The 72,089-nt window shown below is 29.6% G+C and overlaps 2 protein-coding genes across 8 annotated transcripts; one reads left to right on the plus strand and one right to left on the minus strand.

Annotated features, from left to right (window-relative positions):
• Positions 1-2,361: 2,361 nt before the first annotated feature.
• LOC124913420 (cyclin-dependent kinase B1-1-like) lies at positions 2,362-5,546 on the plus strand. The gene is made up of 6 exons (XM_047454002.1): positions 2,362-2,856; positions 2,944-3,055; positions 3,126-3,219; positions 3,357-3,426; positions 4,963-5,101; positions 5,191-5,546. The coding sequence occupies exons 1-6, from the start codon at positions 2,450-2,452 to the stop codon at positions 5,281-5,283; spliced, it is 915 nt and encodes a 304-aa protein (XP_047309958.1). The 5' UTR covers positions 2,362-2,449; the 3' UTR covers positions 5,284-5,546.
• Positions 5,547-8,695: 3,149 nt separating this feature from the next.
• On the minus strand, positions 8,696-14,703 carry LOC124920050 (putative leucine-rich repeat-containing protein DDB_G0290503). Of its 7 annotated transcripts, none has more exons than XM_047460442.1 (15): positions 14,623-14,703; positions 13,887-14,138; positions 13,724-13,786; positions 13,462-13,524; positions 13,239-13,301; positions 13,051-13,113; positions 12,830-12,892; positions 12,665-12,727; positions 11,992-12,054; positions 11,701-11,763; positions 11,352-11,414; positions 11,191-11,250; positions 10,545-10,661; positions 9,924-10,019; positions 8,696-9,569 (listed from the first exon to the last, which is right to left on the minus strand). In XM_047460442.1, the coding sequence occupies exons 2-15, from the start codon at positions 14,112-14,114 to the stop codon at positions 9,036-9,038; spliced, it is 1,602 nt and encodes a 533-aa protein (XP_047316398.1). In that variant the 5' UTR covers positions 14,115-14,138; positions 14,623-14,703; the 3' UTR covers positions 8,696-9,035. The 7 variants fall into 7 exon arrangements, with proteins under 7 accessions (XP_047316398.1, XP_047316397.1, XP_047316402.1 ...); XM_047460441.1 differs by having other exon boundaries at positions 11,191-11,253; XM_047460446.1 differs by lacking the exon at positions 13,239-13,301 and having other exon boundaries at positions 11,191-11,253.
• Between the last annotated feature and the right edge of the window lie 57,386 nt (positions 14,704-72,089).

Here is a 72,089-nt window from a genome sequence, read left to right on the forward strand (position 1 = left end):
TTAGAATATCTTATGAGAGTACTACCGAATAAACATTCAGTTTTTCCTCTTTTCTTTTCTACTAATACCATTTGAATTTAAACTAAGATCAATTATATAATAGAGTTCAAATGAAATAAATCAAAATTTGCCTTAATTTTTTTAATGAAAATTTGCCATAATTTTTAATATTTCAACATAAACACAAATCAATACTCTAAACAAAATTATTTTAACAGATACCTATTCGTACAAAGTAAAGTAAAGCAAATAAATTTCGCCCTAATTCATATTATAAACGATAAAAAGAAAGTATTGAAAATTACCAAAATATTTATAAACCAATGAATTTTAAAGTGGGAGAATGATAACTAACCTTTGAAGTCGCAAATAGAGGATTGAGGTTGAACAAATTTTTTTAAATGATAACTAACCTTTTGAAGTCGCAAATAGAGGATTGAGGTTGAACAAACTTTTTTAAATCGGGAGAAAACTGACAGAGAAAGAAGATGAAGAGAAAGAATAAGAGAAAGAAATATGAAAAGAGGGAAATGAAAAAGAGAAGAAAAATATAATTGATAAAAAGAAAATGATTAAATGAATATTTAATTAATAAAAAAAAGGAGAAGAAAAAATTAAAAAAATAATTAATAATAAAAAAAGAGTTAACAGAGTTTATTAATAAAACGCCAATTTTTAATAATATATGCGTCTAAATAAATTTTTATTAATTCATAATCTAATTGACTAATTATATAAGTAGGATGAACTGTTTTCCCATAAAACCACTACATACTTTATATTTAGATAAAGAAAATTGAACAGCTAAGAATAATATTTAAATTTATATAAAGTAAAATAATATTTTATGAAGTTTAAATGTATGAGTTTTTATCACATTTCTATAGTAAATAATTTAATATATATATATATATATATATATATATTCTGAATAAATAATCTATTTCAAATAATATTTGCAAACTCAAATATCTATTTTTCACATTTTCTTTTCTCTGAAACAAAAATATTATATTGAAAATACATTATTTATTAACATTTTAAATGACTTTTCTAACATCGAGTAGAGTCTCGTTTTTTATTTTACTACTCAGTTTTAGATATTGTTGTGTTTTGTTCGGTACAACAATTTTGTGATTCGAATACTCTCAATTATCAATGAGTTGTTTGTTGCTTATACATTCTAATTGTGTTGATGATCATTTCTCGAGTCTGTGTTCGTTCTCTTCCTACCAGTAAAAAAGACAAAATTATCAAGTTGTTTTTCATATTTTCAACAATGAGTTATTTGATTTATTTGAACTTTTATATTTTGAGACTTTTTTACATATATCTTCCAATTTTTATACAAGTCTATCATTATTTTGACCATATATATGGACGATTAATTATGATTTCACTTTCCGCGTTTCTTATCAACTACTGGTTAAAAATAATTTCAACTGTCGCTAAAAATTATTTGATAGAGATTATTCTGACATCGTTTTATTGGTTTGTTTAATTTACTCTACTTTAACACTCATTAATTATAAATTTAAATAAGTTCATTATTTGAGAGACTCTTTCAAATAGTTTGATATCAAAGTGAAACTTCAATTCAACCAAGAATAAGACTTGCTTATAAAAATAAAATAGTCTAAAGGCTCATTATCCGACAAATATACAATGACTTTTGTTGAGAACTTCCCAACTCCTATTTATTTAGATGATTTATAGACTGACTGAGCACTTAATGAGTTTTCGACTCCTAGTTCGAAATGAACAGTACTTAACCTTAGAATAGAGGTTCGTAATGAATATTGATACTTTCCTGTCGACGACATCAGATGAACCCTATTAACCGATATGAGTTGCATTTAAACCATCCCTGTTGGTCCTTAAATTTTTGCCCACGACATACCATCCGTCTTTGAAGATTGGAATGGATTTGAATCAACCTTATATAATTGTTGGAATTTTTTAATTAAAATTTTTAATTTTATTTATTTATACAATTTGTAATTGTTTTAAAAATTTTATATTATTTACTAATTATTTTTTTTATATGTAAATAAATGAAAAATAATTCTACAACAAATAAATGTAATATTTGCACAATCTCAACAAGAATAGAATGAAAATTTAAAGGCATTTTATATTAAATGTTGTTGAATATTATAATTAATTTGATAAAATAAATTTAGTAATTTATTTATTTTTGTTAAATTTTTATAATTTATACCGTATTACAATAATAATTTATTTATATTAGTCGTGTTAACTTCTTAAATTAATATAATATTCGATACTAATATTTCAAATTTGAAGAGGAGGGAAAATTGGTAAAGAAGTTAGGGCAGAGAAAGTCTGCATATATATTGATCATTGAAGTGGAGAAGAAATCAGTTTGATTTCAATTGAAGATCATCAAAGAGAAATTACAGAATCACTGATCAAACTCTGTAAAGAAATGGAGAAATACGAAAAAATGGAGAAAGTAGGAGAAGGTACATACGGTAAGGTATACAAAGCAAGAGACAAAGTTACAGGTCAATTAGTAGCTTTGAAGAAGACGCGATTGGAGATAGACGAAGAAGGAATTCCATCGACTTCTCTAAGGGAAGTATCTTTACTCCAATTGCTTTCCAATTGTCTGTACATCGTTCGTCTTCTCTGCGTTGAATACGTTACTAGTAAACAAGGAAAATCAATTCTATATCTTGTATTTGAATATCTAGATACAGATCTCAAGAAATTCATTGATACTTATCGTAAATCACCAAATTCTAGACCACTTCCTTCTTCTATAATTAAGAGTTTCCTTTATCAACTTTGTAAAGGCATCACTCATTGTCACAGTCACGGCGTTATTCACAGGTTATTTGAATTTGATTGATACTTAACCCCTTGGAGATTGCAGTTTTGGATTCTTGACTTTTTTTTGTTTTGTTTTGATTACTTTAGAGATTTGAAGCCTCAGAATCTTTTGATTGATCGTGAGAAAGGTATACTTAAAGTTGCGGATTTAGGTCTTGGTAGGGCTTTTACTATACCTATGAAAAGCTACACGCATGAGGTTGGTTATCTTCTTCCCTTTTCGATATCATGTTGGTTATTGTTTTAATTGGATTTTTGTTGTATTGTAGATTGTTACGCTTTGGTATAGAGCTCCAGAGGTTCTATTAGGTACAACTCATTATGCTCTTGGTGTAGATGTGTGGTCTATTGGGTGCATTTTTGGTATGGACTTTCATCTCTTTGAATAAGTTTCATTAATTGTTTCCATTTGATTCAAACATGTTAAATATAGTTGTTTCAAATGATAAAAGAGTATTTAAGTAAGCGTGTAACTTCTCTTTGCTGTATAAACGTTGCAGCCGAGATGGCTAGGAGACAACCTTTGTTTCCGGGAGATTCAGAGTATCAGCAGTTGATTCATATCTTTAGGTATGTTACTTTCCTTTTGTAAGACAATCAAATTTCATCAAAGACTATCTTGAAATAGTTGAAGAGTTAGGTTATGTGTTTCTTATTTGTTTAATGCTGGATGAGTATTGGATAGAAACATATACCCATTTCTTCATTATTTCATGCTATTTAGATGATATCAAGGTTTGTGCATGGCTCATCTACACAAGCTTAGAGTTTTAATTTGAATTTGAGAAAGAGTTATTATTTGATGATAGAGTCACATCTATGTTTTTTTTGTTGCTAGATCAAACATGTATTAGGAAGGCTAAAATAAAGAGTTACAAGTAGAAAAACAGAAAAATGGGATGTTACAAATATCTATATGCCCCAAAATAAAGAGTGCACCTATTTACAGATTTCATTCAATAATCATAAGTTGTAAGTTAGATTAGATATTACACTAAACGACAAATACTATCCTATTAAAGTTAAAGATAATACTATTAATTCGTCGTGTCTGCCACGTGTTGTCGTGAGATTGACACTTCAAAACCCTAGTCTCCATTCCGTATCAACGCTCCCTCCTTCAAAAACACTCGGAGCTCGAGTGTTGATAAAAATACCATCTTTCTCAATCAAAGACAATTATAAAATTACCCCTTGAAAGGTCACCTTTATAAAAAAATCGTTCACAAACCAACCTTTTGATGAGTTTAGTACAAGAAACCTATTCATTCTCTAATTCTTCGCTATACCAAAATGATGCTTGACCATCCAGATGTCTAACAATGTTGCAAATTCTGAAACCAAAAGGTTTCTCGTTTTCTTCAAAGAAGTTTTTACATGTTTGCAACCAATTGATAACATGTGCACCTGAAAAACTAGGTAACTCCAGTTCCTTCCAATACATACATATATATTTGTAAGTAAAAAGTAACAACAAAACTAGAATGGGCACATGATACCAATGATACAGTTCAAACTCTAGGGTTTAAACAATCCAAGAAAAAGATGTAAAAAGCCAAGAGAAATCAAGACCAAAAGTATAGAATCTTTTCATTCAATAATATCATAAGTTGTTACTTAAATATATTTGTTTACTAGTCTAATCCTAGACTGAAAAGTTAAATACTATCCTATTAAGTAGGAAAGACAAATATTATCCTAATAAGCTAAAAAGACAAATATCAAAATACCTTTAATTCGTCAGCCACGTGTCGTGTGATTGACATTTCGGAATCCTAGTCTCCATTTAGTTCCTTGCGCCTCTAGTTACCGTGGCGTGGAAGAATACTTTTTATATTCCTAGATTGACGAGATTGTTTTTAGGAAATAGTGAATTTTAGCTGATGTGGTAATAACTGAATCTTTAGACAAGTCTTTTAACTTTGGATACTTTAAAATCAAAGAAAGAAGAGAAAAGAGATTTGTCATTATTATAATTGCTTTTCTATTGAATGGTTTTATTGATAAACTTATGAAAATTGGAAGTTTGATTGCCTTCTTGATGATCAATCAATATAGACTTTGTTCTTATATCATCTTAATGATTATTGAATCCTTGGATTAAAGGCTACTTGGGACTCCCACTGAGAAAACTTGTCCAGGAGTTACCTCTTTGCGTGATTGGCATGTGTATCCTCAATGGGAACCTCAGAGCTTGGCAGACGCTGTTCCCCATCTCGATGCTCAAGGAGTTGATCTTCTATCGGTAAATATCTTATTGCTTTTCTATTGAACACTTTTGTTTTCGCTTTTAAACCATATAGATGATATTGGAGACATGTCTTCTTTATGCAGAAAATGCTCAAGTATGATCAAGCTGATAGAATCTCAGCAAAGGCAGCTCTAAGCCATCCTTATTTCGACACTCTGGACAAGTCACAATTCTGATGAACCGGATTTGTCTAAGAAATGGCGTTTCATTTCAGTTGCAGCATCAATATATTCTTTGGACATGTCGATTTGATTAAATCATTTGTTGTTTGTTATCAACTTGGTGATTCCAGTTGGTATTTTTTGTTCTTTAGACACAATTTCTTTTTAGAACACTTTTCAGATTCATTTTTTTGTTGAAGAAAACAACATTTGTAGACTATTTGTGATATGATTCATTTTTCTTTCAGGGTGTTTAATTGATTTGGCTTGACATTGAATAAATATCTGCACCCTTTTTACAACTGAATTTGGATTTATCAAATTTGTCCATTATTTCTATTTCTTATTATAATACATAATTTAATTTGAAAGAATTAGTCAATTGATGTTGTTGTGTTGATTTTGATTATGATGTTGTTTGCTTATTTCACTCTTTATCAATACCAAATTTCTATGAAGTCGAGAGACAGTTTCATCTTGAAGCTAAATTTCAGTGAGTTACATTTATAACACTTCTACTCCCGGGAGTTGATGAAGACCATCCTTGGAAGGAAGGAGCTTTAGAAGCCAAATAATTTCTATAATTTTTTTTTTGTTCTTTTTGGGAGGCTATTCACACAGACATTCTTACTTTCGACACCTTAAAAGAAAAATATTTTTCCTTACTAATAGAAGCAGTCTCTATTTTGTCACAAAAATAGTCAATCATATTCTACTTCATTGTCCTATTAACTCCTCCATTTAGACCCTTCTTCAAAATGTTATCAATCATCCATAGGGCATGTTTCCTAACACTAACATGATGAACTTTTGGGAATAATTGATCTCGAGATACTGGAGAGATGTTATTATTAATAAATGAAAGTGTATCCCATTTATTATGGGGTATATATTATGGAAATAACATGAAAGTGCATCCACTTATTATGTGGGGTATATTATGGAAATAACGAAATATAATAAATTTTCAAGGAAATAGTATTGGTCGGTGGGATTAAAAGTTTTATTCTTCAAACTTTCGCGTAAATCAAGAAAAAGGGATGTGCACCAGATGAGACTATCTCGAATTTATCGGAATCTAACTTTATAGTAATTTTAGTTTTTTCTTTCTTCACCATTTTTTTTCTTGATATGTTTGGATGAGTAGAATTGAAATTGGTATAAGAATTTTAATTCCAATTTCACCCGAAATAACATTAAAATATAATTCAATATTTTATGTTAATAAAAACAATTTAAATATATATTATCTATATTATTAAACTATTAATTTGACAAAAACTTATTAGGATAGAGGTCAATTCTCATTTAAAATAAAATTGGTTTTACATTTAACTAATTAAATTAAAAAATATATATCAATTCAGCACTTTAATTTTCTAAATTTTAAAAAATAAAATCTCGGTGGTTTGAATGTTAACTTTTTAATTAGTTCGAAACGTTAAATTATTTAAATTTAAAAAAATGGGTTCGATATTTTAATTTTTTAAATGAATTTTTTTTATCAGGTCAACATGTTAGCCGCTTTATAAATAATAAAATATTATGTTTACAAAACATAAAAAAAAAAAAAATTTAGAATTACAATTCCAGTTAAAAACATTAAAATGGAGAATTATAAAAATACATTTGTTTGAATTTGATATTTCTAATTCCACTTTCGATCCTTAATTTAAAATTGTCTATTAAATTTAAGAATGGTGGTAAGACATGACCTTAAAATATTATTGCATACATATAAATAATACTTTATTTTATATAATCTATTAAAACATAAAAAATTTGGCCTAGATGGAGAAATTTGACGAAATAACCATAATGATTTATTTATTTGTGTTTTTGACCCGCGCTTAAAATAAAAAACGCTGGTGACACCTTTTTCTTTTTTGGACAATTTTGCCTCTGTTGCGAGACGTCCTCAATCGCGAGACGCAACCGGCATTTGCGAGACGCAACCGGCACTTGCGAGACGATTTTTTAAATTATTTTTTTCTTTATTTTTTTTTCATCTCGCGATTGCCGGTTGCGTTTCGCAAATGCCGGTTGTGTCTCGCGATTGTGGACTTTTCACACAGCATCAGGTTGCGTCTCGCAGTGAGAGCATTTTCGTCCAAAAAAAAGTGTCACCAACGCATTTATTTCATACGCTGGCAAAAAATCAAATAAGTTGATCTTTAAGGTCAGTTCATCAAATTTCCTGTTAGATGAATATTTTTTTTTTGTTTGTTTGTTGTTAGATTTTTATATTTATTTGTTGGTTATGCCTCTAAAGATAGTTTTTGATTATTCTATTGTTCATATTAAAGTTTCAAATTCTTTTACTAAGTAAAGAATTTGTGTTAAAACGATGGATCATTATTCTCTATTATTTCAAAGATTAAGACAGGGTTTGAATCAATCAAATTCGTATTTAAAATATATTAATTAATGTAGGATCTACAAAGAAATTTGTTAAATATATTAATTTAGATTTCTGTCTTTGTTTAATAAAAAAATATTTAAAATTGTTATTATATTGATGATTTTTACTTAATTTTGTTCAGTTACTTCTTTTAATTTGTAAAATATGAATTATTGGATTGGTAGGTTCGGATGACTATCAAACTGATCAAATGTACAATATATCAAATTCTTTAATATATAATCGGATATATTACATCAAAAAAATGGATCTAATCCATATCACCCTAATTATTTAAATAAATTTTAATAAACAATTTTTATTATATCCAAATTTAATATCAAAACATGGGTAAGTATAAAGATTGCAATTTGAAATGTCTCGGAGTAACCAACGGTTTTTCCTCGAAACAGAACAAAGATGAGGTAGGATAGTATTTATGTTTCCCGCTCCGATATCACCCTGATCTTGTCTCGAACACTATAAACATAATTTATAATATATAAAAATTTAAATATATTATAATATATATTATATTAAAAAATATGTATATAATTTTATTGCATATTTTTTTTTTATTATAAATATTTTATAAACGTTGTCTCGTGGGGATTTCCGAAAACAAACGGGACAGACATGATATTAAAAAAAATCTCGAAATAAAAATAGGTCTCAAAATAAAAATATGTCGAGAATAGTAAATGGCCCGAACCCCGAACCAACCCATGGCTAAGTAAGTATAGAATGATATCCTAATTATCTAATGCATAACAAAATTTTTAATATATACTTTAAAAAATATCTAAACTCTTTATACTTGCCAATTTGAATAAATTAAAAAGTTAACGAGTCATCTAATTCTTGTAACCACACTGCAATAAACAAATTTAGTGAAAAAACTCCATTTAAATTGATAAAAAATTGCGTTATTCTCACTCAAAATGCTCAAATTTAAAGTCGGACAAGAAGAACAAAAATTGTGTTAACTGTATAAGTAATTATAACAAGAAAATGGGGAAGTCAAAATCCATAGGTTAAACTGTAAATAATCCATTTAAGACAATGACATCTTTTGAATGGTTTTACAATGACAATCCAAATATAAACCCCACAAATTTGGACTTTATCAAATCATCCAATTGAGACAATGGTTTTACAATAACAATCTACACAGCCCTGATGTTGTGTATAACCGAAAAAAGTTTAAAAGTAAAAAAAGAAAAGAAAAAGTATATTCATGTCTCCTACCAAAACATGGAGACTTCCCGAAAGAGTTGGTAAGTATCGCATACACATGTAAATAAATCAATACTTACTAGAAATCCACCTGTTATGCAATGAGCAATAACGAATGGTCTGCACCAAACTATAAGCGAGAATTCGCTGCTTCCTTGTTCACTAAATCAGCACCACTAACATATCTAGCAAAGAACGATATCAGTCTGAATGGAGCCCCGGTTAAAGGAGCATCTGTAAAAAGAACTGACTCATTGTTTTGAAGATCATCATGGCTGGTCACTGATGTTTGGTTCTCAATTTCTCCTAGGCTGGTAATTTCTTGAGAGTTTGAATTTACAGCATTTTCCTTAATAGTAGTATTATGATAGTAACTGCCATCGCTCTTACTATCATCCTCGTCTGTAATATCAATAACTTCGAAATTCTTCTTGCCTGATTGACTTGTCGAATCACTATCAACAATTTCCCAAGTGCTTTGATTCTCCCCATCGTTCCCTTTACCTGTTTCTTCCCTTAAATTTATTCTTTCACCAGGGAATGAGACTGGATTGGCAACTTCGATAGTGTCTGATGATTCGTAGACCAAATCAGATCCTGCTGGTGAATAGAGTTCCTTTGTTTTATCTCTTGTATTGTTTAGCTCAATGTATAATTCGTTCATCTGTAATAAAAAAACATGAATGATCGGTTTGATAGTAGAGTAAAAGGAAAGAGGTAACAACAAAATCAAGCAAATTGATCAAAATAAAATTAATCCCTGTTATGTTTTTTAAAAAAAATCACCATCATTTGGCAAATAATCTGGATTACGATCACCAAATAAAATGAAAAAATTACACTAGATATGGATCATGATAAAAAATTAATGCGAAAAGAAAAAGAAAGACCACTCTCAATTTCACTTTGGCGATTTTTTTTCCAATATGGGATCGTAATGGTGACAAAATAACAGTTTCTAAATAGGCTCATTGAAAAGTATCAAGGATAACTTCTCAACCAAAAATCAATTTATCACCTTCTCAATAAGCTCTGCATTTTCTGTGATTAACTTATCAATCAAAGCACTATAAGCTTCCATTTCAGCATTCACAGGTTCTTCTCCAGCAGCCACCTTTGTCCAAAAATAAAAGAAAACTCTAAGAATCAAAATGTGAAACATTTTAAGTGTTATAAAGAGCTCATTAGTAATGCTAAATGTACATGACAAGTTATAGTCTATGGATACACCCACAAAACGAGATGAAACCTCTTTAATAGTAAAAGATTGATAATCTACTCACCAACTCTCAAAGAAGATTATGATATGTTGGTCTTTATTATGTAATTTGGAAAAAATTGTATTTGTGATGTTTTTCAAAGCCACAATGATTTATAAAATAATTTGATCATGATCCAAAAATAATCTATCCGAAATGAAACAAACAATTAAACTATAATTTGGATCAATATCTAGAAAAATATTTGTATAACAAATGAAGCAACAAAAATCACTTTTATCATCATTTAAAAAAACACTTTCAAATTTAACTTTGATGATTTTGAATGAGATGGTAATTGTGAGTGTTTTCAAATAGGCTAAATCAATCCAATATTGCAGGAATCTGGATGAAGATGCAGAAATTAGTGTAGTGCTTACTGTGGCAGAAGCACTCTTTTCAAAGGTTTCAATTTTTAGCTGCAGACAGGCAATTGTTTCCGTCAGCTTCTGGTTTTCTTCAGCGAGATTATTTCTGCATCCTTCCAATTCAATCACCTGCCAGGCTTTGATTTTAATTTCTGTATCAGAAAAAACACTAAACCTTGCTCTAAATGATGTCCCAGATGCACTAACAGACCTAGATAAACCTGGCTAGGCAAGAGCAATGATTTTGTCAAAGCTATGAGATCTAGTAATTTCTACTAAGAATCTGAATATACCGAAATACGAACGAAGAAAAAAGTTAGATCTTCAGATATAAGTAGTTAATGTAGATAGTAACAGTTATTTTGAGTTATTAATCTAGTGTTTTTTTTAATGTAGGAAGCTAGCATGACCCTCCACTTCAACTTAAGACTGTAAGTAGGAATCTAGTACTATAAAATTAGCAACTATCATGTTATAGATATATTGACATGAAATAAGAATTGTCTTATTCTCTAAGGTTTCTCTTCTTCCTAAAGGCTTCTTCTCTTCTCCTCAGTCCCCCCTTTCCTAAAAGAACTCTATTTGGATGAGATAGAGGATAAATGTTTCGGAATTTAAATGCTTTTAGTACCATATATAGGCAGCTGTAGCCATGTACCTGTGCATGTATTCTTGAATTTTCAGTACGAAGTCCAGTTAATTTTTCTTCGGATGTGACCTGCTAAGAATATGTAGAAATTTTGGACAGTGAAAACCTTAATAAGTGCCGAAATTTTGATGTCAGATGTTTTGATGGAACTCAACTCCAAAAGGAATTACCTCTTTTTGGTTCCAGAAATCTCTTTCACTTTCTAATTGTTCGACCTTCTCTTTCAAGCTCACCTGTGGAATGAAGTGCATGTTAACATTCTATCTTGGTAACCAAATGAACCTGGCCTCATGGTTGAGTTAGATCACATGTTCAATTCAAGACTTGGTATAAACGTTGTTTGATTTACTAGAAGGCGCAGCATTCGAGACAAGTATATTTAATATAAACTTTGGCATTAAAAAAGATTATGTCTTGATAACAGAAAGATTGCTATTTAAATCAATGATAGAAGACAATCAAAATTAAGTAAAAAGAAATAACAGGAGCATCAATGATGAAACTCAGTAAGTCAATTACCCTTTCCAAATTTAAAGACGATATTTCTTCGCTCAGATGATTAATCTTTTCCTCGAGGTCAGCCTACAAGTGAAAAAAAAAAGTAAATTACACAGAAAGAAGAAGAATATACCTACATTCACCATAAACATGATCATGGGAAGCATTTAGAGAAAGAAACCTGGGAACATTGTTTGTAACTCGGATGGAAAAGAAAAGATAAATTATTTGGAAAGAAGCAGCTATTTCTATCAAAATTAAGTAAAGAGTCACAACAGCAGTATCGATGATGAAACTGATAAAGTCAATTACCCTATTCAAGTTTAAAGACGATATTTCTCTGATCAAGTGACTACTCGTTTCTTCGAAGGCAACCTACAAGTGGAAAAAAAGGTAAATCACACAAAGAATAATATACAAATCTTCAACACCATAAACATGATTAAGTGGAATTCAAACTATATATATATACTTGTTTTAATTCCATGAGAATTCTTATTCTAAATTCAAGTTCCAATTTTAAGTCCTTAAACAAACTCCATACATTGGAATTGCCCCCTCATATATCATAGGATTGCAATTCTGCTTAGGAAGCTGACACTCTAACCATTTGAGCTACACTACAACGGCGAAATTGAAACTTATTTAATCATACACAATGGAATTATAATTCCTTATTTATAGTCATCAAACAAACAAAGGATTTGGAATTGGACCCACAATTCCAATTCCGCTTAAACCAAACATAGTCTAAAAGAGCTTATGGTAAATATGAGTTAGAATGAAAGTATATTCGAAATTCAAAGAGCATAAGAGATTTCGTTTGAAACCCATGAATGATTCTCACTCTCCAGTTGCACTATTTAATATTATGAAAACATTAGATTTCTGAAAGGCCAGTACAGTTCCATACATGAAAACTAGATGGTTCTATTGGACAAGGTAAGCATATCAATGTTCATAGTATGTAGTCTAAGTATTTTACCTCATTTTGGACGTGTTTATCATTTTCATCCTCTAATCTTCGAATTGACCCTTTCAAATTATCCTACAGAATTTCCAAAAATGATAGTCACTACATGACAACAATAATGTTCTGCTGGACAAGGTAAGCATGCCAAAGTTTATAGAACATAGTTTGGTATTGTACCTCGTTTTGGATGTGTTTATCAATTTCCTCCTCTAACCTTCCGATTGACCCTTTCAAATTATCCTGCACAATTGCCAAAAATGATAGTAAAACGGACAAAAAAACACCTCTAATTGAAAGATGATAGTAAACCGCACAGTAAATGATAGTCACATACATGAAACTATATTATTCAGTTGGACAATGTAATCATGTCAAAGTTTATAGTAATGGTATTTTACCTCATTTTGGATGTGTTTATCATTTTCCTCCTCTAACTTTCTGATGGACCCTTTCAAATTATCCTGCACATTTTCCAAAAATGTTAATATAACAGACAGAAAATGGTAGTCCCATACATGAAAACTATATTGTTTTGTTGGACAAGGTAGGCATGTCAAAGTTTATAGTAAGTAGCCTGGTATTTTACCTCGTTTTGGATGCGTTTATCATTTTCCTCCTCTAATCTTCTAATTGACCCTTTTAAGTTAACCTGCACATGCCAAAAATGGTAGTAAAACGTACAGAAAATTACCTAATTGAAAAATAGTAGTAAACAGACAGAAAATTTTAGTCACATAAATAAAAGTTATATTGTTCTGTTAGACAAGGTAAGCATTTCAAAGTTTAAAGTACTTAGACTGATATTTTACCTCGTTTTGGATGTGTTTATCATTTTCCTCCTCCAATCTTCTAATTGACCCTTCCAAGTTATCCTACACATTTACCACGAATGATAGTAAAACATACCTATTGAAAGATGATAGAATGTACATAATTTAAGAACAGCCACAACTTCATCTCTGCTTCTATAACTAACTCCTATTCACCTCCAGACATAAAGAAGAACTCTAAATTTCAGAAGAAAGGCAAGCACAAAATACCATTAGTTCTGTACTCCTACCAAATTTGTACCTTTTCCAACAACAATCTCCGGATTTCGTTCAACTGGTTCTCGACCTTCTCTTCAAGTATGACCTTTGACATTTACATCAAATAAAAGAGGAATTTACTCACTTGATTGGCCATCTTACAATAGACAATACAGTTGTAATATTTAATATGAGGAAAAACTTACATTCCCTGCATCATGAACTTGATATTTCCCTAAATCATCATCAGTATTAGACACAGGTTCCTGCTTATCTGAGGTATCAGAAGCTTGAAGTTGATGATTCTGCTCAGTCAAAATACTTTGATCTCCATTGCAAGATTCTACAGCACCAATACTTTGATCTCCAGTTGTTTTTGCCTGCTTATTCTTGTTTTTCTTGTGTTTCTTCTTCTTCTTCCTTTCGTCCTCCATTCTCCGAGTTCACAAAAGCTGTTTCTGTTGGGAAAATAAAAGGTACATGCTATTACCAACCACAAACTGAACAAAATTCAATGACCCCATAAATACAGATCTGAATATAAGATACAAAAAATAAATAAAAATGATGTTACCAGTTCTCAAATTGCACAAAAGGATTAACAAAAACCTCATATCTCCAAAGGAGAAACCTTTTGTTCAGAGATAGACTTGATTTATCAAATTCTACGATAACAGAAACTAACAAGAATGAACTGAAACATTTCAAAAAAACAAGATTTCTGTCTAGTCCTTTGAGATCCGATTTAGTGATGTAGCAATCTAATCTAAGAAGTAAATTAACAGATCTAAGAAAGGCGTCTGAAGAGAGATATAAACCATTCTAGGAGGCGTTTATACGAAAAAAAACCCAATCGATAGAACATTCATCATACAAACAATGTAACAAGCAGCGAATTGAATGAATGGATGAATGTGGAAGGTAGAAGAAGCAGAAGCTCACCGATAGCTGCGTGGTGGGGAACGAATCTCTGTAAGTTTCTTCAATTCGCGGGAGCTAATTGTAAAGCTTCAATTCAACTTCAAGTTGAAGTTTTCCGTCAGTCATGGTTATATAAGAAAGAAGATCAAATATACCCTAAACTTATTGATAGAGATCTATAAACACTTATACTTTTAATAAGATCAATTAAAATAAAACATGTGTGAGTGAAACTATATATGTCTAATTTTTATTAATAAAACTAGGTTTGTGTTATTAGAATTTTCTTTTAGTTTGTGCGAGTATATACTTTTAAAGTTTGCGCACCAGAGTAGAACTGATATTTTATATCATTAGAATGACAATAAAACGAATTGAGCGGAAACTACGTTTACTATCCCGCTTCATTTTATTTCGATGATTTTTTTACTATCATTTTCAACCGTTCGGTTTTTGGAACCGATATATCATATTTTCTTAAAAAATGGTAAATGATATAAACGATTTTTAAAATATTATATATATTATAATAGAGAAATATTAGAGAAACGATATTGTAACGAAAGAAGAGCAACAAATATATGTGGCACGTTATCGCTTTTTTTTCTCGCTTCTTTGTCTTCTTCTTCATAAAGGATTCTTCTTCTTCTTCGGCGATTTTCATTTCTTTAAAAACGATTCTTCTCTTCGTCTCTCTTACAACTTGCCGGAGAAACTCTAGATCGTCATTCTCTTCGTCTTTACGTCAGAGAAACCCTAGATCGTCGTTCACTTCGTTTGTTTTTCTTACACGAAACCCTAGTTTAGCATTCTTTTCTTCTGTCTTCTCACCGCATTTATCGTCGTTCGAAAATGGTAAGCCTTCAACACTATTTATCTTATTCCATTCGAAACCCTAATTTTTTGTCGCAAAAATAACAACGCTCTTTTACTTTTTAGGAGGATATCGTTCATGGAACTACATCCAACCTGTCTTTCGAAAACTTTGAAAGGTAAGTTATTTATATTTTTTTTATTATTTTGCTTCTACGGTTGAAAATCAATATTCACATTTCTAGCTTTTTAGTTTTGTCACGATAAGTTATATATATTTAAACTAAGATTTTAGACCAATATGTTTTAAAATTTATGTTGAATTTGTTAGATGTGTTGAAAAATGTTATAAAGATGTGTTGAAATTTATAATAAATTTATTTTTATTTTAAAAAAAGTTGAAATTTCAGACCTGTTAAAATTATTAATGAGATAATGTATATTTTATATGACTATTATATATATATAAAATAGATGTATAGATGAAGAGAATATATATAATATATTAAAGGGAAAATAAGAAAAGAAATTAATTAGGAAAAAGTACTCAATTAAGTGGTGATTTATAAAATAATTATTTAGTGTTTATTATACATAATATTACATATTTATATATATATATATATATATATATATATATATAAATATGTAATATTATGTATATAAATTTATTAATAAAAAAATATATTTTATATGATTAGTGAGAAAAAATGATGTGATAAGAGATAATATATATATATATATATATATATATATATATATATATATATATATATATATATATATATATATATAAAAGAGTATCAGCGACGACAAAAGTCGTTACTGAAAGTGGAAAAAACCGTTACTGATAATTTCAGTAACGACTCTATTTACCGTTATTATTTGTTACTGAAACTGTCGTCACTAATATAAAAGAGTGTCAGTAACGACATTTGGTAGCCGTTAGTCCGTTACAGATATTAGTATCGGTAACAGCGCCATAGTCATTACTGCTATTAATACATGTAACAGTTCTCCGTATTTAAGGCCTCTAAAGGTAATGTCGTTACTAATACTATCACTAGTAACGACTCTAGATTTGGACAGCCGTTACTGATACTAACAACTCTAGATTTGGATAGCCGTTATTGATAGTAATTATTTTCTTTTTTTGTAATATTATTTATCCCTATAAATGATAATGAATAAATACTTTGCAAAAAAATAATTATAAATAAGTACACTAATCCCAACAATATTCATAAATAATATACAAAATACACTAATCTCAAGTTGGAGGGGAAGGGCGAGAGTGGGGTAACATGGATAATATCGTGGTCATTTGTCTGTGCATCTCCATTGACTCGTCGCACATCCGCTCCCTCATCTCTTGCATCTCAGTCCGCATCTGCTCACGCTCTTCCCCGTGACTATTATCCCTCAACTTCACGCTCCTCTCGCATCCTCTACATATTCTCCTTCAGATCCCGGTTCTCATCGTGTAACTGCTGCGTGTTAGTGCGTTGAATACTCAATGCACTCTCCCAAGCATCTACTCTAAATGATATAGGTCATATGCAGGATCTCATACCCACGACTCTACCATGTCGTTGAGAGCCGAACGCGTCTCCGTCAACTACATCTCATTCCGACTTGGATCTTCTCCTATGATAGTGCGCAACATAACTTACAAACACAAATTAAGTTTGATTAGTACATATGTAAATATGTTTCAAGATAAACCATTAAACACGACTCACCACTTTCTTAGAAACAATAGCGGGGAGCTCTGTAGTTGGATTCTGTAGAGTTGATTTCTTTGTATACGTGTGGAGAAATAAGTCAGCGAAATTAGGGACCTATCCAGTAGTCCTCTCATGTACAAATTCAATAATAGACATTATAATAAGAACGAAAAAACATTAAAAACTTCATATTAAATGATAAAACACACCATCTGCCTCTCAACTTGTGTAAATGAGACGTTGCCTACATGGTTCTTGTACACAACATGCGACCTATTACTCGAATTAGACATACTCGTTTTCTGCAATTAAAAAAGTTGGTTAGTTTAATAGATTATTAAAGTAAGAGTTCATTAAAAAAAATAACTTACTCTAAACTCCGAAGTGAAGAAGCGACGATCCAAAAGATAATGCCAATCATTCGGGGTGATCTCGGGAGGAGGATTGGCCCGAATCGCTGCCTCATCACCTTATCGAGCCCTAATGTACTACGTGTTCAACTGACATCTCCACATATCCCAAAGTTGTTTTGCGTGATGTAGCCATTGGCGGCGATATGTGTCGATGTGCTACCCCACAGACCGGAAAGAATCCTGAAAAGTCAACAACTTCATAATAAATTACAACTTAGCTTTTTATAGATGGTGGTTAATACCCCAAAATGAAGAACTTACTGTAATAGCCCGCCAAATGTGATCCAACTGTGTGGAGCTCATGTCAGTTTAATGTAGGGTCATGTGCGGTAATGTAGTGGGGTCCCTGATGATACTCCCTATATGCCTCTACCATGCTGTCGTATTATCACACATGAGCTTACCATCTATCGGGTTGAACTCCAAAGGCATCTTCTGCCCCACCTACAACTTACCAACTGTCATGTTCTTGTTCTTACCCCGCCTCCTCCTCCTCGAAGATCCTAAAAGTGAACACAAAATTAGATAGAATTATAAGAAAATACATAATCAAACATTGGTACCTACATTAGGCTAAGACGGGGTTGTGTCTCATCATCATCAACGTTAGTGTTCTTTACACCATCAATGGTCATAATCATCACTCTCTAATATCCCATTCAAATCGATGTCCCCGATAAAGTCGAGTAATGTTAGAGGGTCCTTAGACTACTCCTCCTTGTTCCTATGTACGAGGTTGTTAGGATCAGTTACAACAATAGAAGGGGGGGTTGAATATTGTTGTGTTAATATTGACTTTCAATTCGATTTTAATCATGTTAGGGACTTAAAAAATGTTTATATTCTACATAAATTGTCGCAACCTCTTGAATGTTTTCAAGTGCGGAATGCTCGCTAGATTTGAAGCTATGGATGCAAAACGTTAATATGCAGAAAGTAAAGAACACGAGAGTTTTATGTAAGTTCGGAGATAAAACTCCTACGTCACCCCTTCTTCTGTTTTCCAGAAGGATTCACTAGAAAACTTTAGTTTATATAAAGCCTATACAAACCCTGTTAGAACTCAGGACTTAACAATTGTCTATTCTGAACTCTTAGCACTCACTCTGTTAAACATCCAACTTTCTGTTTAACTTACAACAAGAATATACTCTCAGTTTATACAATGTATACTTTTATAGTTAGAGAGAGTAAGAACTTGGAATTAAAACTATAACTTCGTTAGTTCTTAAATCGAATAACTATGTAACATAACTAGTTTTCCATTTTACTCTAAAGATCTTTTATAGTGAAGTGTAGAAACGGTTGACTCTGATTTTTGGATTGTGATATGACCGGGAAAGATTAGCCGTACATCAAATCCAGATATTCAGGGATTCGCCATACCAGAGCTACAATGATCTACCGTTCATAAGTCCATAGATTCGACGTTGTACTTTGATATCCTTTGATGTATGTAATGGTCGAATCTGATACATAGATACGTGTTAACTTTCTAATGGCTGAGCACTTTATGGAAGTTGTATTAAGCTGACTATGAAGTCTGCTTATAACGAACTCTACTGTTTGCTATGCTGATGAGATGTACAAATATGCATAACACTTCTTCAGACGGCTGCTGAAGCAAGCCATCTATCTACTCACGCTTCTTTAGACTAGTACTGAAGCAAGGTGTTTGTTCACGTTTCTTCAGACTACTACTGAAGCAAGGCGTCTACTCGTGCTTCTTGAGACCAGGACGTCTAATTGCACTAAGACGTCTACTCGTGCTTCCTGAGACCATGACTTCTTCTTGCATTAAGACATCTACTCGCGCTTCTTCAGACTGCTAATGAAGCAAGGCGTCTGCTCGTGCTTCTTTAGATTACTATTGAAGTAAGGCGTCTTCTCGCGGTCAAACGTCTACTCACGCTTCTTGAGACCAAGACGTGTGCTTGCACTAAGACGTCTACTTGCACTTCTTGAGACTGGGACGTCTGCTTGCACTGAGATGTCTACTCGCGTTTGTTGAGGCGAGGATGTCTTCTTGCACTAAGACGTCTACTCGCGCTTCTTGAGACTAGGACGTCTACTTCTACTAAGACGTCTACTCACGCTTCTTCATACTACTACTGAAGTAAGGCTGCTCACGCATATTTGAGCTGTACATGCGCAAGACATTTACACAACTTAGTTTTATTCACTTTATGAATTCATCATAAAACTATGTTGTATTGATTTAATTTAATTTTACTTAAGTTTATTTTAATCAATTAAAACATTTAATCTTAATTAATTATTTTTTTAATTAATTATTTCTTTTTCCTCTTTAACTTAATCTAACAGAGCTCCTCTAACTGGCGGCCAAAGCCCTTACCTACTATTCTCCCCTTAGGTGCCATGATCGCTGCAAATATATAAGGTAATGTTTATTAGAAAAATGTAAAATTTGACCCTAGGTTATAATAAACACGATGAAACCTTAATTAGAGTAACAATGATTTATTGATGTCATAATTTTCTATCCAAACCTTGATGCCATATATATCCGTAGAATAAAAAACTTGTTGTGCTTTGCTTGCCATTATGAGTGGTTCATGCATCTGAGTAACCATACTTATCAACCTTAATGCCCCAATCTTTGTGATGAACATCGAACCATCTACATTTAAAGAGAACCACTCGTCTTCCACTAAAGAATGCTACTTCTATATTTTCATTGAGGACTCCACAATAGTTAATTGTCTCGGCCCCATTATATCCAAGAACCAATACACCGCTATTTTGTGTGGTCAAGCTCTCGTCGTGTTTCTCAGTGTTGAACTTGTACCCATATATTTTGCACGAGTTATACTTCATAACATATATTGTAGGTCCACCTCCTAAAATTTTAAGATTCATTGTTCTATCGGAGTCATCGGTTAATTGCTCCACGTATTTAGTAGAAAATATTGTTAAACACATTGTCTAACTACTAAAAATAAACTATTGAGACAATTTACTTACTTTATCTTTGAAATAACTAACGTATTGTTTATCTCATTCTTTCATTGGAAATATTAGGTTCGCATGATTGTATGAAATCGTTGGAGATGTGTTAAATTAAATTATTGCTAAAAGTACTAAAATCGTATCTAGTAATGAACAACACATTCTGAACTTACTTATAATATTCTTCAGCCTCACGACAATTTTTAAGATGTATGAATGAGAATAGTCACAATCCCCCGGTTCGTATGTGTAGGTCGTTCCATTTGATCGCTCTTCCATAAAAAAGAATATGAATAATGTTTTACTAGTTTGTATCGAGGCATCTCGTGACTTTTGATCCTCCAAATAGCGGGCACACAAACTCATACTCTCATTCACAATGTATCGCTAATTGAAACTTCTAAAAATTTCATGTTCCTAAGGTATTTCTTTAGTGTGCTCATATATTGTTAAACTGGGTACATCCATCGATACTAGACAAGCCCTCCAAGGTAAGCCTCAAAGGCTAAATGAACTGACAAGTGTACCATTATATAAAAAAAGAAGGTGGAAAGATCTTCTCCAACTTACAAAGTGTCAAGACAATGTCGTCCTATAGTTTCTCCAATTTCTTGCGTTGTAAACGTTTTTGGTAAAACAACCAAACGAACCTTGACAAATTCACTACATCATTGTACACATCACCGAGAAGTAGGCCACATGTAGCTAGTGGAATGAGATACTGTAATAAAATGTGACAATTGTGACTCTTCAATCATGAGATTTTTTTCTCCTCTATGTTTACACACACGCCAATAATTGAACAAAAACCATCCGACATTTTAACATCTTTCAGAAACTGGCATAATCGTTTCTTGTGTTCTGATGACAATGCATAAGAGGCTGCTAGATACCGAAAAACACCATCAACCTCAACGAGATGTAAGGAATGCTTTATGTTTAATAACACCAAATCTTTCCAAGCTCTAAGCCCATCTTTGGTCTTTTCTTTGAAATTCATTAAAATTTCCAACACGCTATCACATATATTCTTCTCAATATGCATGATATCAAATTATGCCTCAACAACAATGATTTCCAATAAGGCAATTAGAAAATATACTAAGTTTGTTCCAGTTACCACACCGGGATTCATGACAAATTTTCGTTCTCTTAAGACAGTACTTTGTCAAGCAAATGCCTTTTAGATATCAAGCTTGCATCAGAATTCCGGTTCCCGATAGAAGTACACAAGGCCCTCTATGACCAGTACACCCGTCAAACACATCGCTCTCTTTGCCCAACGATGATTGGGAGGGGGGAAGAGTCAATGACTCATGTAACACTCCTTTTGGAAATTTATTAACCTCAATGATGCATTGTTCTTATTACAAGTCGGACATGCAATTTTTCCTTTTGTGCTCCATCTAAATAAATTTGGATATGTCGGGAAATCATTAATAGTCCACATAAGAGTTGCCCGCAAATTAAATATTGTGATCTTCTTGCATTGTATGTCATTACACCGGTATGCCACAACTCAATCATCTCTTCAATAAGTGGCTCAAGAAACACGTCAATAGAATCTCCAATACATTTTAGTCCTAGAAATAACATGGACAAAAGGAAGTTACTTGTGTCTATACATTTTGTGGGAGGGACATCGTAAAGGATGATAATTACTAACCAGATGTTGTACGATATTTTCCCATTAGCAAAGGGTTGGAAACCGTCACTTGTCAAAGAAAGTCGCACATTTCGAGGGTCTATTGTGAAATGTAGGAATAAGTTATCAAAGATCCTCCATGTCATTGAATTAGCAGGATGCCTCAACACATCATCATTGAGACTGTTATCTTTATGTCAAGTCATCCGTGGAGCGGTTTTGGAACACATGTAAAGTCTTTGCAACCTCAATTTTAATGAAAATATCGCAGCACCTTATTGAGAATAAACTTGCCATTCACTTTTTTTTAAAGTGCACCACTAGATTGATTGATATTCTATATGGAAATCCTATAGACTTTGTAATTTTGCAAATTCTTATGTTCTTTACAAATAAGCATACAATCATTCTTACAAGCATCATTTTTTCGTACGATAGACCCATTTCTATAATGAATTTCTTACACTCGTAATACAAATTTGGCAGTTGATTATTAATTGGTAGTATCTATTCTTTTAATAATCTCAACAACAAATTAAATGACGTGTTTGTCCATTAGCCTACATTCCTTATGTGAAGAAGTTTTAGTAGAGATGAGGCTTTAGAAATTCGATAACCTTCATACAAAGGTAGTTTCGAATCATCCAACAATTGGTAAAATGCTTTAGCATTATCAACGAGATGTTCATTTTTACTAGTATGTTCATTGTTATTGTTCACATTACGGTACAAATCAACAATAATATATTCTATTAGGTGATCATCACAAACGTCAATAGGTTCGTCGATGGTATTATTTTCGTTATTTTGTTGTACATTGATTGGTTTGTGTACAAGCTCATGATCTGATTCATCTTCCCCACTTTCACTAACAACATTTACACTCTCACTTTAAATTCTCCTTTCCCTATGAAAATACTAAAAATCATAATTTTGTCTTATGCTGAAGACAATTAGATGAGTTCTAACAATTGTCTTTGGGACTACGCAAAATATTACTATGTCAAAGAGAGCATATCATGTCTAAATCATGCATATACCTAGGTCAATAATCTAACATGGAATCCAAAAATTTACAATCAATTTAAAAGCATGATTTAGTAATTTCAAAAGTTCATTCTAGGAAACCAATTTATAAGCATGATTAATCTTCAACAAATGAAAGAATAAAATCAACTCTAATAGACAACTTGTACGCGGGTTCTAATTTATCACTCTAACTTAAACAAAAGAATTTAATATGATAGTATTTTGAAATGATACAACTTATAACCTCACACAAGGAATAATCATTTTTTCTTTTCAAATGAGAACATCGCAATTTAAATATTCATTTTAACACAATCTGTATAGAAGCATCATGTTTTGGACGATGTTAAACTCCACACTCAACATATAGCAACATGAAAAAACAATAAATTACACAATCTCTTAAAAATATTCTCTCGATAATTCATACTAAAGCTACATTTTCCTATACCACAATTGAACTAAAACATCCAGTTTTAGCAGTAGCAAATGAACGCACACGACACACGGAGAAACAAATCACATGTCCAAAAGAGCTTATGGGATCGAGGAAGACGAATGACTGACATGAGAACTAGTAAGAACAATGAGGAGCGCGACAATGAAAGACGACGAGCGACATCGAATGATAGCTGCGCAAAGAGAAGAAGAAGAAAAGAGAAGAAAGAACCAAGAAGAAAGACTTAGTTAATTACATATAGAAGTATCAGTAACGGCTCAGTCAAGAGCCGTTACAGATGCTCATTTAATGAGTATCAATAACGATTATATACTTAGTCGTTACTGATATGGCAACAACATCAGTAACGACCATCATACAAGCGTTATTGATATATTTATTAGTAAAGGATCTATGACAATGTCAGTACTGATATTGTTGTCGTTTCTGTAACGATTCTCTATGACAATGACCTTATATGCCCGTTACAGATAACAAATATGTAAAGACTATAGATGGTAAGGAAGATATGACCGTTGTCATATTTTTCATATAAATAGAAGCCAAGGAAGAAATTTTGTCAAGCATAAAATTGTCAAAAACGTTTTTCTGAAATATTCAAGAGAGAGAAAGAAACCTCACGCGCGATTCTAAGTAGTTGTTTCATTTACCAAAAGTATTGTTGTAGTATTGTGTTATTTGTATTACATCAAAGAGTGAATTAGTGTAACCGGCGAGTAGCGAGTTGGCTCGACCGGCATTGTAAGTATTGTAACTTTGAAAGTTAGTGGAGATCCTTCTCATAACCTGAGAAGAAGGGGTGACGTAGGAGGGTTTGCTCCGAACATCCATAAAAAATCTTGTCTCGTGTCTTTTACTCATTTCCTGTTTATTCACTCTAAAACCGAAATACTTTAACCGAAATATAATCTTACTCCCATAATCAAAACTGGTCTATACATACTCCTTATATCGACTCCTCATAAACCTCATCCAAGTCGTGTGTGTTGCTTCAGACTGAAACAAACATTTCCATCCTTAACCCGGTTCAAGAGTCTGTGACAGTTTGCGCAGTGTTAAAAACGGTTTTAGTCTTTAACCGGACTATCACCAAATTTTGTGTTGTTGTAAGCGGCTACCCTTCCAAAACCGGAACAACCCCGGTCCTCCAAGGACGTCCCCGATCCTAACAAGTGGTATCAGAGCGAGGTTCTTAACACTCAAGCAACCGAATATCATCATCTCTTTCATCAACGAGCCCTCCATGTTCTGCATTGAAGAATATATTGATTGGAAGATACGCATGGAGGTGCATTTTACCTCACAAGACGACGACATGTGGTATGTTATTACTGATGGTCCGATAAAGAATGATAAGCCAAGATACAAATGGACGACAGAAGATAAGAAGATGAATAACCTGGATAATGTTGCCAAAAACATTTTGTTCAAGCCGTTGGATAGAAACATGTTTAGTAAGACCAAGTTGTGCTCTTCTGCTAATGAAATTTGGGAGAAGTTGATCCAACTGTGTGAGGGCAGCGACCAAATAAAGGAGAATCGGAAAGAGGAGAAGGCTCTGATAGCTACTGAAATCAATAGCAAATGGGCCGATAGCGATTCGGACGACTCATCATCCAGCGACGGTGATGATAAAGTTGATACATGCTTCGCGGCTGAGAAAGAATCTGAGGTATTTGATTTTTCTTCTGAAGAATTTACTAAAAAAGACTTAGTTATTGCACTCAACGACATGGTCGCTGAGTTCAAAAAATTGTCTTTTCTCATACCGACCTGGACAAAATATGAAACCGTAGAGTCAAGTGGTACCGCTGGTGAGCCAAGCGGAACCAAGACTTACGAACCGATTGGACCATCCTTAGAGAATGAGAATCTCAAGGAGATAGTTCAATCGTTAACCGAAGAAAATGAGAGAATCAAATATGTCACGGCTTCTTGGAAGAGATCTAGTGACGCGGTAAGCCAGATGTCTAATTACCAAAGACATCCCAAATGTAAATTTGGTATTGGTTATAACAAATCCGCCACTCACAATCATTCCAACGGGATGAAACTCACAAAAGACAATCTTCCTTTTATAAGATTTGTCAAGAGCTCTTCAACCGACAATGAGGCACAACGTGACTCAAAACCGGAAAAAGAAATAAAATATGTAAGTCCAACTGACTCGGAAAAATGGCTTCATCCTGAGAGAAGCAAAGTCAACCGGCAAGTAGGTAAACAAACCGATCTACGAGCACATAGAATTAATCAAAAGTCACCACAAAATAAGGCACTCTTAGGACAATAGAAAGATGTCAAGCCAAGCACCGGAAAAGTAATTAGAACCATAACCGGGAAAGTTATCCGACTTATTAAAGTCTAGATTCCCAAGGGACTAATAAGCCACGAACCTAAAGAAAAATGGGGACCAAATTTTCTATTGTCTATGAATGCAGATAAATCAAGACAAAAGTTTGGAAGAGACAGCATTGCATCCGGACAGCCGACTGTTGACGAACACATCACATTAAGAGAACAAGAATGAAGTGGCTAACATCCTCACAAAGCCACTTCTCGAGACTAAGTTTTCTTCCCTTAGAAATATTTTAGGATTGTTAGATTAAAAAAAAAAAAATTGTTAGAAAAATAAAGTTCTCCTTAAACCAAACCGTTTTTTCCAAAAAACGGCCAAACAAATATAAGCTTTTTATAACCGGTCAAACAAATATAAGCTCTTTAAAACTGGTCAAACAAATATAAGCTCTTTAAAACCGACCAAACAAATATAATCTCTTTAAAACCGGCCAAACAAATATAAACTCTTTAAAATCGGCCAAACAAATATAACTTTTTAAAAACCGGCCATCAATTACAAGTTTTGAATATTTATTCTAAATAATCAAAAAAAGAGAAATTGTTAGAAAAATTAAGTAGATTAATTTTAAACCGGCCACACATTACAATTTTTGAATATTTATTCTAAATAATCAAAAACGGAGAAATTGATAAGAAAAATTAAGTAAGTTAATTTTCAAACCGGCCACACATTACAATTTTTGAATATTTATTTTAAATAATCAAAAAGGGAGAAATTGTTAGAAAATAATTGTTATAACTTATGAAAAGTTTAATGAATAGATAAAACTAAGTTCAAATATATGTTAAACCGCTAAGTTATATCAAGTATATATTAATTGGTTTAAATATAACAAGAAGCTGTTGTAGCGTAGTGGTAAACACTTTTGCCTGTCACACAAGTGACCAGGGATCAGATCTCACTGGCTGCAAATAATATTTAAAGTTTTGCTATTTCTGGGAAACTGAGCATTCGGTTGGAAATATATATATCGTTCGGTTTGAAGTAAAAGGCTCGGTCAAGGAGTTTGGTCAACCGACTCGGAGCTCGGTCAATCGGTTCGGTTAGTAAAGTTCAGTCAATTGGCTAGGAGTTCGGTCAACCGGATCGGTCAACCGACACTTAATGTAGCATGGCCGGTCATAAATGAGTTCCGGTTTATTAAATGCTCCGATTGATTAAATGCTGTCAAGCTCCGGTTATTAAATGAGTCGCTCCAATCATAAATATGCTCCGATTATTAAATAAACTGCAAACAGCAGGTAACTGTCAGACATGCTTGTCTAAATCCAGAAGTAGCAGGTAGCTGTCAGGCATGCTTTTCTAAACCAGAAAAAGGAGAAGGCTCTGATAGCTACTGAAATCAATAGCAAATGGGCCGATAGCGATTCGGACGACTCATCATCCAGCGACGGTGATGATAAAGTTGATACATGCTTCGCGGCTGAGAAAGAATCTAAGGTATTTGATTTTTCTTCTGAAGAATTTACTAAAGAAGACTTAGTTATTGCACTCAACGACATGGTCGCTGAGTTCAAAAAATTGTCTTTTCTCATACCGACCCGGACAAAATATGAAACCGGAGAGTCAAGTGGTACCGCTGGTGAGCCAAGCGGAACTAAGACTTACGAACCGATTGGACCATCCTTAGAGAATGAGAATCTCAAGAAGATAGTTCAATCGTTAACCGAAGAAAATGAGAGAATCAAATATGTCACGGCTTCTTGGAAGAGATCTAGTGACGCGGTAAGCCAGATGTCTAATTACCAAAGACATCCCAAATGTAAATTTGGTATTGGTTATAACAAATCCGCCACTCACAATCATTCCAACGGGATGAAACTCACAAAAGACAATCTTCCTTTTATAAGATTTGTCAAGAGCTCTTCAACCGACAATGAGGCACAACGTGACTCAAAACCGGAAAAAGAAAATAAAATATGTAAGTCCAACTGACTCGAAAAAATGGCTTCATCCTGAGAGAAGCAAAGTCAACCGGCAAGTAGGTAAACAAACCGATCTACGAGCACATAGAATTAATCAAAAGTCACCACAAAATAAGGCACTCTTAGGACAATAGAAAGATGTCAAGCCAAGCACCGGAAAAGTAATTAGAACCATAACCGGGAAAGTTATCCGACTTATTAAAGTCTAGATTCCCAAGGGACTAATAAGCCACGAACCTAAAGAAAAATGGGGACCAAATTTTCTATTGTCGATGAATGCAGATAAATCAAGACAAAAGTTTGGAAGAGACAGCATTGCATCCGGACAGCCGACTGTTGACGAACACATCACATTAAGAGAACAAGAATGAAGTGGCTAACATCCTCACAAAGCCACTTCTCGAGTCTAAGTTTTCTTCCCTTAGAAATATTTTAGGATTGTTAGATTACAAAAAAAAAATTGTTAGAAAAATAAAGTTCTCCTTAAACCAAACCTTTTTTTCCAAAAAACCGGCCAAACAAATATAAGCTTTTTATAACCGGTCAAACAAATATAAGCTCTTTAAAACCGATCAAACAAATATAAGCTCTTTAAAACCGACCAAACAAATATAATCTTTTTAAAACCGGCCATCAATTACAAGTTTTGAATATTTATTCTAAATAATCAAAAAAAAAGAAATTGTTAGAAAAATTAAGTAGATTAATTTTAAACCGGACACACATTACAATTTTTGAATATTTATTATAAATAATCAAAAAGGGAGAAATTGATAAGAAAAATTAAGTAAGTTAATTTTTAAACCGGCCACACATTACGATTTTTGAATATTTATTCTAAATAATCAAAAAGGGTTAAATTATTAGAAAATAATTGTTATAACTTATGAAAAGTTTAATGAATAGATAAAACTAAGTTCAAATATATATGTTAAACCGCTAAGTTATATCAAGTATATTAATTGATTTATATATAACAAGAAGCTGTTGTAGCGTAATGGTAAACACATTTGCTTGTCACACAAGTGACTAGTGATCAAATCTCACTGGCTGCAAATAATATTTAAAGTTTTGCTATCTCAGGGAAATTGAGCATTTAAAGTTTTGCTATCTCAGGGAAATTGAGCATTCGGTTGGAAATATATATATCGTTCGGTTTGAAGTAAAAGGCTCTGGTCAAGCCGGCTCGGTCAACCGGTTCGGTCAGTAAAGTTCAGTCAACCGGCTCGGAGTTCGGTCAATTGGCACTTAATGTAGCATGGCCGGTCATAAATGAGCTCCGGTAATAAATGTTCTGGTTATCAAATGCAGCCGCTCCGGTAATAAATGCTCCGGTTATTAAATGAGCCGTTCCAGTCATAAATATGCTTCGGTCATAAATGTTCCGGTTGATTAAATGCTGTCAAGCTTCGATTATTAAATGAGCCGCTCCAGTCATAAATATGCTTCGATTATTAAATAAACTATAGGTAGCTGTCAGGCATGCTTGTCTAAATCCAGAAGCAACCTCCAAGTAGCAGGTAGCTGTCAGACAGGCTTATCCAAAATCTCTAGCAAATCTCTAAAACAGGCGGCCGACTAAGTGCATGTCTGCAATGTGTCCAAAATGCAAACCGGCTAAGTGCATGTCTGCCATGTGTCCAAATTGATCTCTCCAAAAGGAAAGGCGTGCAAGCCTATTGATCATTACCGGTTTCCAGGGGCCAATCTCCTGGAGAGAGAAAATATGACCGTTGTCATATTTTTCATATAAATAGAAGTCAAAGAAGAAATTTTGCAAAGCATAAAATTGTCAAAAACGTTTTTTCTGAAATATTCAAGAGAGAGAAAGAAACCTCACACGCGATTCTAAGTAGTTGTTTCATTTACCAAAAGTATTGTTGTAGTATTGTGTGATTTGTATTACATCAAAGAGTGAATTGGTGTAACCGGCGAGTAGCGAGTTGGCTCGACCGACATTGTAAGTGTTGTAACTTTGAAAGTAAGTGGAGATCATTCTCATAACCTGAGAAGAATGGGTGACGTAGGAGGGTTTACTCCGAACATCCATAAAAAATCTTGTCTCGTGTCTTTTACTCATTTCCTGCTTATTCACTCTAAAACCGAAATACTTTAACCGAAATATAATCATACTCCCATAATCAAAACCGGTCTATACATACTCCTTAAACCGACTCTTCATAAACCTCATTCAAGTCGTGTGTGTTGCTTCAGACTGAAATAGACATTTCCGCCCTTGAACCCGGTTCAAGAGTCTGTGACAATTTGTGCAGTGTTAAGAACGGTTTTAGTCTTTAACCGGACTATCACCAAATTGTGTGTTGTTGTAAGCGGCTACCCTTCCAAAACCGGAACAACCCCGGTCCTCCAAGGGCGTCCCCGATCCTAACATATTATTTATCTCGATCTTCATTGGAAATATTAGGTTGCCATGATTACATAAAATCGCTACGCAAATGTTAAATTAAATTATTACTAAATACACTAAATACGTACCTAATAATGAAATCGATGCACGTACTTATAATATTCTTCAACTTCGCGACAATTTTTTAAGATGTACCAATGAGCACGCTCACGATCACCGGGTTGGTATGTGTAGGATGTGCCATTAGATAAGTCTTCCATAGAGAGAAATATGGAGAATGTGGTACTAGTCTGTATTGAGGCATCTCGTGACACTTGATCCTCCAAATATCGGGCACACATGCTCATACTCTCATTCACAAGGTAACTCCCGCTAATCGAACCTTCAAGAAAGTTTCTGTTCCTAAGGTATTTCTTCAGTGTGCTCATATATTTTTCAAATGGATACATTCATCGATACTGGACAGACCCTCCAAGACAAGCCTCAAAAGCTAAATGAACTGGCAAGTGCACCATTATATCAAAAAAATAAGGTGGAAAGATCTTCTCCAATTTACAAAGTGTTAATACAATGTCGTCATGTAGTTTTTCCAATTGCTCGCGTTGTAAACTTTTTTGGCAAAACAACCGAAAAAACCTTGACAAATTCACCATATCATCTTACATATCATCGGGAAGTAGGCCACATGTAGCTAGTGGAATGATATATTGTAATAAAATGTGACAATCGCGAGTCTTCAATCCTAGAATTTTTTTCTCCTCCATGTTTGCACACGCCCCAATATTTGAACAAAAACCTTCTGGCATTTTAATATCTTTCAAAAACTGACATAATCGTTTCTTGTGTTCTGATGACAATGCATAGGGGCTGCCGGACACCGAAGAACACCATCAACTTCAACGGGATGTAAGGAATGTTTTATGTTCAATATGACCAAATATTTCCTCGCCTTAATCCCATCCTTGGTATTTTTTCTTTGAAATTCATTAATGTTCCCAACAAACTATCACATATATTCTTCTCAATATGCATTAAATTCAAGTTATGTCTCAACATCAATGATTTCCAGTAAGGCAATTGGAAAAATATACTAAATTTGTTCTAGTTATCACCCCGAGATTCATGAATAAATTTTGTTTTCTTGGGCAAATACTTTGTCAAACAAATTTCCTTTATATCTCTTGCTTGCAATTGCATTTCAGAATTCGATAGTAAACCAGGAGGCACTCTAAGCTCAGTACGCCCTTCAAACGTATTCGTCTCTTTGCGCTAATGATTAGCCAGAAGGAAGCGCCGATGACTTATGTAACCCTCTTTCTGACAATTTTTTAACCTCAATGATGCAATAATCTGATTACAAGGCGGACATGCAAATTTTCCCTATGTACTCCATCTAGACAAATTTGCATATGCTAGGAAATCATTAATAGTCCACATAATAGCTGCCCTCAAGTTAAAATATTGTGATCTTCTAGCATCGTATGTCTTCACATCGGTATGCCACAATTTTTTCAACTCTTCAATAAGTGGCTCAAGAAAAACGTCAATGCAATCTCCAGGACTTTTTGGTCAAGGAATTAACATTGATAGAAGAAAATTGCTTTTGTCCATACATGTGGTGGGAGAGATGTTGTAAGTGATGAAAATAACTGGCCAAATACTGTATGATGTTTTTCCCGTTAGCAAAGGGTTGAAAACCATCACTTGCCAAACCAAGTCCCACATTTCGAGGTTCTACTAAGAAATCTGGGTACAAGTTATCAAAGATCTTCCATGTCATTGAATTAGCAAGATGCCTCAACACTTCATCTTCGGGATTGCTATCTTTATGCCAAGTCATTGGTGGAGGAGTTTTGGAACACATGTATAATCTTTACAACCTCGACTTTAATGGAAAATACCACAACACCTTATTGGGTATATACTTGTCATTCACCTTTGTTCGAATTGCACTACTAGATTTATTGATATTTCATCTAGAAAGCCCACAGACTTTACATTTATGCAAATCTTTATCCTCTTTACGAAAAAACATTCAATCATTCTTACACGCATCAATTTTTCCGTACAATAAACCCATGTCTGTAATGAATTTCTTGCACTCATAATACGAATTTGGTAATTGATTATGAACTTGTAGTATTTTCTACTTCAATAAACTCAACAACAAATCAAATGACGTGTTTGTGCACTTACATACATTCTTCATGTGAAGAAGCTTAAGAAGAGATGGGGCTTTGGAAATGCGAGAACCTTCATACAAATGTAGTTTCGAATCGCCCAACAGTTTTAAAATGTCTTAGCATCATCAAGGAGATGCTCATTTTCACTCGGATGTTCATTATCATTGTTGATATTAGGGTACAAATCAACAATAATATCTTCCATTGAGTGATCCTCACAAACGTCAACATGTTCGTCTTCCATGATATTACTCTCGTTATTTGGTGGTACATTAATCGGTTCGTCTCCAAGTTCATCATCTGATTCATCTTCATCCACATTCTCACTAACATCAATTACATTTTGACGTTCAATTCTATTTTCACCGTTAAAATATCAAAAATCATAATTTTGTCTTATGCCGAATATACTCGATTTGCACACTTTACACAAGAACATGCAATCGATGATCTACCCATAGACCTTACAACAAATTCTATTAATTTGTCAATCTCTCAATATATTTTAGATCAGTACGAAGTATGGTCATCCATGTTTTGTCAATGACTTCCATTAGGACTAGACAAAATATTAATATGTCAAATAAAGTATATTATTTCCAAATTATTCATAAACCTAACTAGTCCAATAATTTAACATATAATTCAATAAACTATCATAACCTAATAAACATATACAATCCAATAATCCAATAATCCAATAATTCAATAATCTAACCTAACATTCAATAAACCAACAATAATATAATCTAACATAACATTCAATAAACTAACAATCCAATAATATAATCTAACCTAACATTCAATAAACCAACAATCCAATAATCTAACATAACATTCAATAAACTAACAATCCAATAATATAACATTCAAATAATCTAACTTAATCTAACATCAAATAAACCAACAATCCAATAATTTAACCTAACATCAAATAATCTAACAATCTAACTAATCAAACCTAACATTCAATAATCTAACAATAATCTAACCAAACATACAAATAATCCATTAACCTAACATCAATAATCTAACAATGCAATAATCTAACAATCTAACATTGATTTTAAATAAGAACTAACCTAGATTTGAAAGGGAAGCGACGACAGACAATCAATGGCAGTAGAGGCAAGGGAAATTTCAAACGACGGCGAAAACTTGAAATTTCTACGGAGATTGAAAAAGAAATAAGATTATTGGAAAGAGATTGAAAAAAAACCTGATTGCAGATTGAAAGAGATTAAAAAAGAAAAATGAACTAAGCTAATTATAGAGAAACCATCGGCGAAGAGCGGCTTCAATCGACGATGGCTTGAACAAGCAGCGGAGAGCAAAGATGATCGTCTTCTACAACCGATGACGGATTGAACAGGCGGAGGAGAAGAGAACGGGAGCGTAGAGAAGAGAAGAAAGAAGGAAAAGGGAAGAAAACTACGCTCTCGGGTTTTATTAGGGTATTAATAACGGTTTTAGAAAACCGTTATAAATGTTAAATCTCTATTAGTAACAGTTATTCCCAAAATCGTTACTGATACCTCTTATGAAGATGAAACATCAGACTTCGTATCAATAACGGTTTTGGGAATAACCGTTACCAATACTAGTATCAGTAACGGTTTGAAGGGAAATTGTTACTGATACGCCTTGTGTAAAATTAAAAGTGAAGGTCTATCAGTAAAGGTTTTGGGAATAACTGTTACTGATACCTTTTATGAAGATAAAACGTCAGACTTCGTATCAGTAATGGTTTTGGGAATAACCGTTACCAATAATAGTATCAGTAATGGTTTGAAGGGAAACCATTACTGATACGCCTTGTGTAAAATTAAAAGTGAAGGCATATCAGTAACGGTTTTTGGAATAACCGTTACTGATACATTTTATAAAATGAAACGTCAGACTTCGTATCAGTTACGGTTTTGGGAATAACCGTTACCAATACCAGTATCAGTAACGGTTTGAAAGGAAACCGTTACTGATACGCCTTGTGTAAAATTAAAAGTGAAAGCATATTAGTAACAGTTTTGGGAATAAACGTTACTAATACCCTTAAATCGAAAAAATAAATTAAAAACATTAGTATATGTAACGATTATTCCTTGTACCCGTTACTGAAGATTTATATTAGTAACTGTTTTATATAGCCGTTATTGATATCTTAAAATAGTAACGGATATGTTAAACTGTTGTTGATAAAAAATATCAGTAAGGGCGCTATAGCGCCGTTACTAAACTTTGTTACCGAAGCCTCTTTTTCCACTAGTGTTCGAATTCCTCTAAAAAAGTAATTATTATATATGAGTGCGCGAATATTAGTAGAAGAAGTGGAAGCAAGAATGTTGGTTTGAGAACGCAAACATTGGTGAGAAAACCTAAGAGTTTTCTATGGAGAAAATGTCGGCTTGATTAACAAAAACATTGGTGAGAAAACCTAAGTTGTTTGAGGGGATAATGCGATGGTGGTATATGTGGTTATAAATATGAATAAGTGTTTGAGATGATAGTGTGCTGATGGTATATGTGAGTACAAATTTGAATAAATTATATGTGTTTGAGGGGATAATATAATAGTGTTATATGTGGATATAAATTTGAATAAATTATGTGTTGGAGAGGATAGTGTGATGGTTGATATGTGGCTTAAAATTTGAATGAATTATATATGTATGAAGAGATATTGTGATAACAGTGGTACATGTGAGGGGAATTTTTGAATGAACTATACGTGTTTGAATAAATATTGTGATGGTGGTATATGTGAGGGCAAATTTGAATGAATTATATGTGTTTGAAGGGATAATATGATGGTGGTATATATAAGTTCAAATTTGAATTAACTATATATGTTTTAGTGATGTTTCCATTTTATTAAAACATTTGTGTGAAAATCTAAGGGTTCGTACACAAAGATTGATTTAGGGCCTAACTTTGGTTGGATGAAGTTGAAGCGAAAATGTCGTTTTGAGTGATGCAAAAATTAGTGATAAAACCTAAAGGTTCATTCATGGAGGGAATGTCGTCTCGAGTAACAAATACATTGGTGATAAAAACCCAAGGGTTCATACACGGAGGAAATGTCAACTTGAGTAAAACAAATATTAATGAAATAACTTAAAGGTTTGTCCACGGAGGTTGATTTAAGGCCTAAGATCACGTCGAATGGTGTAATCAATTGTTAAAAATGTCGGATTAAGTAAGGCAAACATTGGTGAGAAAATATAAGAGTTCGCTAACAAAGGGTGATTTAGGGTCTAAGATCATGCCAAAAGGTATAATCGAATGTTAAGATACACATTGACGACCGTAAAGTTCTTTCATTAAGGCTTAATAATGCATATCATTCAAAGATAATTTAGATAATATATATATGGGTGTAATAGATTTTAATAATACATTTTTTTTTTCTTTTTAGTATTAAAATTATTATATATATATATATATAAATTTATAAAATATAATAAATATTTTTTATTTATTTATAACATTCTTATATATATATATATATTATATAAATAAAAAAAAATAAAAAATATATTTAACTAAATATGTTAAATTTTAAAAGTGATGGAAAAATTCTTTTTTATTTATTTATTATTATAAAAAAATAAAACATTATATATTTAAAATAATATTTTAGAATTGATGAAAAATTTAAAAAGAATAATATATATATATATATATATATATATATAAAATTTATTATTAATTAAAAAGATTGTAATAAAAGAAATAAAAAAATATTTGTTAAAAATAAAAATAAAAAACTATAAAATAAATTAATAAAAATATTTAAATTAAAAATATATTTAACTAAAAATGTTAAGTTTTAAATTTATTGAGAAATATATTTGATATTATTTATTATTATAAAAAATAAATTAAGTCACTTGAAAAAATCATTTTTGTATTAACATTTTTTTTATTTAATTATATATATATATATATATTAAATTTAAATAGTTTTTAATATTTGTTCAATTATATATCATAAAAATTTATTGTTATAAAAAAACAAATTAAGATAGTGTAATAACAATATTTTTATTTGTACATATTTTTTATTTAATTTTTTTTTTATTTTAATTTTTTTAATATTTGTTCAATTATCTATTATAATAATTTATTATTATAAAAAACAAAGACATTATATATAACAATCTTATTGCCATATTTGTTTTAATTATATATATATATATATATATATATATATATATAGAGAGGAATGATAAACTCAACGAAAGATTCAATGAAAGATTCAACGAAAGCAGGTCAACGAATCCGACGTGGTTTGTCAGGTTGTCTCCACGTTTCGAAAGCGCTCATTTTGGGAAAAATTTTTGGGGTCCCGAAATGATCGTTTCGGGAAATTATGAAACCGTTTCGGGATCTGAAATAAGCGTTTCGGGACATTTTGAAAAATTTCTGTCTTCTACTCACATGTTATGCCACGTTGATTCGTGGACTTACTTTCGTTGAATCTTTCGTTGAGTTTATCATTTTTCATATATATATATGAATGAATATATATTAATTTTAAATATTTTTTATATTTATTATCTATCATATTAATTCATTTATTTTTAAATAAACAATTATATATATATATTTATGATAAATATTAATTCTTACTAAATTTAGTTATTAAATAATAAAAATTATTTGATGATTTTTTAATATTTTATTTTTCGAATAAGTATATAATAATGAGGAATATTAGACTCGGGTAGAATATTGTCAATTTATATTATTACGCATGCATTATATTTTTCTTTTAGATATATTTCAAACTTTATATACTCGATGAATTTAAAAATATATGTAAACATAAAATTTAGATTTAATGTGCTGGTAGAATATGGCAATGATTCCTTTCTATTCACGGCAATTTATGCCGGATGCATTGATAAGGAATTTTTTGAGAGAGCTGGAGGCTTCCAGTATTACAGTTCCCTGGCTGCTCTGCTAGCTGGGGACTTTAATGCTATTTTGTCGCCCAACGAAAGGGTGCTCAGCTAATCTCAATTACATCGACCTGAACCCTCTGGTCGAGCTCAATTACATCGTCATAATATCAATGAGTTTACCGACCACCACTAACGATTTTTCAGAAAAATAAATCTTTCATATTATCGTAATAATAACGTTGTGAGTAAACATATCAATCGACCGTGGTAACTGGACGTCATAAGGTTCATTTCGAGTCAAATAATCAACCAATAAATAATCGAGATAGGGACACTTCGACTCAATTCAATCAAACTCGAGATTTCTAACCAAACATCTCAACAACCAACAATTGACTCAGGCATCCTAAATGCCAATCATGTTTTAAAATAGGTTTTAAATTGTAGTTACTCTTTAGCAATAAAAAACAAGTTACGTGTTGTCTCTACCTTTTTGCAACACATTATTTATGTGGCGAATAACCATAATGTTAAATTTTTCATAAATTTATGTCAATATTGATCCGCATAGACAGATGGAGCTTAGGGTTGTGGGGGCTTAATCCCACCCCTAAACCAATCCATAATATTTTTTTTATATACATATATAAACAATGTTTTTGTGACGCATTGTTCGTGAGAAAGAAATAGATGTGAGACATATATGTAAATTAATATTTTGATTAGACATAGTTTGATTATGATTATTTAGATTTTATTTATTTTTTAGGGTTTGTTTGCTAATATTAATTTAATGTTTTATAATTTATGTGATTTTTATTTTTATTTTTTAAGTTTATTTATTTTTTTAGATTCAAATAATATTTTATAATAAATAATTATTATTTAAAAATAATTAACATTAAGGGAGCATATTTCAATCATTTAAAATCATTATTATTATTATTATTATTATTATTAGTTATCTAGGTGTAGTTTGATCAATTTTATAAATCATATATAATGATTCTTTCACTATAAATATTATTTTTTTTATTTTGTTAGAGTTTGCATCAAATATTTTCTTTATTTTTTCAAGTCCAGCTTAAACCTAATGGTGACATGTATGAATTCTATTTGAATTTAATACAAACATATATAAAAAAAATCCTACTTCAATAAAACAAAATAAATAATGTACTTTTTAAAAAATTATTTTGTTAACTTTTATTTTATTAATTTATATTTAGTAACACATGTTTTACTATAATCATATCCATTGAACAACAATATCTTGTTGATGATGTAGAAGAACATAAACACACAAAAAAAACTATATATTGTGAATTATTTGATTTGTGTGTTTTTTTTTGTTGAATGTTCTATATATTTTATTTATCAGAAATTGGAGTTTAAGAAAATATCCTCTGATGACTACTTTTTGAGAAACGATGAATTTGCGACTCGGCTGAAAGAGGAGAAATACATATTTTTTTCGGATCTTTCATGTGAAAGGGCGTGCAAACTATTTTTGAAGTTTGTCAAGGACTGGAACACAGAGGCTTGAGCCCAATTTTAGAGGGTATCGCAGTTGGACCTAGGTTAGCACATAATTGAAAAATTAAACAGTAAATGAATCTATATTTCTCCTTTATATTTTCTTGTAGTGTAGCAACAATAATATTATTACTATAATAGCTTATGTCAACTTTATGAATTATTGAGGGATAGAGGAATTAGAACTTGTTCTTACAAATTGATGGGATCTTTAATTTAGTAATTCTTGTTAAAGTTCTTCAAACTTATTATTCTTATAAGAGATCAGATATTACATTTCTCTTTAGTTAAACTTGTGAATATTCATGTCATGACTTAGGTTTATAATAATAATAATATATATATATATATATATATGCTATATATATAAAAAATAATGAAATACTTTATTCATATTCATGTTAACTTTATTCAAATTTATTATCCCAACAACATATTATATATTCTCTCATATTATATATTTAGTTTCCTTTGTCACTAGGGAATGGGAAAGGGAATGGAGGGAAAGGACTTTGCAGTAGCATGAAAAATTCCAACATTTTCCATCCAATGGTAATAGCATTTCTCCATCATTCACACAAGCTAGAAGGCATGAGTCCCTGCTAATACACATCCTTTTGAAATTTATGTATTTTACCCATATGAAAGAATCATCATACTCATCTATCGCTGCAAAGAAATTTCAAACTATAATTCATCATACCATGTTAAAAAACAAAATCAATGATAAAGAGATTGAAGATCGAAAATAGTTACCAGCAAAACATATGTGGAGGAGAAAGAAAACACCCAACAACAAGGACATCTCTTTTCCCATTCTTAATTTATTTGTTGTTTTTTTGAAAGACGACGTAGCGATTAATTTATTTGATATTGATAGCTATTTGTTTACTTATGTCATCAAAGATGGAGCACAATGACCTCTTTAATTTATAGTAATATGAGGGTTTTTAGTTATTATTGGGTAGTAGGGGGACAAAATGGAGTGGCATAAGATGATCTTAACCGATCTCAAGAATTTTTTACTTTCTTTAAAATAATAAAAAGGCTGACCTTTCTTTTCTTTTTAAATTTTAGGAATCTAAGTCGTAATCTAATTTTAATTTAAGTTTTTTTTAGGGATAGAACACGGAAACTTTCGTCTTTTAATATGGTTGTACTCTTTTAATATTATAGAGTTCTCATCCATTATTATTGCATATTTGAATTATCTCTAAGTTCTTTTTTTCAATATAGAAGAGAAGAGAAGAGAAGAGAAGAGAAGAGAAGAGAAGAGAAGAGAAGAGAAGAGAAGAGAAGAGAAGAGAAGAGAAGAGGATGGGAGCTCAACCATTTATTGTTTCAACATGAGCTTGTTTTATGATGGGTTACTTGAGATTTAAAATTTAAGTTTTACTTGAATGTATTATTATAATGTATTTTTTAAATGTCAATATTATATAATATTAATGCGAGTAGTTTAACGTAACGATAAAAATAATATAAAAACATAAGTGTTTACATTGTCATTAAAGACACTTGAAATAAAATAAGATTAATCATTTCGAGATTAATAATAACGTAAAATTTAGAGTTAATGAGATCAGAAATCCTCACAATATCAATAAGTTCACCAACAACCTTTATCAATTTTCAGAAAAGATCTTTCATATTATCGTAATAATAAAGTTGTGAGTAAACATATCGATTGACCGCGGTCACTAGACGTCATACAGTTCATTTTGAGTCAAATAAATAATCTGGATAGGGACACATCAACTCAATCAACCCGAGCTCGAGATTTCTATCCAAACATATCTACAACCAATTATTGACTCATGCGTATGGGTGTTCAACCGGCCGGTTAACCGATTAAACGGTTCCGGTTAAGACCGGTTTTGTCTTTTATTTTACAAAACGGTTAACCGACAATTAATGATCCCGGTTTTACCGGTTCCAGTTTTACCGGTTTTGGTCGGTTCTGGTCGATTAACTGGGTTTAACCAAAAACCGATAATTCAATTTTTTAATTTAAATAATAAATTTATGAAATATATTTTTTTAAAATTATTATTTGTACTTTCCTATTATACTATTTTATATCATTTCCTGTCTATATTATAATACATTATATTATTATTATAATATAATATATTATTATAATATATTTTATTGATATATTTATGAATATATTATAATATATAATTTTATTTTAACAATATAATATATTTTAGAGTTATTTTTATTAGCTTTTTATATGTTACTCGATAAAATTCAAATTCATTATAATATATTTATTATTTGTAAAATAACTAATACAAATTATAAAATATAAAAATATATAATTAACTTATTACCAGTTTACCGGTTAAACCGTTAGAAAAATATGTAAACCGAAAACCAAACTGTTTAACTGGTAAAAAAACGTTTGACCGGTCAAATAAACTATTAAAATGAAACTGGTTAACTATCGGTTTGGTTGGATTACCGGTTTTCCGGTTTTTCTGCATAGCTCATGCATCCTAAATGTCAATTATGTTTCAATTAGGTTTCAAATTGCAGTCACTCTTTAGTAATACAAAAATAAGTGAGGTGTTGTCTCCTCATTGGTTGGAGCTAGGATTGGTTGGAGCTAGGGTGTGGGTGCTTAAGCACACACTAGCTCATTCATAATATTTTTCATATACATGTATAACAATGATTGAGATTTTCGGCATTGTTTGAGAGAATGAAAGAAAGAAAGAGACCTTAACATACATATTTGTTAATTAATATTTTTTTATCACAATTTAATTATGATTAGGAGGATTTTAGTATTATTATTTTAGTGTTTTTATCATTTACTATGTAAATTCCTACGCGACACACACGGATAAAAATAAAACAAAATAAATTAAAAAATTATAATAATATGTATTTAATGTTTAAAATTCTTAATAAATCACGAATAATATATTAAAATAAAAAATAAAACGCTCTCATTCCACATTTTATTCACTTCGGTAAAACAACTTATTTTCTCACATATTTCTTCACATATTTTTTTGCCGAATGAATCTCTAATTTTGTGACTTTATATTTTCAATTTATAAATCAAATATTTGATTCATATATTTTAATATTTAGCATTGTGACCTCACAATTTGGTCAATCAAATATTTGATTCATATTTGTTTAATCACTGTCAATTGATACCGGCTTATTATCTCTCGGCAAACCACATCTCAATCATACTTGATTAAAGGGTTGTACTTGTTTTGTTAGGTTGCAAGTTCGAAACATACATATAGCATTTTTATTTATTTTTAACCGTTTTAAGTTTATGGGCGGGTCAACCCACAATCCGACCCAAGTATCCATTTACTATCACATATATATCCAAATTAACCACAGCTCTCGACCCGGCAATCCGGAAAATTTAAAAATTAACCATCATTATATATATAGATTAGTTAGTTAAAAATTTGAACTTATATTTTTAAAATGTCCCGCGTTCATCAAATTTGGTGTTGAATTTAAAATATAAAGTGTTGTTAGCCTAGTTGGTTAAAGAGTTGTACTTCTTTTGTTAGGTTGCAAGTTCAAAACATACATATAACATTTTTAATTATTTTTTAATTGTTTTAGGTTTATGGACGGGTCAACCCACAATCCGACCCAAGTATCCATTTACTCTCACATATATATCCAAATTAATCACATATCTTGACCCAGTAATCCAGACACTTTAAAAATTAAGCATCATCATATATATAGACCACTCTCAATTGATATCGACTTATTATCCCTCGACAAACCACATCTCAATCACACTTGGTTAAAGAGTTGAAGTTATTTTGTTAGGCTGCAAGTTAGAAACATACATATAACATTTTTAATAATTATTCTTAACCGTTTTAAATTTATGGACGGGTCAACCCACAATCCGACCCAAGTATCCATTTACTATCACATATATATCCAAATTAACCACAACTCTCGACCCGGCAATCCGAACACTTTAAAAAATTAAGCATCATTATATATATAGATTAGTTAGTTAAAAAGTTGAACTTATATTATTAAAATATTCCGCGTTCATCAAATTTTGTGTTGAATTTAAAATATAATGTGTTATTAGCTTAGATGGTTAAAGGGTTGTACTTGTTTTGTTAGGTTGCAAGTTTGAAACATACATATATCATTTTTAATTATTTTTAACCGTTTTAAGTTTATGGGCGGGTCAACCCACAATCCGACCCAAGTATCCATTTACTCTCATATATCCAAATTAACCACAACTCTCGACCTATCAATTCAGACACTTTAAAAATTAAGCATCATTATATATATATAGATATGCATTTTTTATTTGTCAAGTTTATATATTATTATTATTATTATTTATCTCGGGTCTAGTGTGATTAATTTTGTAAAATCATATCTTAGTGATTTTATCTATTTATATATTATTATTTTTTTCCAATTTTGTAGAGTTTGTCTCAAATATTTTCATTTTTTTTCAAGTCCAACTTCATGATGACATGTATGAATTCATATATATATATATATATATATATATAAATAAAAGAAACTATTCTTCAATAAAACAGAATAAATAATCTATTTTTTATTTTAATGATTTTGTGCTAATCAATTGTTAATTTATTAATATATACTCAATGACAAATGTTTTTGCTATAATCTAATCTCTGTTGCATTTTTTTAGCCATAATTGTTAAATATGTTGTTGTTGATGCTAGAAGAACATAAACACAAAAAAAACTATATATTATGTTTATTTGCTTTGTGTATATTTATCAGAAACTGGAGTTAAGGAAATTTTCTTTGATGATTACCTCAAGAGAAATAATGAATTTGCGAGCTGAGAGGGGAGACACTAGTATAATAAAGTGCAATTGCGACAACATTTACTGTTGCTATTGGTTTGATTACTGTCACTAAAAGGACATGTGCATGTCTCAAGTTCTAATTGAACAATTTGCAAGTTTCCTAGGTACTTTAACTCGTTCATGTGATTGTGACAAAAAGATTAAATTGTTTTTTATTTAAATTGCAACTATAATATTAACCATGAGATACTACTAAAAACTGGAATCTCAACATTAACATGTCATACAACAAGCCATACAACTGAAGACTATCACTATATTAACCTTAAGAGACAAAGCGAATTTGTCTGAAATCAGTTAAAAAGTTTTGGAAGCCAGCTCAATGAAATGATAGAAATATGAAGTTAGAAACAAATGAAAGATACATTACCTTCTACAATAGCTCTTTCCTCTTGATGATGATGATAACTGTATCATTTCACTGTCCATAACTACAAGACAATAACACAAATTTGTAAATATGAACCTTCATTATCCAGTTTCTTAATAAACCAGCCACCAATCAATAACCCCATTGATTTTCAGAAATCCATGTTTGAAACTTGCAATTACACAAAATAACTAAAATAAAAACGAGAAGTGCCTATAACTAGTAATAAACATGATTTAAAAATTGTTAGTAGTAAATTAGATAATTGTCTATGGTCTATAAGAGGTAACATCAAACTAGTAGAAGATTGAAAAATGAAATTATGTAGACTTAGAGTAAAAAAACAGAAGCATTAAATATAAAAAAATAAAGCCACAATCGAGTAACTAATAATTCATATCTCAAAATCTTTTAGTTACTTCTTGTCGTTGAATGAGATCCTTCGTCAATATAGTTCTCGGTGAACCAACCCCTTCATTATTGACATTAAAATTAAAAAATATGATTACTATTTATTACATTGAGTTATAAAATTAACCTTGACTTCTTTTGCACGTTCTTAGAAGATGACGCATTCAACTGCACATTAAGTTGAATGTTGTTGTTCTTTAGCAACTCCTTTATAGTTTTAACTTCAGCTTCCAAGATCTCAACTTTTGATTGCAGCAAATCATTATTTAGATTCATCTGTTTTTTGGTTAGAAGAGGTCCTCTTAGATTTTTCGGCTTTACTCCACCTCCATAACCAAATACATGATTATACTTTTGAGTTCCAAAACATATCTCCACAACTTGGAAAGAAGATAGATGAGGTTCTTGATGAGTCACTTCACAAATCTCATCCTAAACCAAGAAGATACAATGTTACTTACAAATTATCTTTAGTTTGACATAAATTTTTGAAATCACATAATTATGCATAAAAAGCTTGCCTAAGATAAAATAAACACTCAATAATTTGGTCTTCTACATGCATTGTGACTAGAAATATTTAAAGTATCATATATAGACTTACATATTTTCTCAATTCGTCAAGATCAACAATATCATTTCCTTTTTTCCGAGTTTCAAAAAATAATGATCTAATATCAGGTGAATTGCCATCTTTTCCACCCTGTACATAATAATGATATGTATAAGATGAAAATCAATTATAAAGGAAAAAATTGCACTTGTCATCCATCTTACCATTTCATAAGCAATTTGCCTAAAAGGTTTACTTCCTGTACGATGAGGCATCGTTGCAATTGTTTTATCTTGGTTATTTTCAATTATTAATGATAGTCTTAGTTGACATTAATCAAGAATCCTTAGTTAATAATGAATCAAATTTAATAATTGTTTAATAAGTCAAGTCACATAAAAAAAATAATAGCTAGCCAATATGTTAAAGAGAAGGAGAAGATGACCAAAAGTTAGATAATAAGAGTTACAAAAATACATACTGGATGTGTGCAGGGTAATATCAATTCCAATATTCCTTTGAGTAAAATATAATACCAATGAGACTTTGAAACTTGAGTTTAGTTCCAACAGTCAATTGCAGCTTGTGGATATGCAAAACAAAAACATTGAGATAAGTTTTTTAGATAACACAACTAATTGTATTAATCACAACTCAACATTAGCTATAATAGAGAAATAAATGAATTTAGTAGGTTTGTTACAAATTAATAACTATTAGTCTAGAATTTCAACAACTAAATTCAATTCACTAGTCTAGATTATATCAATAAATTATATTTCCAATAATAAAATTACAGTATCAAATTTCTATAAATAAATTTAAAATAAGAACTTTAACAATTTAAATTTTTTACTATAAATAAATGATATTTATATATACAGAAGGAAGGGTTACTATTAAGTATATATTATTAATTAGTATAATTGAACCTAAATTATAAATAAAAAAGTTAATGATAACATCAATGGTTTGAATGCAACTGTAAATGTACCAGCGATTAAAAATTCATATCAAAATTATTAACAATTATATATAAAGAATGTAATTACTGTTTCGAAATTAAGCACAACAAAAATAACAGAATTACTATCAAATAAAGTTCATTTTTAGTTATTCTAAGTTTGGATTTTAAAAGCCTCCAAATTTAATCTGAAAGATAATACAATAATATATTATGTTAATTAAGAAAATATATCTTTTGTACATAATCATTTTGTCTATCAAAAACAACTTTAAATAAGAAAATACCAGCTACAGAGACAATAAATCATAATTCTAAACCCTCTCTATATTATATTAAAGCTATAATTATTGTGCTAACCATATGATGATGATAGGTAAATTGAGAATTTAGTCAAGGGTACAACACATACAAGTAAAAAGACACCAACTAAATAACATCTTCAAATAAGTATTCAAATTGAACAAACTTTGTTTCTTACCAAGACCCTAATGAAATCAAGTCTACCAGTACTAACAAGTGTAATTGAACTAACTGAAAGACAAATATGATTGAGTAAAGACTGTTTATACCAAAACCCTATATATACCCAGCTTTATACTCTATCAAGTTCAAAATTTATCATTATTGTTAATAAAGAAGCCAATGTTCAATATATAAGAAACAAGCCATAGAAGTACAGGTGTAGGGTTTGATGATAAATAATTTCAGATATTCTTCTTCCTTTCAATTCAATTCATTTCTTCTATCTGAATCTTTCATCTCTCTGTCTTACTCTCTTAGTAATGATAGCTAAGAGTGTTTACTGATTTCTACCATTCACAAATGGAACAAGATGAATCAATTTTCTGTAAATCCAAAACTTTAAATCAAACCTGAATTTCCAAACCCATAAAGGCATCCTTAACAGAAGACAAGAAATAGTTCGTATTAACATCCGAAAATCGATTAGATAAACCAATTATGTTCCCACGAAAGAAAAAATCATTAAGCAAACACATATGTCGAATAGAGAATCAGAAACAACAAATCAATTTAGTCATTCATAATATCACCCACTTATATTATTAAATTTGGTGAAATCTAAATGACATATTCAAACCTATAATGATCTTTAGCTCATAGTATATATCTACTAATTGATTTTAATTTTACAGTTTATTCAATAATCAACCATAAATGAATAAATGTATTTTACTAAACAATAAATCCAAAATATGGTTAGGTTCACCAATTTTAGGGAAAATAGAAAAATTTAACTTCCCACATACTTTTACTTCTGGATATGATAAATAAGAATTTAGCTGTGATTTGTATTAATTATTTAAGTTGTCATTAGTTTAAAATAGTTTTTGAATAAGACAAAGAAGAACACTTTGTGGACATTTTGTCAAACACCTTGTGGATATTTTGTCAAACACCTTATAGACATTTTGTCAAAAACTTTGTGAACATATAATTGAAAAATATGAATAATCAACCATGGTAGAAACTGAAGAATATGAATAATCAAAATAGTATAAAGCAAACAAAATAACAAAATAAACAGGATGGACTTTATTTTTGTATGACCAAGAAGATAGAAGAATAACAAACCTAATTATCATACCTTCGAAGTGATCTCTTCATAATAATGTAGAAGTATTTGCTGAAAAAGAAACTATTCTAATAGAACGATCTCAACAGAACAGAATGTTGTCAGCTCCGACTACATCTTCTAACCTTCAACGTTTAATCAACAAACTGAACGAGAATCAAGAGATCGCACAAGTAAAAATCGACGATCGTTCAACGATAGATAGAGAATCAAGGAGATCGCACTCTTTTTTTTAACGCTTTGGAATTTATGTCCGTCCTTCCTTCAATAACTCTAGATCGATTCGATAAAGAACAACAACTGATTTGTATCCTCTAAAACGGCTGAAGTTTTTATTCTTAAGGAAGATCAAATAACCCCTAAATTTATATGTAAACATAAAATAAATCTGTATGATTTACACAATGCAAATTTCATCTTATGTTTAATTAAGAATTATTGAAATTAAAATAATAAAAAAAACAATTTCTCACTTCTCTAAAGTATATTTTTCCAATTGATTGAATAATAAATAATTAATTACTCGATGAAGGGATTATCCATTTATGCAATAGGATATTTTAATAAAATTAAAAAAAATAAAAATAAAATAAAGGTATTTTGATTAATAAATTTAATAATTGAATAATTATACATAAAATGTGATAGGGATGTTTTAATAAAAGTAAAAAAAATTATAAAATTTGGCCACAGGATATAATAAATGTGGCTATTGATACATGGTTAATGTAACTATTATTATTTGTTTACCAATAGAGACAGTAAAACAATACTGCTGAAAAATTTCGTCGCTATTGATTCATTTTTTTACTAGTGAGAAAGACATATTCATCTCGGATCTTTCCTTTAAAAAGGCGTGTAAACTATTTTTGAAGTTTGTTAAGGACGGAAAAAAATAGATTGCTGGAGTCCAGATTTTAAGCTATAAGTGGAAAATGAAACAGTAAACAAATCTATCTTTCTTGTTAATATTTCCTTACAATAGTAGTATTAACTATAATAGCTTATGTCAACTTTATGAATTGTTGAGGGATAAAAGAAGTAGAACTTGTTTTTACAAATTGATGGGATCATTAATTAATTAATTAATGGTTACTTCTTATTCTTAAAGTGCTCCTCTTATAGTTCTCCAAAACTATAAGAGCAGAAATTTAAGAAGTAACTATTAATTACAAGGGGATCGGTTAGACCTATGTCAGCACATAATTGAAAATTTAAACAGTAAACGAATCTCTGTCTCGTTAATATTTCCTTGCAATAGTAGTATTAACTATAATAGCTTATGTAACCTTTATGAATTGTTGAAGGACGGATAAAGTTCTCCTCTTATAGTTCTCCAAAACTACTTTTCTTATAAGAGGTCAGAGATAAGTTGTTACACCTCTTTTAACAGGTATGAATTCATTTGGCAATCAATAAAAAAACATATATAAAAAAGCCTTTCAATAAAACAAAATATTATTTATACTTTTTCTTTTAATTATTATTTTTATTAATTCATAAAATAACAAATATTTTGCAATAATCATATCTCAAATGTTGGGATGCAGTCACGTCCATCACTTTTTTGGTTTGACAAATTTTTACTTATTTTCTAGCTGATTAATTGAATTTAAAAGATTTTTATGATATTTAATTGTATAAAAATTTAATTAAAATTTAATTTTATTAAAAAAAAGTGTTTCCTCTGCTACCAAGATCTGGAATGGTTCAAATTTGCCGTGAAAACTTCGAGGAGCGATCACATTGGACCGTGCGCCATTAATAGAATAGACTATTTTTATTAGCTTAAAATATTTTTTTTAAATTTTTATTATATATATAAAAGAAATTTATTGTTACGTTAGGATCGGAACATTACTATCGATTTTTTTCTCATTCGTATTCAATATTTCTTTTATATATCACAAAACAAATTCTAAATTCACGTTCATTAACTCGTTTTATCTATAATTTTTTCTTTAACATAACCCAAAATGTTTTTTTTCCCACTTTAAATATTTTTTAAGTCCACCCCAATTATAATTGTCTCTATGAAACTTAATTCAAACAATGTGATTTTGAATAAAATGTATAATTCCATGGCTTCTCCACTAAGAAAGTAGACGATGTTATGAAGAATTGTGATAAAAAAACAAATCTCTCAACTTTGCTATAATAATATTGATAAGGAAAAAAATTGTACTGATCTCACTCCATTTTTTGCCACTAATAACTGAACACTTGTAAATAATTAAACATGTAAACAAACATTTATCTTTAGCTCAACACGTTAATTTTTCAAAATAAGAATGAAAAAAGGGTTGTCATCTTTGTTGAGTCTCTTCTTCATTCTCCTCCTCTTATATATGTTATGCTTCTAATAATTAAGCTCTTATCTTATCATTTTACCTTTCAAATTGTTATGTTATCATTTTTTAAATGGTTTAACTTGATATTATTGGTAGTGGCAAATGATGAGTCAGAAACATCGGTGGTTGATGTCGAGTATAAATTAGTAAAAAGCAGACTTTTCAAAGGTAAATGGATTATCAGCGTTACCAAGAGCCGTGGTCAATGCAAAATAACTTGTATGAACGAGGGAACAATGGATGGAGAATGCTACCCGAAACCTAAACACAAAGGCAACAATACACATCGCGAAAGTGATAGTCGCGGAGAAGATGATAATGAACGTCTTGGAAGTGGTAGTAAACTTGCCTAAGAAGTAACCTATTTAAGGTCTAAAATTAAATATATTATGATATGAAATAAGAGAGCCAGCTAAATTGAGTTGGGCATTTTCTATATATATAAATTACTCAATAAATATCCTACCTTTAGCCTCCGTTTGGTATGGAGTATATTACTATAGGTTAGTTAGTGCCGGTCCCGAGTTTTGGACTGCCCTAGCCTAAAAATGACAGTTAAAAAAATGATAAAAAAAGGTTTTGGTAAGGTTAAAATTAATGACTAGATATAAATTTTTTGTTTACATCCTAAACCATTAGACTAGATTTATTTATGTGTAAAAAATACTAAAAATTTCTTCTTTATTTTAATAAATGGGTTACCTGGGGAGACTAGATCTATTTTATAACTACAGTAATTTAAAGGGTATAATTTATACCTTAAATTAAGTATAAAATTATAATTGGTTCCACCTGTTACAAACCTTTCTTATTAAAATTGTATTCTTTTATGTTTATAAAACTCATTTTTTCTTTATCCTTATTTTTCTTTTGTCTGTTTCATCTTCTTTTGACTTTTCTCTCCCAAAAATATAATATAGGTATATTGTGTCAATTTTATTATTTGGTTTGTGATTGCATTATATATTATTGATAGTATTAATTATTTATAAATATTTATATAATTATAAAGTTTAAATTATAAGAAATTATATATAAAATAATATAAATATATTATTTATTTAAAAAATATATTTATATAATAATTATATATTATTTTTTATTTATTAATTTCAATATAAATAATAATAAATATATTTATTTTAATATGATTAATAATACAAATTATCTATAAGATAAATAATAATTAAAAATAATTTATATAAATATAAAAATACAATATTTTTTTTATACTTTTTACTATTTTTTTATATGACCAATCAAAAATAAAATAATAAAATTTATAAAATTTATACATGTTTTATAGTCTAAACCAAACACTAATAACCTATATAATTTATATCTTCTAATATCTCTTTAAAATTTATATCCCTTACAACTTATACCTATATAATTAGTACAGGTACCAAACACTACATTAATCTTACTCCAATCTATTTGATATTGATATTGAGTTGTTCGATAATAGTTAGAAAGTCGGATGTTATATATTTGATAAGTTTGTTTTAACTAATTTTAAATTAATTAATCAAACAAAATTAAGTAAAAAATTTATTATAATAACAATTTCAACTAATTTTTTTTATTAAACAAAGAAGTAAAAGTCAAATTTATGAATAATAATATTTTATTTAAAATATAATTCGAGAACTACATATATTAATTAAGAATAGATAAATAATAACTAAAATTTTGAAATCATTCAATTGAATAAAAATAATATATTTAATTAACAAATATAACATTCAACATTTAAATAATAAAAAATCTAACTTTTTTCTTTTAGTTATATATATATATATATATTTTATTTTTAAAACAAAATAATAATAATAACAATAATAACAAATTAAATATTATGAATATAATTAAAAACAAAACTAACAAATTTTAATATTGTAAGTTGATTTATCTAAAATGGAATTTTGCATAATATCTTAAGTGAATCTAATTGATTTATTTATACTTTTTATCAACCCTATATTATTCTATCAAAATATTATATGTGGTTCCAATATTGTTTTTAATTTGGATTGAATCAATATAGAGATGATATTATTCAAATTAATTTCAATTTTACTTGTATGTACTTGTTTTACTTAAATTAGCATTGTATAAATTATATTGGTATGATAATAAATATTTTAAATAAAATTAAGACAGATAATATTGTCCAATTTAAAACAAAATTTCATTATTGTCTCTTTTTAGAAGACAGAAATGACCTGATCAATAATTTAATTAGGTACAAATATACAAGTTTTAATTTATCCTATTTGTAGTAAAAGTAAGAATTAAACCTTGGTGAAATATACGGTTGCCTTCATCTTTTTTAAAACAAAAGAGAAGAAAGTGAGGATTCCACAAATCTTACTTTAAAAAATTAATTTTAAAAAAAAAATTGTCTATGTATATTAAAATGAAAAAACCGTTTAAGTACAAATAAAAAACGATTAACTCGTAAATTATCGAACTCGTAAATTCTCGAGAAGAACGATTAACTTCCTAAAAAACTCCAATGGTTTTTCTGAACAAATCTCAGAAAGCATCATAATAATGGTATTATGAATGATACGTTTCGAACGACTACCATCATTCAAAGTTAGATAATTACTTAACAAATTAATTACTTAATAAAAGATGATGAATGTTCTTTCAAAGTGCATTTATCATTAAAGATATGAATGAAATATCATAGGAAAACCCTTCTAAATTTGGTTTTAAAATGTTGGGATCGGGTGAAACAATAGAGATTAAGATCTGACTATTGTTGAACGCTTACGATAAACGATTCGATAATAATCCTGTGAGGGTTTAATATCTATTTCTATTCTTCGCAGACCTTCACAAACTCTTGAAACGGATTCAAGTGCGGAACTGTTTGTTTAGATTTGAAACTTTAGATAAGAGGTTGAAAGAATGTAGAAAGTAAAGAACATTAGTGAATTACAAAATTGATATGACTAACAATACACCACATACGATCTCAATTATATAACTATATATTTTATAATTGATATGACTAACAATAATTGAACTTAGTTTTATCCATTTATTATCAAAACTCATTCCATAAATCATCGAAATAAAGTATGTTAAATTATTTTAAGTCAATTAAAAATTTAACCCAACAATTTCTCCCTTTTTGATTATTTAAGCTAAATTATGAAAATTAGTTGAGTTCATGATTTAAACACAATTCAACAATTTCTAAAATCTTAACCAAACACAAAATTTTACACTTATAAGGTTATAATATTTATTTTCATTCTTTCATGTTGGTTCTGACTATCGGATTTTCTGAGAACAATTATGAAGAAATGAAACTCTGGAAAAAATTTAAGACCAATAATATTTGTTAAAGAGGAAGAGTCTTTTAAGTGTAGTATATCAATCTTTATAAACAATCCTTATCAATGAGTAATTAGCCTAGAAACTATAAATACATACAGGCTCAACCCTACTAATAACTAAATAAATCCTAATTGCATAAAAGACAATTAAGACCAACAACTTTTAATTTACTGGCAATCAATGTTTAAACTCACACTCCCATAAAATTTTTCTCAATGCCTATGGTTTTAACTTTGAAGGGTAGAATCATCAACCCACATCCTCATGTTTGTTTGGGTGTTCATTAGAAGATTCTCTAGATTATATATTTCCCATAAATTCAAGATATTTGATTATATATTTCCCATAAATTCAAGATATTTGTTGTAGTTTTATTTGTATAGTTCTTTTACATGGTCTATGATACAGTCAAAGGTTCGAAAATTATATGTTTCTTACCTGTAATAAAATCGCATATTTTGTGTCAACATTTGAGGGGCTTTATATTTCAAAAGTCTTATAATTGTTGTTTTTCATGGATATGATATTTCAAAAGTCTTATATTCATCCTTCAAACATCATTAGCAAAATAAATAAGCATTACATTACTTATTTATTAATCAAAATAAATAAGCACTTAGCGAAATGCTAAGCACTTAGCGAAATGCACTTATCGAAATGCACTTAGCGAAACGCTAAACACTTAGCGAAACTTTCCGGAAACAGAACCGAGATTATCTGCAAATATCATCAACGACATAAATATGAACCAAAAATATGAACCAATATGATATGAACGAACCAAATAACAAATATGAAACAATATGAACTAAATAAGAATAGAAGGGTTGAGAATATCATGGAAACATGAACATAAATCGAATTAGGTTTGAAATGAACATCTTCTTCGATACCTTAGAATCATTCTTCACCTGACCTGCATACAAAATAGGTTTAGAGTTAGGGTTTGAAAAAAATGAAGATCATGTAAATCGATTTAGGTTTAGGGTTAGGGTTTGAAAGAAATCGATTTAGGTTAGACCGCCGCTCTGCCGCCTCTACCTCCATCGCCGCCGCCGTGAAAGAGAGAACAAGAGAAGAGAGAGAAAGAAAATGAAAGAAATGAAAAAAATAGTGTATTTATACTAAACCTAATTCACTTAGCGAAACGTTAAGTCCCTTAGCGTTTCGCTACAAGGATAATTTCGTCAAAAAAAAAATAAAAGACCATGAACGTAATTAAATTTATAATTTACCACCAAGTCAAATAACCTGGTCTTTGAGGTCATTTCCTCAAATTTCCCTATATTTTTAAGGGTTATGGATTCATCGTCAAGGTGCTAATAAGTTTTTTAATTGGTATTTTATTTCTTTATCTTTTTTTAGAAAGTTTTTAATTTTTTTCTAAATATATTTAAGGGGTTGATTATTAATAAGTTTTATGGTTATTGGTTTCTTTACTACAATAATTTTCCACATTCATGGTATAACAGTACTAGTTTTGTTTATATAATTTTTTTTTGTAATTAAATCGAATAAGTAAAACAAAATATCACATTAAATTATTGATTACATGGAAAAGAAATGAATAAATAATAATCAGGAATTCTTAAAAGATATAGTACTATTATATATATATATATATATATTAACACTTTATTATATATTATATGTTACTCGACACAAAATTCTTGTACCAGTGGTTATAAAAAAGACTAAAAATAATTTTTTTTTAAAAAATGATGAATTATGCAAAAATAAGTTTATATATATAAGTTTTGAACTTTTAACATAATTTTTATATTTTAAATTTATCCAAAAAATTTTATATGCAAAATTCAATATTATGTATTTATAATACATAATATATATGACTAATGTTCCATTGATAAAATTCTTTAGGTTGGACATTGAGTTTTGGTACAAATTGTCAACCAATATTTATATAAAAAAGATTTCTGGTATAATATTATTTATTTTTGATATATTTATTTGAAAATAATTTTATTTTTAAAATAAAAATTATAAATTAAAAATAATTTTTTTTATAATAGATAATTGAATAAATATTAAAATAACTTAAAATAAATTCAAATTAAAGAATCACCTAACCAATCTATTTATATTTTTATATCAATATTGATTTTGATTATTTAATTAAGAACCAAAATTAATAAAAATAGACATTTTTAAAAATACAAAATAAAAAATATTAATTATTTTAAAATAAATAAATTATCATAATAGATAATTAGACAAATATTAAAAAATATTTAAATTAATATATATAAAAATTATGTATTAATTGATATTTTTCTCTTTAAATTTCACTCAAATTCTAAACAAAATTCTTTAAAATATATTGCTTTCATTTCTCTTTTTTTTTTAATACATTTCTCAATAATTTTACAACTTAACTTATTTTGTTATATATATATATATATAATTTAAATATATTTTTCTTATTAATTTATCATAAATATTTTTATCAAATTTATTTTTATGACATTTTTTATTTCAGTCTTTTTATTTAATAATATATTAAATATATATAATTATAATTTTATATTAAACAATAACACTAATGATAATTTTTAATCTCAATTTATTTGTTATAATTATAAATAAATCTCAATCACATTTGTTTTTTTAATTATTTTTATAAAATATTTTTTATTTAATAATATAAAGGCTGTGAGTGAAAAATTTTATTTGTTTAAAATTTAATATTAATATATATATATATATATATATATATATATATATATATATATATATATATATATATATATATTATATTAGAGAAATTATTGAGTCAAATTTGAAAAAATGGAATATATGAGAAAATAACATAAATCTGAAAAACTAATAAATTTATACCTCTTTCTCTTTATTTTATTTTTCAACCAATAACTTGTTAACATGTCATTTCTTTTCCAAATTTTCTCTTATTCATCTATAAATTATTAGACTCGAAAAAACTCAACAAGTCATTAAGTCAGTGTTATATGAGTTCAATTTCGACTCAAATATTAAATGAGTTGGCTCGAGCTCGACTCAAACTTAATTAAAGTAAAGCTCGAGTCTAGTTTTGACCAAACAGCTCTATTCATTCTCAACCTAACAATGACATAAAAAAAATCCAGAAGCCAAACCTGGGCAAGGCTGGGCATCTGTCAAAGGAGGAATTGAATCTAATAGTCAAAATAGTAGTAGAAGAAACAATAAACAAGGTTGGGGTTGCTTCTGTAGACACTGTTTTGAAAACTAATCAAGAAAAAAGAAGGTTTGCAAAGGAGATGGTGAAATGTTTTAAGTCTACCCTTCATCATTCATCCTAATATTCATTTGACAACCTAACTAATAAAATCGATCACAGTTGCATATAAATAGTCTACAGATTTGTTATCTAGTCACTTTAATCAACAAATCAATATACTCTATTAATAGGGGTTTTCATAGATTGTGTTGATCCAAATCTCAACCCCTAACCCAAACTCAAAATATATAAATTTGAGTAAAATAATTTGGTTTAGGTTAGGTTGGATTGGATTAAATTTAGTTCAGGAATTAAGATTACCCAAAATTATCAAAAGCAATATAACTTTAATAAAAAAATTCAAATGGTTCTCTGTCAAGCGCTCTCATGCTTCACAAGTTCTCATCTCTCTCCCCTTTCTCTTCCACCAATACAATATTAATTTTTTAATTAATATATTTAATTTTGAGATAAAAAATGGTTAAAAAGTCAGATGTGAATCAAGTTGAAAGATAAAAAAAAAGTATTAAGCCAATTAAAAAAATATTAAACATGTAAAAATGAATTTAACGAATTTAAATGGTTCAAATACTTATTAAACGGATTAAAAATATATTAAACAAGTTAAAACATGTTAATCAACTCAAAAGATTGTTAAATAAAACAAAAACAAGTCAAATATTAATTAATCAGGCTTAAAAACGTATTAATAAGTAAACAAATGTAATAAACGAGCGAAAATGTGTTAAATGATAAACGAGTCAAATGCTTGTTAAAAAAAAATTATTTTGGTTACCCAATTCATACATGACCCAACTCATACCTAACTAATATTAGTGAATACTATGGTTGAATTATGGGTTAAATAAATTTAATTTGGGTTGAGTAATATTGGTTGAGTTTACCCCTTTATTCACCCCTACTCAATAATAGTATTGTGGAATAAACTTAAATTAATAAATTTTTGGTTTTGATGTTTAATATTCTTAGGTTGTGTTTGTTAGATAATATTAAACTGTAGGTATAGAATAATAATACCAATAGTAAATTTAGTTAATTGTTTGGTTGATTATTTTATATAAACAGTGTTGGAAAGTCATCTAATTTATACTTCAAACTAGGTACAAGTTTGTACCTAGTAGAACCTGTTACAAGCCTATATAAACAAATATATTCCATATTTACCCTTATACTCTTACTTTTATTATTTTCTTTATTTGAAAGCCCTATTTTTATATTTACCCTTATATTTTAATTATGTTTTTTTTTCCTATATTTGATATGTTATTTACATTTTTTGTAATTACAGTTTGGTGAATCTATATAAAAAGTTAATATATTGATCATTTATTCCCTCAATTTCAAAAATGTTAAATTTTTTAAAAAAAGTATTATATATAGATTCTATTAAAATATATAAAATATTAAAAAAATAAAAATTTAAATAAATTATTGGTGCTATAAAATATATAAAATAATTTAATATATTCTGGTAATCTTATTAATTATGTGAGTAGTGTGAATAGTTTGATTCTCAATCATTTTCTTTATTAATTAAATATATTCTTAAATTAGGTAAATTAAAAATACTTATTACTAAGGTCTGATTTAATATATTGGTAAGAAAGTTGATTATTAAATTAGATTTAAAGAGTTTTAAATTTTTTTGTGAACAAAGAAATAAGAAAATTATAAGTAATAAACAAAGTTTCAATATATTCAACGTAAACAAAAGATCTACATTTGTTAGCAACATTTTATAACATAACATAAAATATGTTTAAAATAAAAAAAAATAAAAAAACACATGAATGAAAAAAATAATAAAAAAATTAAAATTAAATAAATATTAATTTAAAAATTAAATTAAATATATATAAATATAAAGGGTAAAATTGTCTTTTACATTTTATACAACATTTTATACTACCAATCAAACACAAAATTATAAAATCTATACAATTTATAACCCTGTTATACTTTCAATCAAATACAAATAACATATATAATTTATACCTCTTAATACCCTTTTACAACTTATACTCCTTACAATTAATACCTATATAATTAATATCATATAACAAGCGCTACCTTAGAGTAATAATAATAATTATAGGTGTGAGTTGGATAATCAAGAGATTTAGATGGGAGACCTATTCAATACATACAATAATTTATTTTGTCATTTAAAGAGTCAAGCAAATATATGAGAGTTTATGTTTTCTTATAAAGATGTGTAAGATTCCATTTGAAAGAAATAAGAGAAGAAATAGTTCGCCCTCTTGTTACCAACAAGTATTACTAATAGTATTGTACACCTGATCAACTCACAATAACATTTTCAATAGCCATATTATGAGCAGTCAGCCGTTCTAATCTTTTAGTTTTAAATTCCAGCTTTGATGATAATTTCTGTTTGAATTCTTTTATCGGGAGAAGACCATAATAATCTCCACCAAAATACAAACATACAACAAATATAAGGAAATTGATATTGAACAAACTGATTATGTCATATACTCATTTGAATCATAAGGAAACTGTTGGCAAATGTTTTGGAAGAACCTCACAAATAAATAATTTTAATATTGAAGAAAGATATATATAATAAATAACTGAAAGTATCAAAATGCTTAGGGGAATCGCAAAAGCTTTCTCACAAAAACAAATTCCATCTGTCTATTGATCTATAGTACAAACAAACAAAGTTAACATAATTTGCATATGAGCCACTAATTGAAGGAATAATTTCAATAAGATAGATGCAATAGTTTTTTTCTTCTCAATAAGATACCTGCAATAGCTTTCTATCAGCAGTATGAGACCTTAATTAGCCTAGTTAATTGTATACTTTATAATTATAATTAATTTAAGAAAATAATCAACAATTCCTCAGAAATATCTTTTTGTGAATATACCTTGTATTTGACATATTTTCCTCAGAAAATAATTAATAATTGTATTTGACATATTTTCCTCATAAAATATACCTTGTTTGAAGAAACAACTAAAAAATGGGCTGCATAATCTCCTTTTGTTACATTTGACATTATATCTAGGAATCTATTTGTTAAAAAACATGCAATGCAAATCCATATCTCATATGTGTAATATAACATAACCATTTTTCGGAGTTCACTGCTCATTTTTTATTTTGTCGAGGACCACATGTGGAATGAGAGTTGGATTAGAAGATGATTTTGGTACTGATTCATGCTGCATTCATACTTCTTGAATCTTCAGAAAATAAAACCTAATGTTGAACTCATTCTTGGAGGACATTAGGTTTTTGTTGGTTTAATTTGTATGTTTTTTGAACAAGTTTTAACCTATAGTTGAAAAAACATATCTCATAATTATAAAAAAAAAAACATAAAGGTAAATATAAATTTGATGAATTCACATGAATACATTGCATGCCATCTTTTTACGGGAGGAATGATTTCATTATGATTTTACCCTGAATGCTAATGAATAAAATTAAATATATAACATCACAAATATATTTTGATTTTAAGCGTATTTCTTTCTAATAATTTGATTTTTCATTATATTACATAAAACATCTTTTTAAATAATTTTATCATTGACAATTTATTTTTAAAGAATATGGTACATGATGTCCACGTGAATTTCCCAAAAGTGAACCAAACGACAGAGATTCTCCAAAATTGAATGAAACGAGAATAATATTAAAAAAATCTTTAAAAAAAACGGAGTGAAGATAATAAATGCACTATCTGTCCTAATTCGACTCGATCTCATTGCTCTAAATCATATGAGAAGGAAGGTAAGGTCTAGATTCTAGAGGAATGAAAATCAAAAAGTGAATTTTCATATATTAAAGTGAGTTGATGGCTTGGATGAGAGGCGAATGGCTGAACTTTTTTTCTACTGTACAAATGTGATATTATTCTTAATTTTTTAATTTATTTTTATAAACTTTCGTTTTGTGTATAATTTTCTCCTTAATTTTTTAAACCAATTCCAAATATTTCTCTAGCCCCAACATGAATTTCTGGATCCGTCCATGGATTTGAGAAAACATTAACAATTATCTATATGTTGCTTCAATTTCCCACATTTTTGTTGCAATGCTTATATAAATATTATGTATTTTTGTAAATATTTTAGTTTAGAAAAGGTTTCCAAATAAAGTAGCTCATGATTATTTTAAAATTCCTACATACAAAATACAATTCACATGAAAATAAAACACATAATTAATTCATAAGTAAAATCAATGTAACAATTAAATTAGATCACCGGTAGGTATGGCAACTCGTACCAATAAGGAACCAAACTTTTTTTTTTTGATAAAATCGGATCCGATTATTAACTCATTATTAACTCAGAAAAAGAAATAAGTACTAGTTTTTTTTTTTTAATAATTATGATTGTTATTTTCTATAAACTTTAGTGAGTCAACATAATACTATAGACTATAACCAATTGATCTTAATATTTATTTGGTTAATATAATTACAATCTATTAATTAAAAACAAAACTAATTTATAAAACAAATGGGTTCTTTTAAAAATTCGGTTCAAATTTAAGATAAAAAATTTCAAAACAAGGATTTCTTATAAAATTTCAATTCTTTATAATAAATCAGGTCTACGTCGGGTACCATCTATTCGAAAACGACAATTTCGGCCTTTTAGATATCCATACCATATATTCAGAAACGACAATTTCGGCCTTTTAAATACTCATAACATGATCTATTTATAAACGACAATTTCGGCCATTAAGATACCCAATTTTTTGGAGCAAATCGAGACTGTTTTGAAGTCTTGAACACCCAAAATGTTGTCATATACAAATATATGTATATATTTTACAATTAGTTTCATTAACGCAATTAATATTGTAAAAAAACATTTTAAAAGTCGTTTTTAAGGAAATCAAAAGATGAGTTTAGTTCCATATAGAAATTTTAAGTTGAAACAGGAGATGGTTCTCCTTAATAAAAAAAAAAAAACTTAAACGGAATTAATGATGTGAAAAAATATTTTAAAAGCTTAGGAAATAAAAGATTGAATATATTTTTACATTGTTTTGACTTTCATTAGTAACTTTTAATTATCCTCATAAATAAAAAAAATAATAAGCTCGTAGGCTAAATTATTGAAAAATATATGAACAAAATGTTAATACAAAATCTACTATTCATACCTAATATAAAACATATAGTCAATAAAGAGGAATCAAGTTAAATTAGATTGTGTGCATAAAGATATTATTTTTATTATAAAAATAATTGTCAACAAATAAAAAAACATTTATGTACTATTTTAAATACCACTTAAATTTATAAATTATTTAAAAGATATATTTTTTTATTTACATATATACATAAATATTAAAATATAATCATGTCACCACAATAATCAAATCCCATCTCATACCAACAAAAAAATGTTTACCTTGTTTCTCAGATTTCACTCTGATCAAAATAAATGTATTTTATAAAATACTTTTGTATATAATTTTCAAAATAAAACAAGGATTATCAAAATATTCGGTATATTGATTCAATTACATAATTTTTTTTTTAAATGCTAATATTCCCTCAAATATTTATATATTATTTAATAATTATCTACCATTTAGAACAAAGTCATTATTATATTAGGATTGTATATCCATTTCTTTTTACTTTTAATAAAATTACTTAAAACATAAAAATAAAGCATATCATCACAATAATTAATTATTTGTTTTTATCAAAAAGTTGTATATGATTTTCAAAATAAGATTATGATTATCAAAATCTTTCACTAAATTGATAATAAAGTAATATTTCTTAATTATTGGATTTCTTTCTATATATGTATAAACTGATTAAGGTTATACATTGTATATTTATATATATATATATATATATATATATATATATATATATATATATATATATGTCTTATTTTTCTTTCATTATATAGTATTAAGATATGATCTCTATAAAATTGTTTTTTATTGTTCATCATTATATATTAGGGTTAGATCTGGTAGAGTTTTTAGAGAAGATTAAAGGTAAAATCTCCTTATAAATGTTACATTTTATATGTTTTTTAGTTAGATCCACAAACTCTGTTTGGTTTTTTTACCAGATTATAAGTTGAATTGATCGTGATTATGTATTCGTAGATTCTCAAGTTTGGTTCACATTGAATGTAAGTAAGTTTTTTAGAAATTGCTAGAAAAAAGGTGTGTACTATGGAACCTCTCATATGTCATCTATGTTCAAAGGTAATTAATTAGTCTTCAAATAATACAATATTATTCATCCTTTGTATTCATTTAACCTCTCATGTTTCATTAAATTTGAAATATTACAGGTACCAGTTTCATTATCATATGATTACATTTGGGAAAGTACGAATTCTCATCGCATAATTTTTATTATGTAAGTAATTTTTCCATGAATACACACCTTATTTATAAATTCTTCATTTGGTTCATTTCAGGTTTCGTGCATAAACATAAAAGCAAATTGTAATGCTTTCCCAATGAGAGGAGAATGTAGACACTTTGCAAATGCTTTTGCAAGGTATATATATAGCTTTAAACCTGCTAATAAAAAATGTTAATTTCAGACAACATATTTTAGTAACACAAAAAAATTTCATTTTTTTTTGCAGTTCAAGGTTAGCGCTACAAGATCAAGAAGAAAGGAGGATAGTTAAGTCAACAGTTGTGGAAATGAAGGAACTTCCTTCAACTTATAACAAGCAATCCAATCGAAGCGAAGAAATAGAAACCTAGTGTCAAGTAAAAAAGGAATGATATGTTACGGATCTTGAGTCACATGGAGGATGTCTTTTACTTGTGTCAAAAGAAGGAAAAAAGAAGAAAAGATGAATAATTTATGTATAGATTTTTTATTAGGTTTAGAGTGTATAAAGATTATTGAATTAAAACTAAAGTTAATAATAGTATTCATGAGTCTCTTAAAATAAATTAAAACCAAAGTTATAATTGTTTGATTTTTTTAAATTGATTATATGAATTTTGAAGTTCAATCAATCATGATAAAATCAAATCAAATAGAAAATGACATAAATGTTAAAAATTTATAAAATAAAAAAATGATAAATCAATTTTCATTTGTTGTTTATCAATAATTTGTCTTGATCTATAAAACTTAATATTAAAACTATCAAAATAAAATCGATTGAACAATTCAGTATCTTTTAGAAATTATAAAAGACATGTTTAACTTTAGTTGTTTTAAATGTTTTATAATTTTATAAAAAATCGAAATTAGAATTCATACTGATTGAGCAACATTATAATAGAATCAATAATAAAATTATATTAAGAGAGATAAAATCTTAATATGATAATCAAAAATAAAATGGATACAAATAACTTAAATATGATGTTTACTTATAAATGATCAATGATGTGATATGTTTGCAAAAGTAATGATAATGTTAGTAGCACAAACTTGTATTTCAATTTTCATTTATGTAATCTTAATCTTAAAGAAAAAATATATTGATGAAATGAAACTCGAAATTTCTCTCTACAAGAAATCATTTAAAGATAGAACAAGAAAATATAAGTATTTAATGTATTGTTTTATACCTCTAGAAGGTTCTTAAAAGCTGAAAATGTTGTGTTATTGGTTCATGAACTTGAATCAAAATTGAAATTTTTAGATTCAAACAATTTCAAATGGTCAAGAAGAAGGGATAGTATTAGAGTTTGAACTTAGAAACGAAAAATTTCAGTTTTAAGATACCCATACCATCTATTCAGAAACGACAATTTCGGCTTTTTAGATACCCATATCATCTATTCAGAAACGACAATTTCGGCATTTTAGATATCCATACCATCTATTCAGAAACGACAATTTCGACTTTTAGATGCCTATACCATCTATTCAGAAACCACAATTTCTGCCCCTTTAGAAACCCAAATTTTGGAACAAATCGAGATCGTTTTGGATTCCCCAATACCCAAAATGTTTTCATAAACAAATATATGTATATATTTTTCAATTAGTTTCATTAATACAATTAATGTTTTGAAAGAACATTTTTAAAATTGTCTTAACTAACCAAAATGTCACGATTTCAATTCCATCTTAAAGTTTTGAGTTGAAGTAGGGGTATGATTCTCCTTAAATGAAAAAATGAAAATTAAATTAACGTAATTAATAATATAAAAGAACATTTTAAAACTTTATAAAGAGATAAAAGATTGAATATATCTTTACATTGCTTCGACTTTAATTAATAACTTTTAATTATCTTGAGAAATAAATAAATAATAAGATTACATGCTAAATTATTGAGAAGTATAGGAACAAAATGTTAATAAAAAATATACTATTCACACTTAATATAAAACCTATAGTCAATCAAGAGGAAAATCAAGTTACATTAGATTGTGTGTAAAAATATATTATTTGTATTATAAAAATAATTGTCAACAGATAATAAAACATTTATGTACTGTTTTAAATACTTGTTAAATTTATATTAAATACGAAATTATTATAAAATACATTATTAAAATGAAAAATATATCATATTGCCAAATTGAAGATAAATTAATATAAGTTATTAAGGATGTGTATTATTAAAATATTATAAAAATAATTATATATATATATAATAAATTTTTGTTTTAATAAGAAATGTTAGATACTACCACCATTTATTTCATCTAATGTGTTTTAATATAAATATAAATAAATAAATTTACTTAAACTTATACAAACTATATATATATAAGTATTATATATATATATATAAAAGTATTATATATATATATATATATATATATATATATATATATATATATATATATATATATTAATCAAAATATTTAAAATAAAAAAATTAATATTTATATTATTTTTATCATCAATATTATTTTTTTTGGAAAAAAATTACTTAACGTTATTTCATTAAATATCCAAAAACGTAAAAAAAACTCACGAGTTTAAGAGATTATTGTAGACATCATGACTAAAATGATTTTGAAGTCGTATCATTCTGAATAAAAGCTAAAAAATTAAAAACGTAAATGAATTATCTGATTACAATACTTTCAATAATAGTGAGTTTTAAAAACGGTAAATTCCGGTTTCTGCAGATATTTCAGTTCTGCTTCGAGATTGAAATTCTTCTCCACGTTCCCGCGAGGGCGCTGCAATCCGATACAATATATTTCCATAACTCTTCAACGCTCTTGCGGGTTATGTCATATACCCTTGAATTCCATTCTTACAAAATGTTATACACCACTGCTCCAAAGCTGCACTTGAACACGCTTTTTGCAAATCTATTTCCATTGTTTTGAGTAGTGTCGCTTCTTTGATTTCATTCCATTCGCTCGAGAAACTGATCAGCTCCAAGTTTTTATAGAATCTGTCACAAAGCTCTTAAGCAATACAACAACTCTCGAATAAGTCATCTAGGATTTCTTCATTTCATCTGCATAGAAGACAGCTTGCATCCGGGATGCTCATATACTTGTTGATACGATCACGAGTGTTGAGTCTTTCCTAAAAGGCGAGCCATAGGATGAACTTGTGTCGAGTGATAATCTTCGTTGACCATACAAGAGGAGCCCATTCTACTTTCTACGCTTTTTCTCGAGTTACTTCCCATATTTTCTTTGATACCAGTTTCCCATTCTCCCCAGGTTTCCTTTATCATCAATATTACTAAATTACTAAAAGTATATAGAATATTATTATGTAAATTGTTGAGAATATGAGACTTATAATAACCTCAGTTGTTTTCATTCTCTTTAAACTATTCTACAAAGTTAATTAAAAAAAAAACTCGTTCATCTACGATGAAAAAAAATGTAGACAAAGGAATAGTCAATTTCTGATATAATATGATATCACCAATGTTTCTTAGATTAACATTGCTTTTAAAAAGTTATATAGCTTGTCTCAATCCTTACACTTTTAAACTTGTTAGTATTTTATAATTTTTATTTTGTATATCTTTTTTCACATTGGTTGACAAGAAATCAAAGTGTAGTGCTACTTTATCTTCTTTGATTCTTAATGTAACTTATTATCGTTCTTCTGACTTCTGGGAGGACATACACTATCTCACGTTTATAAGTTCTTACATTATTATGCGATTACGATTAAGATTAAGATTACGATTACGATTACGATTACGATATATAATTTAAAACAATATTTAATTCAAAGATATCTAATTAAACATTACAAATAAGTCGTTCACAGAGAATGAGAAATCTAATACATTTGATGTTTAAGAGACAAGGAGACATGAAATTATATTTCTATCTATGAAAGTGGGCTAGATGCACTGGTAAATTTAAATTTGATAAATTCGTTATTTCTTTTTGTTTAAATTTAATTGTTTATGTGTTAATTATTAGAATTAATTTGATCAAATTTGATACATATATTATTTAATAACTCAGCATAAATCAAGTTATTCTATTTTAGTTACATCAATCATATTTTTTATAATATATATATATATATAGAGTTAAAGATGTATTTTTAAAACACACTTTTATACCTTTTTATTTTTTTATTTTTTTGAAAAATGACTTAGTGTCATTTCATTAAAATCCCAAAACAGGAAAGAAAACGGATATAGTTTCCTCTAACTTTCTAACAAACCTAGAAAGTTAGATTAAAATTCAAGAAACAAACAATTCTAACAAAGCAACACACATGACTTACAAACAAAATATAAAGAACTAGCTAGCCTTAAAACATTTAAAAGATGTGACTTTATAATAATTGACTTTCCATTCGCGACAAAGGACCCATTCCCGCTCGCCTTTAGGAACCCGCCTCCACGTTCTAATTAGCACACCATAATCAAATACAATGTCGCTCCACACATGATCAATGTTTCGACGAACTCTACCAAAGACTCTAGCATTTCTCTCGGCCCACAAATGATAAATGATGGAAGCAAACCCACACTTAAAGACGTTAGCATGAAATTTACTACTTTTAGATAAGACTTGGGCAGCAACTTTTATATCCTCCCAAGATCCCGACAAGGTCACAATTCCCATGGCTAAATTGAAAAGATTCTAAATAGACTTAGCAAAAAAATAGTCACCCAAAAGATGATCAATGAACTCCGCAAACCCACTACAAAGAACACAATTGGCATCCGGAATATCCATATAAGCAAGAATACGATCACGGGTACTTAGTCTACCACGGAAACCCAATCAAAGGATGAAACAATGCCTCAGAATAACCTTTGAAGACCAAACGAGAGCAGCCCAATCGACAATTTGACCTCTTTCTCTTATAGCATTCCAAACCATCCTCGACTTCAATTTACCATCCTCCTCAACTACCCAAGAGTGAACATCCGCCCTATCACTTAGACGGATACTACTCAAATAGTTTAATACTCGTCTTCCTTCCGGAACCCGTCTAATAATTGAAGCCAAAGCCCAACATCAATATCGCAAACCGTGGCAGCCGCACAATCCTTTCTAATTCTCAATTCTCGGAATTCCTCTTTAATGATCAATGGTCGGTTTTTGAACCAAGGGTCATGCCAAAATAGAGTGCCACGCCCATCTCCAAGACGCATATGAAAGATCAAATCAAGGCTGTTTTTCAGTTTCAAAATCTTCTTCAAAGACCAAGTCATGTCTTCGGTAATTCTACAAGTCCAAATACTCAATTCACGCTTCAAGAACCTGGAGTGCACCCATTTGACCCATAAGGAATCCTGTTTTGTTTGCAACACCCAAATATGTTTGTAAGTAACGGCCCGGTTCCATTCCACACAGCTCCTCAGCCTAATACCACCTTCGTCTTTCGGTTTACAAACATCGGTGCACTTGACTTTCTTGCCCCCACGACCTTGGCTTCCCCAAATAAAGTTACGCATAATAGTGTCCAGCTCTTTCATAACTTTCTTCGGGAGAAAAATTTGTTGAGACCAATATCCAATTAACCCCATGACCACGCTTCCAACCAACTCGATTCTGCCCGCATACGAAAGCTTCTTAGCCGCCCAACCCATAATGACATTCTTGACCTTTTCAATGAGCGGCCTACAGTGAATAACTTGGATCTGCCTTGTTGTGAGAGGCATACCCAAATAACGTACCGAAAACGACCCTTTAGAGATGCCCATAATGTCTCGTATCCTTGTCTTTGTCTCATCATCAACACCACTATAGAACACTGTACTCTTATCTATATTAATTGATAAACCTGTAATATCACAAAGAATGTAAGCGCATCTTTTATAGTTTGAATGGTCTCAACATCAGCATGTGCAAGCAAGAATAGGTCGTCTGCAAAACAAAGATGGGTGATCTTCTCCTCCTCGCAGAAATGGTGGAAAGTGTAATGGAGATTCTTTCAGAATGTCGTTAAGACACTCTCAAAGACCTCCATAATCAATATGAAGATGTAAGAAGAGAGAGGATCTCCATGCCTCACACCATTTTCTCCCTTGAAATAGCCCCCGTGTACACCATTAACGCAAACAACAAAGCGGTAGGTAGAGATAAACGACATAATCCAATCAATATATATTCTAGGAAAACCAGAAACAACAAGAAAGTCATGAAAAGTTCCCCATTTAACAGAATCAAAAGCCTTGCGAATATCAATTTTAAATGCAACCCGAGGTGAAATCTTCCTTCTCCCATAACCCTTAAAAAAATTCTGCATTAGAAGAATGTTATGCGATATGTACATACCGGGAATGAATGCAGATTGTCCTAGACTCACTAACTTAGAAATAACTCTTTGAAAGCTCTTAGAGAATTTTGGAAATGATTTTATACACAACATTACAACAAGAAATGGGGCAAAAATCTTGTATTTTTTTAGGCACGAAATTTTTTGGTATAAGATTTAACATAGTGACATTCCATTGGGTTAACATTTTCTTATTACGAAAGAATTCAAGCACCCCTTCTGTAATATCATTACCCACAATATCCCAATTGACCTTAAAAAATTCCGCATTGAAACCATCAGGCCTAGGGCTCTTATTACCTTTGATACTCGCGAGAGCCTTTTTGACTTCATCCCTTGACACAATCTTGATAAGATCCCAACTATCCTCAGCAGAGATCCTCTTGTCAACAATCTTATAAAGCGTGTTGAGGTGACTAAAATGCTGCTCGGTATTAGTACCCATAAGCCCACGGTAGAATTGGACAGTCAAGTTCTGAATTTGCTCCCGTCCATGCACAAAGTTCCCATTATCCTTCTTGAGTCTATGAACGCTGTTTTGAAGATTTCTGGAAGAAAACATCCGATAAAAGAAAGCCATGTTCTTTTCCCCAAGAGAAACACACTTCTGTCTCGATTTGTGTCTTATAAAACTCTCCTCTATAGAACTGAGCTCTCTAAAAGAAGCAAGAGCAGATTTTTCCTCATCCCGAAAGAGATCATCAATGTCCTCATGAAGAAAGCGGGATTAAACCTCCTCAAGATCAGCCCTCGCAGCCATGACTCTTTTAAAGATGTTGCTAAATGTTTTACGATCAAATTTAGTGAGCTGATTCTTAAGAAGTCTCAATTTCTCCGACACCCGAAACATATTGGAGCCATCCACGTGAGTGTTCTAGACCTCATGGAGAATGTCTTTAAATTTATCATTATCCATCCAAAAGTTGAAGAACTTAAAAGGACGCTTCACTCTCTTTTTCTTTTCCCAATAGAGCTTAAGTGGACAGTGATCAAAGATTCCCGGGGTTAAGGATATAAACATGACTTTTAGGAAACTTAGCAGCCCAAGTCGAGTTAATAAGGCCCCTGTCAATTCTGCTCCTTTTAATTTGCTCATCACCCCTCGTAGAGGACCAAGTAAATAGGTTGTCGGAGTTGGTCGGTTCGACACACCCAATGTCACGAATACACTCATTAAAGTCTATCATGTTTTGGGTGATATCAGATTCAGGACTCCTTTCATTTTCAGATCTAGTAGCGTTGAAATCCCCAATAACAGTTCAAGGATCCTCATCAATAATCTTGGCTTTCAGACAACTCCACAAAATCCTCCTATCCGAACCCGAATTATAGGCATAAATAATAGCCAAACGAAAAAAATTGTCGTCAACTTTTCTTTTAACTTCAACCATAATAATTTGATCAGAGGAGTAGATCATCTTGATGTCAGCCACATCACTTTTCCAGGCAACCCATATTCTGCCAGTTCTGCTGTTAAAATTATGTAAAATATTCCAATTGCTTCCCGTACAAAGGCATTTGATGAGATCAACATTGCGGTCCTTTATCTTAGTTTCAAGAATACCTAAAATAGTAAGCTTATTCTCCTCAATGATTTTACGAATTTCTTTCCATTTGATAGGATCATTGAGGCCACGTATGTTCCATGTCATAATATTCATGATGGATATACGGGTTGGATTCCTGAATTTCAACGTCGCTACAACTAACAAGACTTCTAGCCATTCTGTTAATAGTTATGTAAAGTGAATCATGTTACTCTAGTAATAGTTACACACATTAAGCAAAATACATCAAAAATAAATAAAAAGAGAGAAAAAAAATCAAAAGTGAAAAAAAAATTATGAAAATATGAAAAAAGAAATACACAAAATACTTTTTACAAACACCTTAAATTGATTTCTTTTCTCCTGAAAAAAAATGAAACTTAAATCATGCTATTTTTTCTCTCCTAAGGTATTTCTTCAGTGTGCTCATATATTGTTCAACTGGATACATCCATCGATACTGGACCGGCCCTCTAAGACAAGCCTCAAAAGCTAAATGAACTGGCAAGTTCACAATTATATAAAAAAAATAAGGTGGAAAGATCTTCTCCAATTTACAAAGTGTCAAGACAATGTCGTCATGTAGTTTTTCCAATTGCTCGCGTTGTAAACTTTTTTGGCAAAGCAAGCGAAAAAACCTTGACAAATTCACCATAGCATCTTACACATCATCGGGAAGTAGGCCACGTGTAGCTAGTGGAATGATATATTGTAATAAAATGTGACAATCGCGAGTCTTCAATCCTGGAATTTTTTTCTCCTCCATGTTTGCACACGCCCCAATATTTGAACAAAAACCTTCTGACATTTTAATATCTTTTTCAGAAACTGGCATAATCGTTTCTTGTGTTTTGATGACAATGCATAGGGGCTTCCGGACACCGAAGAACACCATCAACTTCAACGGGATGTAAGGAATGTTTTATGTTCAATATGACCAAATCTTTCCTCGCTTTAATCCCATCCTTGATCTTTTCTTTGAAATTCATTAATGTTCCCAACAAACTATCACATATATTCTTCTCAATATGAATTAAATCCAAGTCATGTCTCAACATCAATGATTTCTAGTAAGGCAATTGGAAAAATATACTAAATTTGTTCTAGTTATCACCCCGGGATTCATGAATAATTTTTGTTTTCTTGGGCAAATACTTTGTCAAACAAATTTACTTTATATATCTTGCTTG

Source organism: Impatiens glandulifera, chromosome 1 (assembly GCF_907164915.1).
Source record: "Impatiens glandulifera chromosome 1, dImpGla2.1, whole genome shotgun sequence".
Lineage (NCBI taxonomy): Eukaryota > Viridiplantae > Streptophyta > Magnoliopsida > Ericales > Balsaminaceae > Impatiens > Impatiens glandulifera.

Excerpts from the sequence above, each read along its gene's own strand:
- LOC124913420 (XM_047454002.1), top strand. The coding sequence starts at position 2,450 with ATGGAGAAATACGAAAAAATGGAGAAAGTAGGAGAAGGTACATACGGT. Across the intron at positions 3,056-3,125 it reads TGAAAAGCTACACGCATGAG|ATTGTTACGCTTTGGTATAG; the intron begins GTTGGTTATCTT and ends GTTGTATTGTAG. Across the intron at positions 3,427-4,962 it reads CAGTTGATTCATATCTTTAG|GCTACTTGGGACTCCCACTG; the intron begins GTATGTTACTTT and ends CTTGGATTAAAG.
- LOC124920050 (XM_047460441.1), bottom strand. The coding sequence starts at position 14,114 with ATGGAGGACGAAAGGAAGAAGAAGAAGAAACACAAGAAAAACAAGAAT. Across the intron at positions 11,764-11,991 it reads CGTCTTTAAACTTGAATAGG|GCTGACCTCGAGGAAAAGAT; the intron begins GTAATTGACTTT and ends TTTCACTTGTAG. Across the intron at positions 10,662-11,190 it reads ATTCAAGAATACATGCACAG|GTGATTGAATTGGAAGGATG; the intron begins GTACATGGCTAC and ends AAAGCCTGGCAG.